Here is a 72,089-nt window from a genome sequence, read left to right as displayed (position 1 = left end):
TGTAAAAGCAGGGACTGTATTTTATAGATAACTGGTCCTCTTTCTGGGGCCGCCCCGACCTGCTGAGGAAGGACGGCCTTCATCCTAACCGTGAAGGCGCCTTCACTCTTTCTAGGAATATAGATTACTGTTTGAGCCACTCATGACAGGTCACCTTAGAGCAGGCCGGGGCACAGGTGACTAGACCACCTGTCAGGATGGGTTTGGAGTCAGTTAAGTTAAAGTTAACTAACGCTAGGCTAGACTTCCAGCATGCACATAGCTCCTTGTGTAGACTAGAGCGTCACAGTTTGAATAGTGCTACAGTACACATGAACACACTTTCTACTGAGGTGGCAGACAAATCCAATCGCTCCACCCTGACCGGTATAGCTGATGATACGGTGCCTGTTTCAGATAATATTACGTGTGTACCAAATATTTACTATCAAATTCCTACGGTCGTATCGTCCCACCGCGCTAATAAACAATTGAGAGGTGATGTCAGGCCTAGAGAACACAATCTTACTTTCATTTCGTTTAAAAGTCCTTTGATAAATACAAACCCTGATCAACCGATTACACTTAAACTTGGTTTTATGAATATTAGATCGCTTCATAAGAAAGCAGTTCTCGTTAATGACCTCATCACGGAACATAATCTAAATATATTTGGTCTTTGCGAGACCTGGTTAAAATCTAATGAACTGCTATCGCTTAATGAGGCCTCGCCTCAAAATTTTGTGAGCTCGCATGTGGCGCGTCCTCGAAAAAAGGGTGGGGGTGTTGCCCTCATCTCAAATTCCGACCTTAGATTTACGCCTCGTTCGAATAACGAATTTAAAACAATTGAAGTTCTCACTGTCCGATCCACCGCTTTACCGTCATTTTATCTTGCTGTTATTTACCGTCCACCTGGAGCTTACTCTGGCTTCCTGGATGAATTTTCAGAATTCGTGGCTGATCTCGTGACAAATGCGGATAATATAATAATCATGGGCGATTTTAACATCCACATGAATTTACCGTCAGAGCCACTTACTTCGGCGTTTCAGACTCTAATTGATACGTTTGGTTTTACGCAAGCCGTACAGGTACCAATGCATAAGAATGGTAATACCTTAGATCTGGTATTATCCCGAGGAGTGGCAACCTCTAATATAACAGTACTGCCATACACTACTGTTTTGTCTGATCACTACTTAATAAAATTTTAAATTTTAGTTCTTAGTCAAAGACAAGAGAGCAATCAGAATTATAGCAGCAGTAATATTAACTCCATGACTGCTACTGCGCTATCTGAGCTACTGCCACCAGCAACTGCCGTAATTCCCTCATATACCGGCTCTATTGATAATCTTACAAATGAATTCAATGCTACATTGTTAAATGACATCGACTGGCGCCGCTACGTCTGAAAACTCGCCGTAGATTGCCTACTCCGTGGTTCACAGATGAAACACATTTGCTTAAGCAATTAAGTAGAAAGCATGAGCACAAATGGCGTTTATCCAAACTTGAGGTTTTCCATCAGGCGACAGCCTCCTGAAATATAAAGATGCGCTTATCTTAGCAAAAACTCGTTATTTTTCGCAGGTCATTAATCTCAATAACAATCCTAAATACCTATTTGATAAAGTGGCAAAGCTAACTCTAGGCCAGCCGACCCCCGATAGCTCCTTTCACTCAGCTGACAAGTTCATGAAATTCTTTGCTCAAAAGATTGAATCCATTAGGGATGAGATCAAGATGACCATTCCGATAACTCAGTCGGGACCGCCGATTACCGGCACTGACGATCATGCAATAACCCTCTCAAATTTTAAAAGCGTGTCCCTCGAAAGGCTTACACAATTAGTTAGTGCGGCTAAACAAACAAACTCGACCCGCTTCCAGCCAAACTATTTAAAGAATTATTTCAAATCTTAGGACCGTCCGTTTTAAATATAATTAATCTGTCTGTCTCCTCTAGGATAGTGCAAACAGCCTTTAAAACCGCTATCATTAAACCGCTACTTAAGCGACCAAATCTTGACCCGGATTGTCTCAGTAACTATAGGCCAGTTTAAAATCTCCCATTCATAGCAAAACTTCTTGAAAAGGTAGTAGCGCAGCAACTTATTGATTACACGGTCGCTAATAATCGATATGAATCTTTTCAGTCTGGTTTTAGAGCTAATCATTCCACTGAGACAGCACTTGCTAAAGTGACTAATGATCTCCTCATAGCTATGGATTCAAACACTTCATCGGTATTGTTACTACTCGATCTGAATGCTGCCTTCCACACTGTAGACTTCGATATTTTATTAGAGCGTCTTAAAGGTTGTGTTGGTATTTCGGGGTCAGCACTAGGCTGGTTTCATTTGTATCTATCAGACAGGACGCACCGAGTGGTCCATGGCAATGCGTCCTCTGAGCTCTATAAAGTTACGTGTGGTGTCCCACAGGGATTGATCGGTACTAGGACCAATTCTATTTAATATTTATATGATTCCGCTTGGGGACATAATACGTAAATATAATATTAGTTTTCAATGTTACGCGGATGTCACCCAATTATATATGCCGTTATCAATGACAGATCCGCGGGACTGTTGTAATCTTGAGGCATGCCTTGCGGAGATCAAGCAATGGATGTCTCTCAACTTCCTTCGTCTGAACCTAGATAAAACTGAGATGTTGATAATTGGTCCAGCTCGTTATCAACATTTATTTAAGGAAACCACTATAACTATAGATAACTGTACTATCACTCAGAGTGATACTGTAACTAATCTCAGGGTAATATTTGACCAAACGCTCTCCTTTCAAAAGCACATTAAGAAGATAACCAGAATAGCATTTTTTCACCTTTGTAATATTGCTAAGATTCGCCCAATCCTCTCGACCGGTGATGCGGAAATTATTATACATGCGTTTATCACATCGCGCCGGGACTACTGTAATGCATTATTCTCTGGTCTTCCCAAGTCCATTTTCAAAAGTCTACAGTTAGTACAAAATGCTGCTGCAAGGCTGCTCTCACGGACAAGAAAATTTGATCACATTACCCCAATATTAGCCAATTTACACTGGCTCCCGGTCCATTTAAGATGTGACTTCAAGGTTCTTCTATTAACCTATAAATTAGCGCCTTCATATCTCGTCGACTTAGTCGTTCCTTATGTTCCGTCTCGTAACCTTTGTTGGCAAAACGCTAGTCTTTTAGTGACACAGAGGGCCAAGAAAATGTCTGCAGGGGCTAGAGCATTTTCTATTCGGGCTCCAGAGCTCTGGAATGCCCTACCAATGGATATTAGAACTGCTACCTCAGTAGAAACATTTAAGACACGTTTAAAGACATATTTCTATGATATGGCCTTTAATTAACCTGTAGTGGCCGATTCGGCTGGAGTTTGTTTTTGCTCCCTCTCCCCGACCCCACTCCCCCCACCCCTTCCCGGCTGGGGAGGTGGTTAGGTGACACCCAAGATTCTCGTGGACCAATTCAGCATGAGGGAACTGCAGCGGATTACCCTCCTAGTGGACACTGCCAGGACAATCGAAGGCACCTCCGACAGCTCTTCACTTTGGCCTGGACATCCACTTTTTGAATTCCATATTATGTATTTTATGTGCCCTCTTTGCATCCATTGCAGCCTGGTGATCCTGAAAGGGGGATCCTTCCATCTGTGGTCCCTTCTCAAGGTTTCTCATTTTTCCCCTGGTAGGGTTTTTTTGAGTTTTTCCTTGCCCTTTTGGGAGCCCAAGATCAGGGGATGCTTTGAGAATAATTGTCAATTGATTGTCTATGTGAAGCCCTTTGAGACTGCTTGTGATTTAGGGCTGTACAAATAAACTTGACTTGACTTGACTTAAACACAAGAGTCCCTCCTTTCCTGACAACATAAATGCATCAAATGTATCACAACATGTGCTACTACACACTACTTCACTACAAACTTTGTCACTGCACGATAACATTCCTCACTCCTTTCCTTAGACATGTTGCTCCTCCCTGCCTCTGTGAACAGATAAGCTCGAGGTTCCGTACTGCTGGCGTCTGAACCAGTCAGACCTAGTCCTGGGCGGGCTGGAGCCTATCCGAGCTGAATTCGGGCAGTAAGTGAAGGACATCCTAAACTGGTTGCCAGCCAATAGACAAACATGGACAAAGAACCATCCACAATCACACCTACGGACAATTTGGAGCACATGTTTTTGTAATGTGGGAGGAAATGGGAGTACCCGAAAGAAACCCACACTGAGAACAGGGAGAACAGGCAAACTCCACAGGAGAAGACTGGAGCCGGAATCAAACCCTGCACCTCTGAACCGTGAGGCAGACGTGCCTCACCGTGTTGCCATTGAATAACGTGTTTTGTGCAAATTAAGATTTGTTGTTGAGTTCTTAACCTTGCCTCAATATCTTCAATGGATTGAATCTTCCTGGATTGTTTTCATGGAAGTTGCAATGTACAAAGTGGTAGTAATCTGGATATTCATAGCATTCTAATTTGTGCAACCTTATTAACCGTTGTTTTGGTGTCCTTTCCGCTGGCCTTGCATTGCCAAATCAGAGAGAACACAAGAGGATAAATTATGCACTCTGCTTGCAGGTAGTTTACTTGCAGTTCACTTCAAGCTATTCTCACGCAGGCAGGGTATTTTATGTTGTGCCAGAATAATGAACAGCTCGCTGGTAAATAGAAAAAGCTCAAACAAAACATAATACGTATAACCGAGCGTAAAATGTCCATCCCTTTAAAAAAATATATTTGAAAAGAACTGAAATCATTGAAATAAATGTAAATGATGTTTACATTCAGCTCACACACTGCCCAATACTAGCCATTTGGTATCGATGTGATACCAATACTCACATTGACATTGATTCTATCGATACTTGGATCAATTTGCACAGCCCTAGTGATGATCGGCTGTGATGATCGGCCATGAAAGGCTTTGATCAAAAATACAAGCCACTGTTTTTAACTAATATTGACCGGTCAAGTAATGCAGCAGGTCATGCTCAAGCCATATTTATTAGAGTGGTCTCTGGATTTGTATGCCTGCACGCTATGGTATGTCCTCTAGTTTGGAATTCTAGCGTGCAACCTTACTTTGAAACCCTAACCCTAGGAGGAAAATCTAAGCCCAGTTGGAAATCCTTACCATAGTTTGAAACCCTAACAAAACTCTAACCCTAATATGAAACACTACTCTAAAACCTTAACCTCAGTTTGAAACCCTGCTTTGAAATCCTAACCCCAATTTGAGACCCTACTTCAAAACCCTATACCAAATTTGAAACACTACTTAAAAACCCTAACCCTTGTTTTAGTTCTAGTGCAGTCTCCCCCTCAGCAAAAAGGAGCACAATGTAAACATGTGAGATACAGTTGAAATTCAGGTGTCTACCACGAGAGTAGGAAATACAAATATGAACATGCAACGGCGTCTGCCCGGATGCCGAAAGTTTTCAAGACACCTGTTTATTCAGAAACCGGACTAATGGCTTTTCTCACAAGCTCACTCTCCTTAAACCAGCATCCTTGTTGTCTCTCATCCAAAACACATTCAACAGCTCACACACTGCCAGATCCCAAAGCCCAAGGTCAGCTGCCACAGGGTTCCCAAAATGCTTACAACAGACAAGACAGTGGGCACTGCCTCCTCGCGGACAGAGGAGGAACAGCCTTTCACAATGCGTGAATATTACAGTAATCCCTCGCCACTTCGCACGTAATCTCTCGCGAAAGGGTTTCTTTGCGAGTTTATAAGTGACAGGAGAATGGCGTTTAAATACACGCTGATAGCGCAGGTCAGCAAGCTTGCGTTGTGCATCGTGGTGGCATCTCATTACACAGCAGATCAGACAAACAGGAATCAGGTGGTAGACGTGCGTCAAAGCAGACAAAACAGCGAGGACTTCTTCTTCTTCTTCTTCGTTGGGGTTTAACGGCAGCTTGCATCCTATTAGTTGCATTGCCGCCCCTACTTTTTTTTTCTTTTTTTTTTTTTTTTCACATTACAACTCTAAATTCTCCTCACCAGACCAGTGCTTTTTAAAAACTCAAAAAAACAGCGCTTACCCCTCCCACTTGACCCTACTTCCAGAATGGTTTTCACCGATATTCCCTCAAGCCCTTCTGTCCGCAGCTTCTCCACCAACACAACCCTTTGCCCATAATATTTCCTACAGGAAAGCAGCGCATGTTGCACCGTCTCCTCCTCCTGACACTCAGAGCACAGCCCATCCCGGTGTTTCCCCAGAAGGTGGAGAGTGCTGTTAAGAAAAGTATGTCCTATCCTCAGTCTGGCAATAATGACTTCATCCTTCCTTTTCCACCCTCCTCTCCCACACTCATGAACTGACTCAGCCACTCTACTACACACTGAGAACAGGTCCCTCCCTCTGCTCTCCTGCTCCCACCGCTGTTGCCACTGCAGCATCACTTCCCTCCACACAACACTTTTACCCTCAGACTTAGACAGTGCTATGTTGATCTCCACTCGCTCTTTTTTCACTGCCTCTTTTGCCAGTTTGTCAGCCCTCTCATTCGCCAGGATACCCACATGTGCTGGAACCCACATCAGTGCTACCTTAACCCCCCTTGCTGCGACATCCCTAACAGCCAAAAGAATTTCCTGAATAAGGTCCTGTCGGCTCAGGGAACTGCCCCTCCCAATACTTTTAACTGCAGACACAGAGTCACTACATACCAAGAAATTACAATTTACAAGTTGCTCCGCCCATTGCACTGCCATCAGGATAGCAGCTAATTCCACAGTGAACACACTTAGATTGTCCGATGTTCTCTTACATGACTGCACATTTAATTTAGCTGTATATCAACCTATGGGGGCCTCAGCTGCCACAGAGGAGTCACTGGCCACAATACCACTGGGCAGAAATTCATGCCGTAAACAGCCACCTCTTGCGCCACTGTCTCCCCAGTCCACCCAAAGCTTTCCCCTCTCCCTGCCCCTCTCTCCCAGCTCGCCTGAAATGCCGACTTAACTGGATGGTCATCCCCTTGGCACCTCAGGCTAACCCAGTAATTAGCCTGGAGCTGCTTCCTTCTAAAACTGAGTGGCATTTCTCCTACCTCCACTTGCAATGAGCACACTGGAGAAGACCTCACCGCCCCTGTGCACACCCTCAATGCTGCCGCTTGAACCACATCCAGCCTAGCTAACTGGGACTTTGACGCAGACCCATAAACCACGCTCCCATACTCTATTCTGGATCTTATCAAGGACACATATATCTGCCTCAAAGATGACTTACTTGCTCCCCACTCTGTTCCAGCCAGACATCTCATTACATTTAAAACTTTCTTAGATTTATCAATCACGTATGTAATGTGGTCCCTCCACGTGATCCGTACATCAAAAAGCACTCCCAGAAACTTAAAACACTTCACCTTCTCCAGGCTCTTTCCGTACAGCTGCACCTGCATACTCTCCTCAACCTTCCTTCTAGTAAAAAACATACATTTAGTCTTATCTACAGAGAATCTAAAACCCCATTTCCTTCCCCAATACTCTACCTGCGTTACAGCTTCCTGTACTTTCTTCACAATATGTTTCATATTTTTTCCCCTCTTCCACAAACCCACATCGTCTGCAAACAATGACTTGCCTACTCCTGGGTGCAGGTCTGTAAAAACATCATTAATCATTACATTGAACAATAATGGGCTTATCACACTTCCCTGCGGGATCCCATTTTTAACAAAGCACCTCCTGGAGATTTCTAGGCCTATCTTAACCTGAATACTTCTGTTACTTAAAAACTCTATTACCCAATTAAACATACTTCCACCCACCCCCAGTAAGTGCAACTTTATCAAAAGACCGTCCACCCACAGCATATCATACGCTTTCTCTACATCTAAAAACACTGCCGCAACCGTCTCTTTCCTTACCTGAGCTGTCCTGATTTCATGCTCCAAGCATACCAGTGAATCAGTAGTACTTCTCCATTTTCTAAATCCACTCTGACAACTGGCCATCAGTCCTCTTTCCTCCATAAAATGCATCAGTCTCCCATTCACCAGTCTCTCCATTAATTTACCCATATGTGATGTTAAGGCTATAGGCCTATAATTTGCCGGATTGCTTGCATCTTTCCCCGGCTTTCTAATGGGTATAATAACCGCTTCTTTCCATCCTGATGGGATCTTCCCCTCCTCCCAGACTTTATTATACAAGTTCAACAACTTCCGCAATCCCACATCCCTTAAATGCCTCAACATGATATAACAAACACCATCTTTACCCGGAGCCGAGTTCTTACATTTAGCCAGTGCCCTCCTCAATTCCCCTACTGTGAATGGGTCATTATACTTATCCTCCAATAACCCTTTCTTGTGAAAAGCCCCTGCATACACACCTTTAGTTTCCTCTCTGCCCCTACTCTCTTCCTCTGCCAGGTTATTGGGACTATGTACTTTGCTCAGAGTGTTCACCATCATTTCTGCCTTCTCCACATTTGTTATAGCTACCTGGCCCCCATCCAAAAGGATTGGGTAACCCCACTCCCTCCTATTACCTCCCATTTTTCTAATCATCCCCCACACTTCACCTATTGTGGTTGTGCTCCCAATAGAACTACAGTACCCCCTCCAATACGCCCTTTTCGTTTCTCTGATAGTCCTCCTGACCACTGCCTGCAACCTCTTATACTCAATCAGATGTTGGCAATTATGAGTCCTCTTCAGTACTCTTAAAGATCTATTTCTGTTCTTAACTACCTCTCCACACTTATCATTCCACCATGGAACCGCTTTCCTCTTATTCCTGCCTGTACTTTTGGGTATTGTAGTCTCTGCCGCCAGAAGAATAAACTGCCGCACCTCTAATTCATATTCCTCCACATCACTAGTTTCTCGCCCTGCAATAAGAAATGCATCACTCACTACCCCAAAAGTTTCCCAGTCGGCCTTACTGAACACCCACCTTCCACTCCTATCCTCTACATTCAACGCCACACTAACGTCCATTTTACACAGAATTGGATAGTGATCACTCCCTATGGTCCCTCTTTCATATACCTCCCATTCACACCTCGGCGCCAGTCTACCAGACACTAAAGTAAGATCTAATACGGATTCCTTTCCAGTTCTTACATCTATCCTAGTCTTTCTACCATCGCTAACACACACTAAATTTCTACCATTCAACATATCTTCGATTACCTGCCCATCATTATCTGTTTTTTCCCCTCCCCATAATGTATTATGAGCGTTAAAATCCCCGCACCATATAACACTATCACCATCCTGTCCCTCTACCTTCTCCAACTCATTCAACTTCAGCTGCTTACTTGGATTATAATAGTTTATTATCCCTACTTTCCTCCTGCCCGCCCAAACTTCCACCACCACATACTCCTGCTCTGTCCCTCGACCCACTACTCTGTACGGCACTCCCTTCCTTACAAATGTTGCACACCCCCTTCCATTACCGTGATCCCTATCCCTCCTGAAGACAACATAGTCACTCAAAACGAAATCCAGGTTAGGTCTTAACCATGTCTCCTGTACACATATAATATCTGGCTTAACACTCCTGCTGTCAATAAATTTCTTAAAATCTTGGCCATTCGCTACCAAACTCCTAGCATTCCATTGTAAGAGTAACATAATCAGTAGATTATCCTACACTACCTGCTTTCTGGTTTGGCTGTCCATTCAGCCCCTCCCTTATCTCCTCCCACTTTAATCCTACCAAGCCTAGATGTTGAATAGCAGCCTTCGTGATGATTTGAATCCTCTCAGTCTTGGACTTAACCTCAGCTGTAGCATTAATTACCCCTGCAATGTATATAACCAGCTCCTTCTTCTCTCCCTGTGCCCTGGACTCCTTTTCCCTGCTTGTTTCCTGCCTCTGGCTCCCAGCATTCCCTGAGCCGACCTCCACTCCGACCTTCCCTCCACCATTCCTCTCCGTTCCCCCCACCCGTCTGGCTGCCTCAGCATAGGATACTTTGTCCTTCACCTTTACATTCTGAATCTTCACCTCCCTTCTCATCACTTCACATCCCCAGTACGCCGCGCTGTGCTTCCCACCACAATTGCAGCATTTTGGACTCACTCCCTCACCACACTCCCCATAGTCATGGTCTCCCCCACACTTAGCACATCTATTGACCCCTCTACAGAACTTTGCCACATGTCCAAACTTCTGACACTTAAAACACCTCATTGGCTTCTGCACGTACTCTCTCACTCTGTACCTCATGAATCCGAGATACACCTCCTCAGGTATCTCCTTCGAACTGAATAGCACTAGCACAGACTCAGTGACACTCTTCTCAACCCCCCTAGTCAACCGCTGCGCACCCTGCACCACATCACACTTCATCTTGAGGCTCCTCACAAGCTCCTTCACATCCATAGACACTGGAATCCCATATATCACACCTTTATTTCCTTCTCCTCCCACCCTCGCCACCTTTTCCACCACACTCTTCCCAACTACTTGCAGCCTTTGAGCTTTTGCAACCTGCTCCTCAGAGGTACACACAAGCAACAGATTGCCGTCATTCAACACTTTCGCAAACTCCACCTCTCCAACCTGTTTTCCAATTACTTTGGTCAATTTAACTGGATCCATACCCTTCACGCCACCCTCTCCTTCAAACCTCACTACAACCCTCCATGTCTCCTCTTTCCTCTGCCTTTCTGCAACTTCCCTGAGACGCTTCACTCCCCTACTCCCCACCATTTCCCAACTCCAACTCCCCTCCTCTTCCTTATCCCCCTCACCCATACCCCAACTACTACCTTCCTGTGACCCAGCCATGGCCAGAGAAGAGAATAATAGCAGGCGTAATGTGTTATGGCGCAATTTTTTATTTATTTATTTTTTTCCCCCCCAGCCCGGCACCGCCATAACTGGCTCGCTACCTTCGAAATATTTAAATCCTAGGTTCTTTTGGAAGAATTTCCATACAAGTTTTGTGCAGTTCCAAGCAAACGCTCCTCGAATACGTGTCAGTGCGAGTGCTCTCTTCCCGCCATGTCCTCGTCCTCGAGCACAAGTCAGAATTCGTGGCACCAACAGCGAGGACTGACGGCGATTGGTGTCTATATACACGCCCTAACCCGCGAGAGAGGGTTTAAAAAGCTCTAATATTGTGCATTGGACCACAATGCAACAGGAAATTCATGCGCAACAGTGACACACTTCGGTTTCGCTGTGCATGAGGTTGGACACTTCGCATTACTTGGCAAGGTAAACCACACTTTTACTTAACTTACAATCCACCCATGCACTCTAGTGGCCAACAAGAAATACTATTTGTTGGAAACTTCAATACATTGGTGTTTAAATTTCTAAATAATGCATCTATTTCGCGGATGTCCGTTTTTCGCGGGTGGTTCTGGAAGCAGCCCCAGCGAAAAAACGAGGGCTCACTATACTTTAATATCTGAGACCTGAGTATGTGTGTGAACATTTTCAAAACCGTGTTACATTGGTGTAAAAACCCTGTTCAACAAATGCATATTTAACAATTCACACGCAGAATTGTACACACAATAAAAAAAAAAAACGTGTATGTATACTGTGCCTATAATTGTGGACCTGAACCCCCTCTAGAAATAACTTTCACTGGTATTCTGGCCTATCAGAATGACTAAATGTCGCACACATATTTAGTAGAATGTACGTAAGCATGTGCAGTACATATACACATCAATATTTTGCGACATAAAGAAAAAAACATTTAATGTGTGCGAAGTAGGCAGGCACGAAGAACGCTGTGACTCCTCCCTACTTGCCCGTGTACTTGAGCAAGAAATAAACACGATATTGATATTTTAATGACGAAATAATTCACAAAATTCCGTGAAAGAAAAGGGTCCTTTGGATTTACTTCATTTGAACATGCAAGTCAGTTGCACGTGATTAAAAGTGGTCGCTGCGTGTGCCCTTTCCGTCTTCTCAAAATAACTGAACTAAAATGACTTTTTTTTTTTTTTTTTTTTTACTTTTCACGTGCTGGGGAAAACTAAGCGTGCGAGCCAGGTTACACACGTCTCATTTCCACGCGGAGAGCGGAAAGTAAACCAAGTTATTTCCTCGCCTGTCCTGGCCGCGCGTCTGCAGCAGGTGTAAGGACGCAACATCCACATGGAGACTTTAAGACAGCGTTCACGGTTTGAGAGGAATGGGACGGAGGTGAAACTTGGGGAAACCAAATCACCGTTAAAAACCAAAAACAATGCCCGTCTCAGCACAGGTGGGTTATTTCCCTATAATGTGAGGTCATTAGAAGGTTGTGATTGCTTTGTCAATTCACTCCAACTTAAAGTTATTGTTTCTTTTCTCTATACAGAAGTGCTGAGGATTGCGGCATTTTGTGTTATTTTCCGCATCTTGAACTGTTTTCTGGTTCAGAGCAGCTTCGTTCCAGATGAGTACTGGCAGGCTGTGGAAGTCTCCCACCACATGGCCTTCAAATATTCTTTGATCTCAATTCATTTTGACAGCATCAATGCATTTTTTCAGTCGTGTCCTTTTTTTCAACTCGAGCCAATCCCAGTGGACTTTGGTCTCAAACTTAGTACACACCAAAATTTTATTTAAATCTGCTAGTCACATTCAGTAAACTTATTTTACCATTTTTGTGAACACCTTAACAATGTGACTTATGGCCATCTGACATGGGAATGGAAGGAAGGCATAAGAGGCTTCACCTATCCCCTCTTCTTCGCCATCATCTATAAAGTACTACATTGTACTGTGACTCTGTGTGTATTATGGCAAGTGTATTTTTTTTCATCTGTTCATTCAGTCATGTTTAGTTCAGAAAATATTTTTTTTATTTAAATTAGTTTGTTTTCTCTGCAGATAAGTTTGCCCCGCCTACTTCATGCACTATTCACTGCGTTTGCAGATTTCAAATTCCTCTTCCTTGTTGAAGAGCTGGACGGTACCTCGCCCTATCCGTTTCTTTCTTGAGGAAATATCCAGTCCATCATGTTTTGATTGTGTTTGTGCGTGCAGTTCTTCTGCCACCTGTGCTCATGGTTCACATGGTACTGTTGCAGCAGAACGCTGAGTAACAGCGTGGAGGCCACCATCACTTGTCTGGCTCTCTGTTACTTCCCCCTGCCTGGATCCAAAACACACAGCAGGTCTACTTCATGTCATCAACATTTCTAGATGTGCCACGAATTTCTGGTTGACATCTCGTTCGTGTTTTTTTCCCCTTCAGCAAAAAATATTTGAGCCTCGTTGCACTGGCGGCTATTGTTCGCCCGACGGCCTTGATTTTCTGGCTTCCGCTGTTGATTTATCATTTCTGGCTAGAAGACAACAAACTGAGACTGGTGGTGCATGACTACATTCCCATTGGGTAATTGTGTTTCTAATTTGATATATTATCATCATATTATCATATTTCTTTTTTTTCGCGTCTGTTTAGCGCCAACAGTGCTTTTGTCTCCTTTGTAGGGCTTTAGCCGTTGTGATTCCAACCATAATTACTCCATATATTTTATATATATATCCATCCATTTTCTGAACCGCTTAGTCCCCGCGGGCGTGCTGGAGCCTATCCCAGCGGTCATCGGGCAGCAGGCGGGGGACACCCCGAACCGTTTGCCAACCAATCGCAGGGCACACAGAGACGAACAACCATTTGCACTCGCACTCACACCTAGGGACAATTTGGAGTGCTCAATTGGCCTATTTGGCATGTTTTTGGGATGTGGGAGGAAACCGGAGTGCCCGGAGAAAACCCACGTGGACACGGGGAGAACATGCAAACTCCACACAGGGAGGGCCGGAGGTGGAATCGAACCCACACCCTCCTAACTGTGAGGCGGACGTGTTACCCACTGCCCCACCGAGCCGCCTTATTTTTTTTTTATTTTTTATTTTTCCTCTTTAAACCAGTCACCCTTAATTGGTTTCACAGTTATAATAATGGCCCTCTGAAAGAAATCATAACTTCGATAAACGAGTTTGACTCCACTGGTATAATTATATTCTGAAAGTATGGCTTTTAGTTTTGGTATAGGACCCCGGGAATTTAAGGGTCTCCATATTTGTCCACCCGAATGAAACATTTCTGAAGGTGCCACCGTCCAGTGTGCCACTGCGCCAGTGTCTAGTGGGTGTGAATTAAAGGATGTTTTTGGTTCATCAGTTGTTTTCTTTTGTGTAAGTGGGTCTTCGTACATTTCAACTTCCTGAAGGTAAACGTCTTGGACGGATGGGCCAGTCATTTCGGCACCCACCCATGGCACTGGTACCTCACTCAGGGCTTCCCGGTCATAATTGGCCCCCATCTGCCATTCTTTTTATATGGATGCTTCCTGGCATTTAGAAGATACAAAATCCTGCTGGTGGCCATTGCCTGGACCATCGGGGCATACAGGTAAGGCATCATAATTGTCTCTCTTTCTTTACTACTTGTAAGAATCCTAGTCAGCTTGCACCATACTCAATTTGTTTTTAGCCTGCTTCCTCACAAGGAGTTTAGATTCATCTACCCTGTGCTTCCCTTTTGTATGATCTTCTGTGGTAAGTCCCTGTTGCAACTGTTTACTCACACCATCTAGTGTGTAAATTCTCTTTGAGCTTGACTGTTTACTGCAGTATGTTCTGTTTTGTTATGGATAGTACATGAGTAGTCACTTGAAAATGACTAAAAATGGTGACATCACCATGAATATGAATTTAAATACTACCACATTGTCTTTCACTCTATTGAAGACTTTGTATTACCTTATCTTAAATGTTGTATAACAGGGATTGTCAGTCGGTGGTCCGCAGCCCTTTAATTTTCTGTAACTGTATCGCAGGTGGCCTGCGAAAATGTAAATGTCAAATGATTGTAACAATTTTAAAACTAAAATGTATTTATTATCCATCCATTTTCTGAACCGCTTAGTCCCCACGGGGGTCGCGGGCGTGCTGGAGCCTATCCCAGCCGTCATCGGGCAGCAGGCGGGGGACACCCTGAACTGGTTGCCAACCAATTGCAGGGCACACAGAGACGAACAACCATTCCCACTCGCACTCATACCTAGGGACAATTTGGAGTGCTCAATCGGCCTATCAAGCATGTTTTTGGGATGTGGGAGTAAACCGGAGTGCCCGGAGAAAACCCACGCGGGCTCAGGGAGAACATGCAAACTCCACACAGGGAGGGCCGGAGGTGGAATCGAACCCGTACCCTCCTAACTGTGAGGCGGACATGCTACCCAGTGCCCCACCGAGCCGCCTATGTATTTATTATTTAAACTCTATTTATTTTCCAGATAATTTTGTGAAATCATTTACCAAATTTATTTATCCAAATTATGTCAAATGTAGCTGAGATTCCCAAAATAGACATACAGATGCAAATAAATAGCCTGTGGGTCTATCCTCAGCAAAATAAAATAATATTCTGCCAAAGCAGTGGTCCCCACTTTGCTTCTTGTTCATAATAGTGGTCCCTTGGACAAAACCAGTTGAAAACCCCTGTATAATGTATAGTTAGTTATTTGTTCAGTCACTTTAGTTAGTACTATAAGAAGTGGCCAGTTTACCAAATTTTGCTGATCCATCTTTCATCCATGACCTGGGCACCCTTCGCTTGCTCATCTTAATTAATTCATAATGTAAATGTCTGTCCTCGGCATTTTAAACGTGCCATCAGCCACCGTTGCTTCTGTCACCGGTCCGTCCGTCAGTAAAAAAAAAAGTCATAACAGTCATAGTGCAACAGATAGGAAACCCAATTCGATCAAAGTCATGGAGTGATCAGATCAGAGTATCCACACCATCCGGTGGCGGCCAAAGAACTTCAAAAAGCCTCACCTTATTCACTTATTTTGATTTGAAACCTTAAAACGGGTTCAAAAAGTTTTCAGTTTAAAATGGCTTACTTTCACCGCGACTTCCTTGGAGCCAAGGGTAGAATCAAGTCCAATTCGGTTATTGCGATGTTGGACAAAATATTTTACGGTGGCATACTAAAGCTGAGCAGACACTGTCTCTGAGGCTAACAACTTTTATTGTTTCATCACAGCGTCACAGGCAGAGGTTTCATAATAATCAAGATTTCAAGCACATTAGCTGGCAAATTTACGCTTCACATCCACTTAAAAATTAATGTAAATAATTTAAAAGTTTACTTCACATTTGACCTTTAAGAGGGTATGTATGTTATCTATAGTTCCCTATGAAGGAATATGTCAGTTCCACCAAATACGGTCACCACCAGAGCTTGCATATTCCCATACTAACGCCAATGATGGACATTATAATGTATTGTGAATTCTCTCTTGACAATATAAGTGCTTGATGGGTTTGGAATAAAGAATGGCTGAACCATTTCATGTTTAAGCATTTGCGTGTGTTAACAGGGGCAACGATGGCTCGTATGAAAGCTTGGCGACGAGCAGCCACTGCTGGTTTGTTGGCCTCCAACCTGCCCCTAGCTCTCTACACAGGCCTGATTCACCAGCGTGGAGCTCTGGACATCATGAGCCACATCCATGCACTTTGTCTCCATGTCTCACAGCCAGACGTCCTCTTTGCCATGTCCTGCCACTCAACACCTTACTACAGGTGCCAAATGCTCCATGGGATCCGGAAAGCCTTCCGAGTATTTCTCTATGAACTGTGCAACTCAATTGTAAAAAGAAAAACGATAATGAGGTTGCACAATTTTGCACACCCAATTATAATGGGAGATGTGGCAATGATCTGAGGTAACTAATCATATTCAAACTCATGTTCAATGGGTGAATACCTCTGTTTAATCCAGCCATCAATTTTCCGTACCGCTTTGTCCCCGCGGGGGTTAGGATGTGCTGGAGCCTATCCCAGCGGTCATCGGGCAGTAGGCAGAGGACACCCTGAACTGGTTGCCAGCCAATCGCAGGGCATACAGAGACAAACAACTATCTGCACTCGCTCTCACACCTGGGGTCAATTTTTGAGAGCTCAATCAAGCATGTTTCTGGGATGTGGGAGGAAACCGGAGTGCCCAGAGGAAACCCACACTGGCTCGAGGAGAACATGCAAACTCTACACAGCGAGGGTTGGAGATGGAATTGAACCGGGGCCCTCTTAACTGTGAGGCCGACGTGCTAACCAGTGGGCTAACCAATGTGCCACCGAGCTGCCACCTCTGCTTCATCCCAAAGAAATTTAAAAATGTTCTAGTAGGCTTTTCATTTATTTTATCTGCTCTTTATCTCAACACTGCCAATTTTATTACATACTGTTTGGCAAAAAGGCTCTTTCTCCGGGAATCCAACAAAAAACATCATTCCAAAGTGTTGTGTGGAATTTTGGTGTGGTGTGGGTGTGCAATTCCATTTTAGAGTAAGGTCATATTATGACAAAATTTGAGCAAAAGCACTGTATACTGTCTGGATGGACTGTATGGAGATTTTCAGTTATTTTTCCTCCCCTTGCAGCCACGTCCACTGCCCACTAAAGATGAGGTTCCTCGAGGGCCCGCGTGATCTCAGCCAGCTGGACCATGAGACAGAATCAGAAAGATTCAACAATGACCCACTTCTCTGGCTCCGAACTTCGTATCCACTTGCGGATTCACTTCCTACTCACTTGGTTCTCTTTGATGTAATGGAAAAGGTAAAGGAAAAGTGCAGCCAAATCTGGTTTAAAACCCTTACTTAAATGCTGGTGCGCTTTTATGTTGTAGAAGATCACAGCATTTCTGCGTGAAAACAACTACAGGAAAACAACTGACATATTTCACACTCATTTTCCCGACGGAGGAGTTGGAGGAAGAATCTTTATGAGAGGCACCGATGACTGCAGGACCTCATCTGATTTTTACCTACTGGATGTTCAAAATGTTTTGGCAAGAATATCTATTCTTGTTAGACCAATTATACTTCATTTACCACTATTTGTGTGTAAATTATTTTGAGTGTTAATTTATTTGATATGGTGGACAGTTTGGGATTGTTTGCTGGACCAAACATCAGTTCCAATATGTATATTATAAAATAAATCATCCTAATACAAATGTTAAGCAAAGGTAATGTTTTCCCACCATAGCGTCAAAACATTTAACATTACAGCCCACATTATAACGTTAAAGATCCTCATTATACAGTGGAGCCTCGGTTTTCGAACATCCCGGTTCTCGAACAATTCGGTATTCAACAAAAAATTCGAGATTTTTTTGCTTTGGATGTCGGACGAAATTTGGTTGTCGAAACTCGCGCGATGAGCAGAGAGGACCCGCATGCCAAGTGACTCCGTTCGTTATTACATTCTCGTTACTCTGAGGATTGCATCAACTCTACTCATGCCTCCAAATGAAGTAAGTGGCTCATACTTCATTGTGAGTATGTGCATTGTGTAGTATATTTACTGCTCCAGTAAAGCCATCCTAAAACACAAAGACACTCCTAAAGCAATGCGACAGTGAGCGCCCGGCGCGCTGCGGGCGGTTGCGCGATCGGACCAAATTAAGCTCCCTTCGCACTGAGGTCCACTTAAATTTTGGAAAGTCCAATAGGACTTGAAAAATATTTTCTCAATTTTAGCGACCGGTCTGTCACAATAATGCGACCAGCGCGGTGCAGTTCCGCGTTTGGTGGTGCGCTGCAGTTGCGCAATTGGACAAAATTAAGCTCCCAGCGCACAGGTGTCCACTTAAATTTCGGAAAGTAAATCAGGACTTTAAAAATATTTTCTGAATTTCAGCGACGGCTCTGTCACAATAATGCGACCAGCGCGGTGCCGTTCGGCGGCAAAAAGGATTGCCTGCACTGTATAAATGCAGTGCAGGCAATCCTGGCCTGGATTGTCGTATTCCAGCGACAATTGGGGTCGCTGGAATACGCGATCGGACAGAAATGCGCAAATGAAAAAATGCTTACGAAAGGCGTTTTTTTTTTATTTTTTTATTGGAACGGATTAATATTTTATCCATTATTTGTAATGGGAAAACATGATTCGTAATTCCAACGATTCACTTCTGGAACAGCCTTCTGGAACGGATTGTGTTCGAAAACCGAGGCTCCACTGTAATTTAATATTACCAGGTACGTTAAGGGTGGCAAAATGAACATTTTCCTCGTAAAGTGTCAAAAATCAATGTTATTAATTTAATGCCCGCTTTTAAAAGTCAAAAGTAATTTAAATATGTTGAACTCATATGCTATTCTGACAGTAATATTGTAAAGAAATGTATTACTTTCAAATGCAAGTAACTCGTAAAATGTAATACATAATGCTGTCAAGCGATTACATTTTTGTTAATCACACGTTTTATTAATTGAAAAAAAATGACCAGATATTTTTTTCCTGTGCGATTATTTGACCAAATATCGATACCCTTATCATGAAGAAGAGGATTGATTTTCTTGTGCAGACAAATTTTTTTTAATTGAATTGGATTAAATTTATAAAAAGTTAGACAAACAAGTCCTCAACAGTCAAAGAAGTCAAAATTTGGGCATTATACACTACTCAAAAAAATTAAAGGAACAGTTTTTTATCAGGGTATGGCATGAATTCAATTACACTTTTCTGATAAGGTTTTGGTCAGGCACGTGGCAGAGGGGGTTGTTAATCACTTTCAGCTGCATTGGTGTTGATTTAATTAACAACAGGTACACTAGAGGGGCAACAACGAGATGGTCCCCAAAACAGGACTGGTTTTGCAGGTGGAGGCCATTTCAAGCTCCTCCCTCTTGATCTTTTTAAACAGTTTTTCCACAAGTGTTGGCTTTAGCAAGAGTCATTATCACGACTGGAAGCATGAGGCGATTTCTTAACCCTCCTGAAGTTGCGCAGATTGTCTAACTCCTCCAGGATAACACATCCATGCGTGCTGTTGCAAGATTTGTTGTGTCTCCCAGTACAATCTCCAGAGCATGGAGGAGATTCCAGGAGACAGGCAGTTACTCTAGGAGAGCTGGACAGGGCCGTAAGACGGTTCTCATCCCATCAGCAGGACCAATAGCCGCTGCTTTATGCAAGGAGGAACAGGTTGAGCACTGCCCGAGCCCTACAGAATGACCTTCAGCAGGCTACTGGTGTGAATGTTTTTGCACAAACAGTCAGAAACAGACTTCACGAGGGTGGCCTCAGGGCACGACGTCCTGTAGTGTGCCCTATGCTCACTACTCAAGCACCGTGGAGCTCGATTGGCATTTGCCATAGAACACCAGAATTGGCAAGTCTGCCACTGGCGCCCTGTGCTTTTCACAGATGGGAGCAGGTTTACCGTGAGCACCTGTGATAGACAAGAACGGGTCTGGAGAAGCCAAGGAGAGCGCTACACTGCCTGCAACATCATTCAGCATGACCGGTTCGGTGGTGGGTCAGTGATGATCAGGGGAGGCATTTCCATGGAGGGACGGACCTCTACAGGCTAGAGAACGGCAGTCTGACTGCCATTAGGTATCGGTCTGAAATCCTTGCACCCATGGTCAGACCCTACGCTGGTGCAGTAGGTCCTGGGTTCCTCCTGATCCACGACATTGCAAGAGTATGCAGACACTATCTGGAGGATGAAGGAATTTGGCCAGGTTGCTCGTTAGACTTTACAGGAGCTCACTGATGCCCTGAGACAGATCTGTGAGGACATTCCACAAGACACCATCCGTCGTCTCATTAGGAGCATGCCGCGACGTTGTCAAGCATGCATACAAGCGTGCGGGGGCTACACGAGATATTGAAAAGAGTTTTGAATTGCAGAAATTGAATTTAGGCAAAATGGACGAGCCTGGCACATCATTTTTTCACTTTGATTTTTGGGGTGTTTATACACTGAGCCCTCTGTAGGCTGAAAACTTGTTTCCATCGTGGCATCCTTTTGTTCCTGAGCAGTGTAAAAAATATCACTTGCATATAAAATGTAAACAAAGACCATTTTTAAAGACTGTTTTGAACTTAGCAGCAATATCACGGTCTTGCTTCACCATATCAACACTGTTTCTGACTTCTCGCCATGATGCTTTTAATTCTCAAAACGGATGAAATCTCTGCTTAACAAGCCAGGACTAATGTCACCAGCAGAACGTGCTTGATGTTTATTTGCGGTCTCGCAAGATCCGGTGAGGTGTAGCTGTTTTTCTGCGGCAACAGTTTGTGAAAAGAGTACAACTTTTATTTGGATAAACTGAACCTTAATCGCGCGATTGAAAAAATTAATGGCTTTAAAAGGGGGCTGGATGAATCCCGTTAATGTGTTAAATTGACACCACTGGCAATACAGTACATTTTGGAAAGAGCTTACCCAACACAGGTAAGCTAACTATCAGCTATTTTTATTTAGGATAACATAACCTTATGGTCTGTTTCTGAGAATGTAAAGTGTTGCTAGATACTGAGCTCTAGCCAAGGTTAAACCATCTAACGTATATATTAAAAACATAACTTTCACAATTTGAGGGATTTGTTTATGAATTTACAAAATCATACCAGCACATACAGTATTCCTTCCTTCCTCTGGAGTGAAACTTTTTTTCTGCCCCACATGCCTGACCATGTCAAGGTCTTGTGCATGCTTGTGGCGTTGCCTTAGCCGGTGAGTTTAGGAGTTTTTGGTGTGAATGATGAATAGTGTTATTCTTTTTTCGATCAGAGTACAAGAACTCAGACTTGAATCAGCATTTTTCAGCAATTTCATGGCTTCATAGTCGTCAAGTGCGGGCCGCAGCATTGCCATCAGAGGATGAGTCAAACCATCAGCAAAGAGGTAGCTGAATAAATATGTTACGTTTGCATTTGTAGACATCTAAATGAATGAATATTGCATATTAATCTTCAACCAGATATAAGTGGCCGAAATGAGTTTACTCTGCAGGGTGTCCGGCCTCTCCCTTAGACATAGGGTGAGAAGCTCGGTCATCCGGAAGACTCGGAGTAGAGCCTCTGCTCCTCCACGTTGAGAGGAGCCAGATGAGGTGGCTCGGGCATCTCATCAGGATGGCAGGAGACCCCGGGGGACGACCCAGGACGCGCTGGAGAGACTCTGTCTCTCGGCTGGCCTGGGAACGCCTTGGGATCCCCCGGGATGAGCTGGATGAAGTGGCTGGGGAGAGGGAAGTCTGGGAGTCCCTACTAAAGCTGATGCTCCCCTCGCGACCCGACCCCGGATAAGCGGAAGAAGATGGATAGATCTTTAACCTGATCGCTGAAAAAGCACTCTTGGACCGGTTGCCCAGTACAGGACGCAGAATGCAGGAGATGCCGTAAGAAAAGACATTTTTCAAAAAAGTGCAGATCTGATATTACAATATTACAGAGCTCCACGAATATGGAGACGAGAAATATTTTGCTTTCTTGGGTGAAAAGAACAGCACGTAGGAAGACAAATTGAGTCAAACATCCATACATCCATCTTCTGAATAGACCTTACCAGGGAGGCTGAGGAGTGTGATTCCCCTGTAATTGGAACACACCCTCTGGTCCCCCTTCTTAAAGAGGGGAACCACCACCCCAGTCTGCCAATCCAGAGGCACCGTCCCCGATGTCCACGCAATACTGTAGAGGCATGTCAGCCTTGACAGCCCCATAACATCCAGAGCCTTTAAGAACTCTGGGCGGATCTCATCCTTCCTCGGGGCCTTGCCACCGAGGAGTTTTTTAACTACCTCAGTGACTTCGACCCCAGAGATTGGAGAGCCCGCCTCAGAGTCTCCAGGCCCTGCTTCCACAATGGAAGGCATGTCGGTGGAATTGAGGAGGTCTTCAAAGTATTCTCCCTACCAACTCACGACGTCCCGAGTCGAGGTCAGCAGCACACCATCTCCATTGGAACTTCCTCCTCCTGAGACACCGGATGGTGGACCAGAATTTCCTTGAAGCCCTCTGGAAGTCATTCTCCATGGCCTCGCCAAACTCCTCCCACGCCCGGGTTTTTGCCTCAGCAACCGCCGTAGCCGCGTTCCACTTGGCCGTCCGGTACCTGTCAGCTGCCTCCGGAGTCCAGCAGGCCAAAACGGTCTGATAGGACTCCTTCTTCAGCTTAATGGCATCCCGTATCCACCAGCGGGTCCAGAAATTGCCACCACGACAGGCACCAACATCCTTACGGCCACAGCTCCGGTCGGCTGCCTCAACAATGGAAGCGCGGAACATGGTCCACTCGGACTCAATGTCCCCCGCCTCCCCCCGGACGTGGGAAAACCTCTGCTGGAGGTGGGAGTTGAAGCTCTTCCTGACAGGGCATTCTGCCCGACATTCCCAGCAGACCCTCACAGAGCGTTTGGGTCTACCAGGTCGGACCGGCATCTTCCCCCACCATCGGAGCCAACCCACCACCAGGTTGTGATCAATTGACAGCCCCGCCCCTCTCTTCACCCGCACATCCGATGACACGACTACAAAGTTGATCATCGAACTGCGGCCTAGGGTGTCCTGGTGCCAAGTGCACACATGGACACCCTTATGTTTGAACATGGTGTTCATTATTGACAATCCGTGTCGAGCACAGAAGTCCAATAATATAACACCGCTCGGGTACAGATCAGGGGGGGCGGGGCGTTCCTCCCAATCACGCCCTTCCAGGTCTCACTGTCATTGCCCACGTGAGCATTGAAGTCACCCAGTGGAACGATGGAGTCCCCAGGAGGAGAAGCTCTCCAGCACTTCCTCCAGGGACTCCAAGAAGGGTGGGTACTCTGAGCTGCCGTTCGGTGGATAGACACAAACAACAGTCAGGACCCGTCCCCCCACCCGAAGGCGGAGGGAGGCTACCCTCTCGCTCACCCGGGTGAACCCCAATGTGCAGGCGCCCAGCCAGGGGGCAATAAGTATGCCAACACCTGCTCGACGCCTCTCAACCGTGGCCAATTCCAGAGTGAAAGAGAGTCCAGCCCCTCTCGAGAGGGCTTGTACCAGAGCCCAAACTATGTGTGGAGGCAAGTCTGACTATGTCTAGTCAGAACTTTTCTGCCTCACACACCAGCTCGGGCTCCTTTCCAGCCAGAGAGGTGACATTCCAGTTTGAGTCAAACAGTGCAGTTGAATAAAGACAAAACACAATTCAAGTTGGACATGGGAGCAAGAGTTATGGCAATCCTCAGCAGCATTTACTCATCACAGAAATATGAATTACTGCACCCTCCGGGAAAAACTCTGTAAGTCCAGGCAGAGAGATTGGATGTCAAAGGACGCTTCAAGGGTAAACTAACAAAAGCCCAGAGGTCAACCATACAGGACGCATACGCGGCGCGTAGCTTTTTCTCTCAAATATATTGTTATAATCATTTCTTTCAGCTGTAATTATTTTCTATATGAAAATTAATTTGGTGTTCAAAAAGTCTTATTTCATACTTGAGTCTCGAAAAAGAGGGGGTCGTCTTATAGCGTTAACAAAGTAGCTGGAAAGACGTGGGTTTGGTAAACGGCTCTTTATTTAACAAAAGAAGAATTCAACGAGCCAACAACTACTGAACTGTAACGATAACCACATCTACAATTTGCTAAACAAAATAAAATATATCAAATAACTATAACATAACAAGTTTTTCAAACCTTGTGTCACTCCAAATCATTTAATCCTTCAAACGGGGGGCCCTTCGTCATCTTCGTCATCCAGTGATTAAATCCTTTGTCCTTTATTCAAGATTTAAGAGTTTTTATTTGCCATGTTTGAGCGTGCCAAACAAGAAATTTGACTCTGGTACATCACAGTCTCTGTTCAACATTTAGGACGTGAAAAATGACAAATATTCTCAAACATTCACTGATCTTAAACTCCCAGGAGGGCAAGGAAAAACTCAAAACTCACACTAGGGGAAATGAGAAACCTTGAGGAGTCCACAGATGGGAGGGTCCCTCTTCCAGGATGACCAGGCTGCAATGGATGTAGAGAGGACGCATAGTACAAACAGTGTAGACAACTCAAAAAAGGTATGGAGAGCAGGATGTTATTGCACAGCAATGACTCTGAGACTCTAAGAGTGGTGTGAGTTCATCAGAGCAATAGCCTGGGGGAAGAAGCTGTCTCTGTGTCTGCTGGTTTTGGCGTACAGGGCTCTATAACGCCGTCCGGAGGGGAGTAGTTCAAAAAGACTGTAACCTGGGTGAGAAGGGTCTGTGCTTGCATGTTTCCTGGTCTCTGTTTCTACATTAATGAACGTTGGTGTACTGACGTCACTGTGTTGAAAGAGTCTTGCAGCCCTCTCCTAGAAACACTCTTCATAAACTGCCGATCATTCTATTCACCACGGGAGTTCTCCTCGATCGTCATGGCGGCTGTTTACATTGCACCACACGCGCGTGCGAGTGAAGCCACGCAGATGCTGGCCGACCAGGTGACAGACATGGAGAAACTTCTACCAAATTCACTAATCATTGTTTTGGGTGATCTCAACAGGGCGAACCTCGCACACAAACTCCCCAGATACAAACAGCACATTACGTGTCCCACCAGTGGGGCACAGACACTGGACCACTGCTACACCGTAATTAAGGACGCATACCACTCTGTAGCTCGTGCAGCTTTAGGACTCTCGGACCACTGTCTAGTTCATCTGGTCCCGGCCTACAGGCAGAAACTAAAAACTTCTAAGCCTGTAGTGAGGACTGTGAGGAAGTGGACAGTGGAGTCAAGGGAGGACCTCCAAGCCTGCTTTGACTGCACAGATTGGGGAGTTTTTGAAGCTGCAACCTCATACCTGCATGAACTCACTGACACTGTTACATCATACATCTGTTTTTGTGAGGACCTGTGTGTGCAGACTAAGACCTTCTGCACGTACAACAACGACAAACCATGGTTTACACCGAACCTCAGGAGGCTGCGCAAAGCCAAGGAGGAGGCCTACAGGAGCGGCGACCGGGACCTGTTCAAGCAGACCAGAAACACACTGAACCGAGAGGTCAGGAGAGCCAGGAGGTGTTACGGGGAGAGACTGGAGAGACACCTCTCTGCCAATCCTGATCCCTCAACAGTGTGGAAAGGTCTGCAGAGCATCACCGGCTTCAAGAAACGAGCCCCCCGTCCTGTGGAGAGCCCAAGGCTTGCTAACCAGCTGAACAGGTTCTACTGCAGGTTTGATCGGTCCTCCCACACAACAGGACCTCCTGCAGCACAATCAACATACTCCCCTCCCCTCACAACCGCTCTGTCCACACCTCCATCACCGCTGTCACCTAATCTCTCTCTTGCAGAGGCCGTGCCCGCACTCCAGATCCGTGAGGAGGAAGTGCGCCAGGTGTTCCGGAGGCAAAAGATCAGAAAGGCACCGGGCCCAGACGGCGTGTCACCCTCCTGCTTGAAAGTCTGTGCTGAGCAGCTGGCGCCCACCTTTGCACGGATCTTCAACTGCTCCCTGGAGCTGTGTGAGGTGCCCTCGTGCTTCAAAAGCTCCACCATCGTTCCAGTGGCCAAGAAGCCCACCATCACAGGATTGAATGACTACAGACCTGTCGCTCTGACATCTGTGGTCATGAAATCTTTAGAGAGGTTGGTGCTGAACCAGCTGAAGCATGTCACGGGTCCCCTGCTTGACCCCCTCCAGTTTGCCTACCGGGCAAACAGGTCGGTGGATGATGCGGTCAACATGGGATTGCACTACATCCTGCATCACCTGGACACCCCAGGAACGTACGCCAGGATCCTGTTTGTGGATTTCAGCACGGTGTTCAACACCATCGCTCCTGACATCCTCCAACAGAAGCTCATCCAGCTCGCGGTGCCTGCCTCCACCTGTCATTGGATCACCAGCTTCCTGACCAACAGGAGACAGCGTGTGAGGCTGGGGAGCATCACATCTGGTTCCAGGACCACCAGTACTGGTGCGTCCTCTCCCCACTGCTCTTCTCTCTCTACACCAACGATTTCTCCTCAGGTGACTCTCCTGTGAAGCTCCTGAAGTATGCAGACGACACGACTCTCATCGGACTGATCTGGGGCGGTGACGAGACTGTGTACAGACGGGGGGTGGAGCGGATGGTCCACTGGTGCAGCCAAAATCACCTGGAGCTGAACCCGCTCAAGACCGTGGAGATGACAGTGGATTTCAGGCGAGATCCTTCACCACTTTCACCCCTCACTATTCGCAGTAATACCATACTCTCCTCAGACACCTTCAAGTTCCTGGGTACCACAATCTCACGGGACCTGAAATGGACCGGCCACATAGACTCTGTCCGGAAGAAAGCCCAGCAGAGGCTGTACTTCCTGAGACTGCTCAAGAAGTTCAACCTGCCGCCGGAGCTGCTGAAGACCTTCTACACTGCCATCATCCAGTCTGTCCTCTGCACCTCCATCACTGTCTGGTTTGGTCTCTTCTCAAGGTTTCTCACTTCCCCTAGTCGGAGATTAGATTTTTTTCCTTGCTCTCATGGGAGTTTAAGATCAGGGGATGGCTGAGAATATTGTCAGTTGTCATTTTCACATGTCCTGAGTGTTGTTAGTCACCTAAATGTTGAACAGAGACTGTGATGTAACGAAGTCAAATTCCTTGTTTGACACGCTCAAACATGGCGAATAAACTCTTCTTGAATGTCCGTAAACGCCCGAACTGGGCACACCACTTTTGAATTGCAGAATGGACGCTGTTTTCCGGGACCTGCGTCTACCCTGCCGGTTGCAGATTCTGAGGGCGGTAAGCGCCCTCGCACACATCTCCAACCTATTCTCCATCTCTTTGGTTCCAGGTTTGCAGAACAGACGACAACAGACCCAGAAGGGACGGCCGAGATCCAAATAACTCCAACGGTCTGGCTGAAGGTCCTGAGATGGAAGTGGACAGAGTCCTTATAAAGTGGTGGAACGCACCTTACATGCTGTCCGGCTGGCCGGCAAAGGAGAGACGTGGTATCAACTGTCCCAGTGCGCCCCAGTGAAGGGTTCCTGCAAGAAACCAGATCCACCATTGACAGCGTCCCCGCCCCCAGTTCAAATAGAGGCAGAATAATCCTTTTCCCCCTTGGTGGCCAGGTAGTCTACCCTGAGCCACTGAAGACAACGACCGCGCGGCAGACATTTCCAGGTTCTCCCCGGACGGAGCAGAGCTGCAAAGGTGGTGAGAATTGTGCTCACCCTCCACCAGTGGGCGTACCAAGCCCCCAACGGCTGAACAATCACGAGCAATTTTTTGTCTTAAACTGATGGTATTGATAACGTTCTGGTCGCCTGAGGCAGAGGGACCGTGTGAGACTTTTCCTGCATTATAACATCTTGCCGCAGGTTTTTCACACACTAAAATTGAACTGGAGTATTGATAAAGAACCTCCTCTTCACTGGGAATTATGGCAGTCATTGTTTGTTGTTTTTATCATGTATCACCCTTCACGATCCCCAATCCGTCCCCTATCATTTACTCTTTTTTTTGTTTTTGCTCTTGCTCTTTGATGTCACTCTGTAGCATGTTTTTTCTGTTTTTGGTGACCTCAAGATCAAAAGGGGGATTGAAGAGGGAGCTACAGTATTGTGTACGTTCTATTAGGGGAAACAATCTCTGTACAATGTGATGCTCATATCAAGTCAAGTCAAGTTTATTTGTATAGCCCTAATATGTACAATTCTTTTATTATTTTATGTAAACATAACTGCTCAATCAACACGTATACAACACACAACTGGATGAACACACACAGGGGGGTGACGCCCCCCACACTCAGGTACGAAATGGTCATGTGACAAGTTCCCGCCTCAGGTACGAAATGGTCATGTGACAAGTTCCCGCCTTTCCGAACAGTATAAAACAAGCTGACCTGGAGACAGAAGTTGTTGTTTCATCTGCTGCCGTGCCTTGTGTATTGGCCGCCATTAAACAACCCAAGATCTTGCCAATAAAGAATCAACTCTATACTCCACATCTTTGCTTTCCTGGCTCAACAACGGACATCCTGCACAACACGCAACAATATACATACACGCACACGCACACGCACACACACACACACACACACACACACACACACACACACACACACACACACACACACACACACACACACACACACACACACACACACACACACACACACACACACATGTATTTATATATATATTTTCCCCTCCCCAACAACATTTGAGTTTTGTATTAAAATGAGCGACTGTGTAAAATGTCCCTGGTGTTCCTAAACACAATCCATTAATATTGCTTCCTTATAGATCTAATAAACTGACTGAATTCACCATTTTTTTTCCAAGTCTTGTTTTATTTTAACTAACTTTTTAACAATAAAACATGCACACACAATCGGTAAAAAACACTTCAAGAACACAGAACACATGCACACACCATCGGTAAAAAAACAAGCACACACCAATGGTAAAATACAGTTCAACATCACACAATATTTTCTTGCAACATGCAAATTGAAGCCGTGCTAACTAAAACACCTTGAGAATGGCCCAGCCGAGGGGGGTTTAGTTGTGGAAATAGCACAAAAAAGTATTAAGTGTTTAACAAAGGCTGAAATGGACACCTCCATAATATCAATATCACCCTCCTTAAACACAGTTCAGTTGCGTTAATGACTCTGAACCTCTTCTGGACTTCCTGTTGAATAATAGAGACACGATGGAATTAATGAAGCGATTCTCGGTTGTCTTAACAGTGTTGTAGAAAGAATGCTTACCTAGTAGGGATTCCAAGCTGTTCACCCGACTGGGATCCTCGAAACATGTCGTGCTCCAAGACACCACATTCGGCAGCCTCGCCATTGGGCAGACGGAGGCGGCGTCTCAGCTTCTCGTTTCTGTGCCGTTTCGACCCTGGAGAGAAGGGGCTCCACCGGTCCGAGCAGGACAAGTCGTCCCAGTCTAACTCCCAGTGACGCTTCCTCAGCTTGAAGCAGTGCGGTGACAAAGCCAGTGCCCCGAGCGTTTGGGAGGAATGAGGCCGGGGTGCCTCAGCACTTGGACAGAGTTTGCTCTGACACACAAACTTGTGGAAGTGCTTATCAAAATCTTCGTCCAGGTCCTTTTTGGAGTACGGGAAGCAGCCCGATGCCAAGGAGGAGTCAACGGAGAGGTGCCAACAGAAACTCTTGCGGGTCTGTGGGGGGGTTAGGGTTAGGGGACAGTCCAAAGACACTCCTGAAGAGGTACCAGAAGGCCTGGGGACGCACGAGCAGAGCTGCTCTCCCATAAGTTTTCTGGATCTTCGCGACCTTCTTAAAGAAGCCTCGGAGGAAAAATTTGAAGATTCTGAAGGACTGAAGACGCACGCAGATGGCTGATCTCTGGTAGCAGAGACAAACAACCTTCTGGGGTTTGAGGGCGGGTTCAACAAGGTCCCAGAGGAGTCGCTGGAAGGACTGAGGGCAAAGGGTGGCTCTTTTGCCATGATGAAGCTCTCATTTACTTTGATCCTTTTGGATTCAGGAGATAGTGGGATGCAAGACAGGTCCAAGTCCAGAGGAGTTTTGTCCCTCAAAGAGGAGCACTGTGGTCTGGTGCAAGTGGTTGCTGGATTCTTTGTAGTTTTCTTGCTCGTGGTTCGTCTGTGGCTCGTGCCCAGAGTTTTAATGTGGTTGTTTCTGCCGGATTGCTGACGCCACTTGGGGTACTTCATGAGTACACGGTTCCCTATCTCGGAAATGCGCCACCGGCACCGTGCTAGACTGATCCTGCCGGGGAAAAGCTCTGACAAATTGCTGCCTTGACTTTTCAGGCTCAACTCCAACTCCTTGTCTTGGTCCTCAGGGAGGAAATCAAATTCAGGGATGCTACTCTGACTTCTGTTCAGAGAGCTCTCCCAGGAATGCAGGTTGGACACACCTGCACGGGGTAAAAAAAACAGAAAAGAGTAACTTCATGTTAATTTTTTTAAAATACCCTTGTGATCAAGATAGACATCACTTCTCATCGTTTCTCAAGTCTCCTTGAAAGGAGTGAGTTTTGAGAGGCCGGTGCCATCTCAATCTATTGGCACACCAGCGGTAAAGGAGGCCAGGGTTGGCTCAATGTGAATACAGCTTCTGTTGCTATGATGAATCGAAAATGTTTTTGCGTACCGTAATTTTCGGACTGTAATTCGCTCCGGAGTATAAGTCGCACCAGCCATAAAATGCACAATTAAGTGAAAAAAAAAAATATATATATAAGAAGCACAGGAGTATAAGTCACACTTTTGGGGCGAATTTATTTGTCAAAATCCAACACCAAGAACAGACATGAACCAGCAACAACAGGAGAAACGATACGGTATGCTAACGTGACATATACACAAACGAGGAGCTGAGAACGGGCCTGACGTAATATTCAGAGTTATTCAAATAAGTATCAAATAAATAACACCTTTATCAAACCATCTGTGTCACTCCAAGTCATTAAATCCATCGATCGTCCTTTATGTAAACAATGCCGCGTATGCGCCGCATATGCGCCACGCCGCTGACGTCGGACTCGTTGTAAATTGCATTTCTAATTATTCCACAGACCCATATAACGATATATAAAGTATATTTCAAATAACTATCATATAACAACAATATTATCAAACCATCTGTGTCACTCCTAATCATTAAATCCATCGATCAAATTCCCCGTCCTTTATGTCAACAACGCCGCGCGCGCGCGGCACAGATCTAGTATATAACTATATTGTAGTGTTAAAGTATCAGGACAGACGTGGGTTTGGTAAACAGCTCTTTAGTTCAACGAGCCAACAACTACTGAACTGTAACGATAAAACCATTTTCAAGTTGCTACACGAAATAAAATATATCAAATAACTATAACATAAATAAATTTTTCAAATTTTGTGTCACTCCAAATCATTAAATCCTTCAAACGTGGGGCCCTTTGTCATCTTCTTCATCCCGTGGTCAATCCTTTCTCCTTTATGTTGCAGTTCAAATGACAGTAATCCCTTACTATATCACGGTTCGTTTATCGCGGTTTCACCACATTGCGGATTTTTGAATTGTGAAAATTTGTGAAAAAAATTACATACAAGTCGCTCCTGAGTACGTCGCCCCCCCCACCCAAACTATGAGAAAAAAAACGCGACTCATAGTCCGAAAATTACGGTATTTACAACAAATATATTGGATTTGCATGATTTCCATAGGAAAATATTGCATGCCCGGCACAAGCCATGGTTGTCAAACTCATTTTGGGGCGCAGGATCTGGCCCCCATTAAGCCTCCATCGCATAAAGTTATCAAGTTAGAAATTGATAACTCTTACCATCATCATTGTCATCATCCACTAACATCTGGCAAGAATCGCTTCCGCCATCTTGCTGCGATTCGTCCAGCTTTTGAACAAAAAACATGCAGACAAAACATTTCTTCATTAGATAAAATTGTCCATATGCTGACTAAAGCCATTTTTCCACTGCAGAAAAAAAACTCAACAGGACAGCGATAACATGTAATTCATTAATTCAATGCTTTGAAAAGAACGACACATATGAACCAAATTCCAATAGAGATGCTTAGAGGTGCATCTTATGCTAATAAGAAAATACAGCCAAAAGCCCAACATCTGAAATTCAAAATGAGATGTGTATTTTTAAGACCAATGGGTTAGCAGGAAAAAAAGATGATTTGCCCACCTCCTTCGCCTTTATCATATTTTTAGACAGCTTCATGTACCGCAGCAGGCCTTTAGAATGATACAAAACACAATCAAAACATAATAATCAAGAGGTTGACATCAAAATAAATAAAAGCAACGACTTACTTTCTGTACTGGTGTTATTGAGGTCCACTTCTATAGCCGCGTCGGGATCGGGCAGGTTGGAAAACTGTTTTTGGGGAGAATGAAAATGTTGGCTTAAGAATATGAAAGTTGACGTGCAATGTAGAAAACCGCGTTTTCTATCTTGCACATGAATTTTTGTTGTTGCGCTGTCAAAACCCCAACTTTGTAGCTCCAGCTAACATCGACCATTTGGAACACGTACCTTTTGTATAATTCGACGCAGCGACTGTTGGTATATGTGGCCGTTTGTGGCGAATTGCCCTCTAATATTTTCGGCCATTAGAACGAATTAAACGTGACCACCGAAGAAGTAGAAACAAAAAGTGTAAAAGCGCAGCAATATTCAAAACCCGCAAAAGCGCTGCTATATTCATAAATTGGCTGTTGTTGTCCGTGAGCGAACGGTGATTGGACGAAGGGATCTTCTCCTTTTTTTCTTTCAACATACATTACCGCCACCTACTGTGTTGGAGTATAAACCGGAGTACCCACCGTCCCATCATAAGTTTTACAACTTTACCTAAATTCTTTCCACCACACCTGTCTTAATAAGATATCTTATCTTAAAAAGCATCTTTTTTTCCGATCGTGACTTTAACTTTTAATGTCATCTCTGCCCCCAATGTCTCCATCTACTTTCTTAATAGTTGACGCTGGTCTTCATGCTTGTAACAGTGAAACAAAAACACGCTCCACTGACTCCTAAACGTTACACTGTCCACACAGCCTTGTTGGATGTTGTTGTTGTTGTGTTTTTAATCAAATGGAGTGTCATGTTTAAACTTGCTTTCAGTTTATTTGATATTGCTGTATTCAAATAATACATTTGACCAGGGTAACAAATTTCTGTTTTCTTTTGTTTCTCTTTTTTAATGAATATGGTAGTATTATGAGTAGTAATGTACTAATACAGATTGTGTGTCTGGATGAAATCCTATTTTTGTGAAGCACATATTGTAATTGTTACCTTGTTTGTAATCGAGACGGGACTAGATAAGCAGAATAGCCTCAACCCGCTTCCCTCTTCCACAAGTCGTGTAGAAAAACAAAACGTGAAATGAAGTTGTCGTAATTGTTGAGATAAACAAAATAAAATAAAAAACTATATATTTTTCAGTATTTTGTGTCTTCCAGTATTTCCACCATTGCAAAAGTAGCATTGGATAGCTGGGTCAAGTAAACAAGCAGGACACTTAAACCGACAGGTGGAAAAGGAGCACTCACCAGGTTACTGGAGGAGCGAAGGCGTGACAAACTGTCGGAGAGTTACAATATCTTGATGAACTTGCTGGGGGCAGCCAAACTTCTCCATGATCTTCCATAAGTCGTCCCTGCTGACCGTGTCGAAGGCCTTTGTCAAGTCCACAAAGGTCATGTAGAGGTTGTAGTGGTGCTCTTGGCATTTTACCTAGAGTTGGATCGCGGCAAATATGTCTCCTGTCCCACGACCGTCACGGAAGCCACACTGGCTTTATGGAAGGTGTCCTTGTTGTAGGTGTTGCAGGAGACAGTTGAGCAGTACTCGAGCCAAGAGGTTCCCGGCTACGGACAGGAGGGAGATGCCTCTGTGGTCGTCGCAAGACTGGTGGTTGCCCCTCCGCTTGTAGATGTTAAAGGGAAATGTGCTTTCTTCTTAAACATATTTTTTAAGGTTGCGTTAAACTTATATCAATATAATATCTAGCATTGGAGTGCTCGTGTGGATTGGTGGGTGGCAAAGAATGTGCAGGCAAACTGCATGAAATCGTTTTCTTCGAAGTGTTGTGGAACAGGCCCAGATAGGGAGTACCGGACGAAGGGAGTACCGGATGATAACACCTCAAGGTCGGTGAGAAACGAGAACAAACATCACGTCCAGGTGGTCGGGCTTCGTGGGGAAAAACCTAACCGCCTGACTACAAGACAGCAAGGATGCTCGGAGCCTGTGGCGAGGCATACAGACAATCACGGACTACAAGCCTGCGCCGCAGAGCTGTGAGGGCGACGTCCCTCTGCTCAACGAACTGAACCGCTTCTTTGCTCGCTTCGACGCTCAGAACGACACTTGCCGGCTGAAGACCCCTCCCCATCCGGACGAGCAGCCTCTGTGCCTCTCTGCCATTAGCGTGAGGAAGACGCTTGCTGCTATCAACACCCGTAAGGCGGCGGGCCCGGACAACATCCCGGGACGGGCGCTGAAGGACTGCGCTGAGGAGCTGATGGATGTCTTCGCGGACATCTTTAACATTTCCCTGCGGCAGGCCGTCGTCCCGTCTTGCTTCAAGGCTGCCACCATCATACCTGTGCCGAAAAATCCTGCTCCCTCCTGCTTCAATGACTACCGCCCTGTGGCACTGACCCCCATTGTCATGAAGTGCTTTGAGAGGCTTGTCTTGGCGCACGTCAGATCTGTTCTTCCCCCCACCGTGGACCCCTTCCAGTTTGCCTTCCGACCCAATCGGTCCTCTGAGGATGCCATCTGCTCTGCCCTCCACTCTGCCCTCACCCACCTGGAGAACAGGGACTCGTATGTGAGATTGCTGTTTGTGGACTTCAGTTCTGCATTCAACACCATTGTTCCACAGCGTCTCATTTGCAAACTTGTCAAGCTGGGCCTCAGTACCTCCCTTTGCAACTGGCTACTGGACTTCCTCTGTCAGAGGCCTCAAGTAGTGCGTGTGGGCGACAGTGTCTCCGGCAGCATCACGCTGAGCACGGGGGCCCCTCAAGGCTGCGTGCTCAGTCCGCTGCTCTTCACCCTGCTGACGCATGACTGCACTGCGACCTACGGCAGCAACCGCGTGCTGAAATATGCCGACGACACGACTGTGGTGGGTCTGATCACCGGTGGCGACGAGACTCACTACAGATCGGAGGTCGACCTTTTGGCCGCTTGGTGCAGGGACAACAACCTTCTGCTGAACGTCAACAAGACCAAGGAGATTATCATTGACTTCCGGAAGGGTCACACCCACCACCTGCCGCTGACCGTCGACGGAGCTGTGGTGGAGAGAGTGAGTAGCACCAGATTCCTGGGGGTGCACATCAGTGAGGACCTCTCCTGGACCACCAACACTGCGTCGCTGGCGAAGAAGGCCCAGCGCCGCCTGTACTTTCTGCGGAAACTCAGGCGGGCAAGTGCTCCTCCCGCCGTCATGACCACATTCTACCGTGGCACCATTGAGAACGTCCTCTCCAGCTGCATCGCTGTGTGGGGTGGTGGCTGCTCTGAGTACAACATGAAGGCCCTGCAGCGCATAGTGACCACTGCGAGTAAAATCATCGGGGCTCCACTCCCCTCCCTGAAGGAAGTTTACGCCTCCCGTCTCACCCGCAAAGCGGCTGCGATTGTGTGTGATGAGAGTCACCCCGCTCACTCTTTGTTTGTACTTCTGCCCTCTAGGAAGAGATACAGATGCCTGCGCTCCCGCACCACCAGACTCAGGGACAGCTTCGTGCTCCAAGCTGTCCGGATCCTGAATTCCCTCCCCCCTCCACCCTCTGCTACATGACGTCCTGTTCTTTTGCGCTATGATCTGGCTGTCTGCTATTAGCGCGCTTGCTCCATTTTGCTGCTCTTATTTGTCTATTTATTTATTTATTGTTTATTATTTGGGTTATTTGCTTACTACTTATTTGTTGCTCTTGTCTGTTCGTTTTTACTCTTTGTGCTGTTTGATGTGCGTGTTGTGTACTGTCTAGTCACCGTGGGACGGTGGGAAACGTAATTTCGATCTCTTTGTGTGCCTGGCATGTGAAGAAATTGACAATAAAGCGGACTTTGACTTTGACTTTGACTTTTGACTTTGACAGTAATAACACCTAGACAGGGAGGAGATGGCCATCGACCAATCATCACACAATGTTTTGCATGTTTTAATATTCATATTGTGTTTCTTCAAAACTGGGCAACCCGGAAGAATGTGTCGTCTTTTGGTGGTCACAAAAACGCACGAGTTTTAGTGTGAGGGACCCGGGACCCAGGCCTGTATTAGTGCGCTTTGTTAGGAATAAACAATTGGTAAATTTGGTCTGATTGATCTACTGGTCTTCTCTTTGATAGAACGAACTCGCAAAATTGTTAGGTGCGCCAGTGTGTGGATTGGGACATAGCAACTCGTGTTAAGTGTTGATTGCAATTTGGAGTCAGATCAATAGCTAAAATCCGTATCCCAACAATTTCTTGGTGACCCTGACGTGATGTCAAGAGAAGGGTAATTGACAACTCGTGGTCTGTATTCAAGACACCGGACAGTGTCAGGGACACTGTCTCCCGGTCGGCGAACCGTTTAGAATAAGCGCACAACGTTGAGCTGGTACGACGTCTCCTCAACCCTGAGCTCATCACTGATAAGGTAAGCAGAATGCCTGTTACTATAAGTTGAAATTCTGCAAATTGAAAGAGGAAATTTAAGAGGAGACTGTTGTTCAGATCAAATAAGGTGTGCAAGAAGTTAAGATAAATACGGTGAATAAGTTTGGAACTTACGTGTGTAACGTGTACAGTAAAGTCAGTTGTTTTTTTTTTAGAGATCCCCAAGGGGAAGTGAGGCCTCCTCAAAAAATATCCGGTGGTAACAGTTCCTCCTGTGAGAGATCAGATCGCTAAAATATCCAAAATGAACCAAATTGGGGGGAGTGTGTGTGATGAGAGGAGTGTGTGTGCTGAGAGGAATGAATGGAGTGAGATTGAAAAAATGTATGCTGATGTGGAAGCGCAAATTGTGAGTGGCATTGACCGAAAGAAAGTGGCAAAGGAGCGTGTGAGACACCGAAAAGTCTTCGCAAAATTGGAAGCCGACAAATTGTTTCAGGGCTTTTCAACAACTTGGCACAGCAGTTGCAGCAAAAAGAGAGTGTGGTGCTGAAAGGAAAGCTCGCCTTAGAGGACGAGCAGAAAGGCGCCGGCTGGCGTAAGCGCAAGGTGCTCGAGAAGCACATTAGGGAGAGGAGGTAGAGTAAGCGGTGAAAATAGACGAGAAAAGAAATGAATACAAGGGCATTTATCCATCTTTGCATGATGTGACACACCCGAGTGCCCCCACACTCGGAGTGACCGATGTTGGACCGCCGCCATACGGCGACCCCGGAGTAATGGCTCCAGTGGTGACGTTGGGTGGCCGGAGGGTAGTGGATGTCGAAGGCGAAGGCGAAAGGGCGGATCAGAGAATTGTACAGCTGATTGAACAAGCAGTAAATAGAGAGAGGCGACGGGTCCAGGAGGAGGAAACATCCCGCGTGGACACCTCCACCCCCGGTCCGAGCCCTCAAACGTCCAACGTGACGAAAGGAGAAAGCTGGCATAGACTTAGTGCCGAGAACGAGGACCTAAAGAAGAACGTTGATCAATCTGATGGGCAGCATAGATAGGAAGCGCAGATGTTAAAATGGGTAATGGAGAAAGTGAGACAAGACGCGAAGAGCGAGTGGAGACAGAAAGAGCATTCACAGCGGGACGGCAGCGAAGGTGAGGAAGAAGATGTTGTTGTGATGGAACAGAGGAAAATGTTAGAGTATGCAAATCAGGACAGTAGAAAAAAGTGCAGGCAGGGAGAGAGAGAGACACGGAGAGAATATAATTTGCGGAGTGGTCAGGGACAGATGACACAGGCCGAGGTGCAAAAAAATGAATTGATGTGTCCGCTGGTGACCACATCGGGCGGTCAGCACTACGAGCCCATGGTGCTCCGTGATGTGACTGCGATGATGGAAAAGATGCCCCCACTTCACAGAGGAGGCAAGGTGTGGCTGAACAAAATTTTGGCTCTGATGAGTGGGCAGAGCTGTACACTTTGTGACATGCGCCAGATGTTGGCAGGAGCATGCTCCCTAGTGCAATTGCAGGCGATTGAGGAAGCAGCAGGCACAGCGAGACTGGGGAGGGAGGTGCCCTTGCCACAAGTAGCAGCGCCCCTGTTTGAAAACATTAAATTGACTTTCCCACAACCCACCGATCTGGCCCCCACTATGTTTCCTTATGATGTGAGTCCAGAGCTCTGGAATGCCCTACCAATGGATATTAGAACTGCTACCTCAGTAGAAACATTTAAGACCCGTTTAAAGACGTATTTCTATGATATGGGCTTTAATTAACCTGTAGTAGCCGATTCGGCTGGAGTTTGTTTTTGCTCCCTCTCCCCGACCCCACTCCCCCCACCCCTCCCCGGCTGGGGAGGTGGTTAGGTGACACCCAAGCTGACGACGGCTATCTAGATTCTCGTGGACCAATTCAGCATGAGGGAACTGCAGCGGAATACCCTCCTAGAGGACACTGCCAGGACAATCGAAGGCACCTCCGACAGCTCTTCGCTTTGGCCTGGACATCCACTTTTTGATTTCCATATTATGTATTTTATGTGCCCTCTTTGCATCCATTGCAGCCTGGTGATCCTGAAAGGGGGATCCTTACATCTGTGGTCCCTTCTCAAGGTTTCTCATTTTTCCCCTGGTAGGGGTTTTTGAGTTTTTCCTTGCCCTTTTGGGAGCCCAAGATCAGGGGATGCTTTGAGAATAATTGTCAATTGATTGTCTATGTGAAGCCCTTTGAGACTGCTTGTGATTTAGGGCTATACAAATAAACTTGACTTGACATGTGAAAATGTCACCTGCACAACATTATGTAACATGTGTGGAGAGTTGGATTGAAACCACAGGTCGCCATCCGGCTCTTACGCATGAGGCAGAGGTGCTCTTCCGGACGGCGCTGGTGGATGGACTTCCGCCAGATGTGAAGAAGCAACTAATGTCATACCCTGACATTCTGGTTTGTGCCGAAGAACGATTTAAACGTCATCTTTTGCATCACTGCAGAATGTTCACTGAGTCACAAGCTAAAGTTGAAAACGAGACAGACGCATTATCCAAACAGTTGTTGAAATTACAGTTGGCAAAAATGCATGGTGAAGCTAAACAGTCTAAATCACAGAAAAAGGAAATGCAAATGTCACCGGCTCCTCAGGTGGTGGGGCGCGGAAGGGGCCAGTTGCGGGGCGGATACAGAGGGCGGGAACGGAGTGCAGTGGCCCGGCGGAGCCAATGCTTTATGTGACAGTGGAGGGAAAACCTGTGCAGATGCTGGTGGACACAGGAGCAACTTATTCATCCATAAACACTGCCCTTCCTGTATCCTCACTGTCAAAGAAAACAACAACTTTAGTCGGCTTCTTGGGACAACCACGAACTCTGCCTTTTACCAAAACACTTGAAACTGTGATCACCCGGACGGGGTGTAGACGGTGGCACAAATACATCCATTCCACAGACACTCCGATCAATTTGATGGGGAGGGACTTGCTGTCAGCCGTTGAAGCCAGAATTCTGTGTGGGCCAGAGAGTGATTATTCAATTTACAGATGGCGTCAGAATCCAGTGCTCACAGCAGCGACAACAACATGGTCAGTGGCTGATGACACCCCTACCGGCAGAAGCAGAAACTGCAACCATCTACTGGGCCAGGCTGGAGCCAGAGACCCCTGCTGGTGGTGGTGTGTTCTCGACCTACCTGCTGTGGAAGCCCTGGATCTGCTCACTGGCGCCATACCACCCACCTGTTGATCCTTTGCATTGCACTCTATATTATGACCAAAAAAGTGATGATGTATATCGGGATTTGTTTGAAGAAATTGAAGGGCACAAGTGGGATTTAACTTCATCATGCATTTTGATTGGTAAAGAGGGAGTTGCAGCGGCAACTGAACTGACATATGAACAAATGCAGTGGTTCAAAATGACAGAGAAAGGGGTGCCACACATTTCGCTGGCTCTTGCCCCAGGACACGAGGCCAGACAATTGGGCTCAATGGTCAAGCAGTTGTTGCAACAGACCGATTGGCGGAAAACTCACATTCCTAATTTGTACTGGTCTGAGTCTCAGAATGCATCCCAAATTAAACAACCCATGGCAGACACAGGATTGCTTGAGATGATGATGGTGTCCCGCGGTCCAGTAATCCTGGACGGGGAACACCCCGACTCCTGTTTGCCTCTGTCACTCTCACATGCCGATCTGTGTGCTGCCCAGGATGCCACGTCCCTGGAACAAAAATCAGTCTGGTTGGGAGCAAAGGCTGTCAAACGATCAGATGGCTTGTGGGTAGGACCCAAAGGCCAGCCCGCTCTTCAGGAAGGAAGGCTAATGTTGGAGGTCCTGTCACAGGCACACACACCTTCCCATGTGGGTCCCCATGCCATGATGACCCATCTCCGAAGTCGGTGGCATCCCAGACTCTCGAACGTGGTCTGGAAATTCGTTGCGGATTGTGAGTCCTGCCAGACATTCAATGCACGTCCTACGTTGAAGCCCAAGCCTGGTCTGTTTCAGCCGGCCCCGTGGCCGGGGGCAGAGGTAATCATTGATTTCACCGACATGAATACAAGAGTGAATGGGAAACGCTTTTTACTTGTGTTGGTTGACGCATACTCAGGCTGGCCTGAGGCATATCCGTGCTCGAAGGAAGATTCTGCTGCTGTGATCAAGGCTTTGATCACCCATTACATCCCCACACGTTTTTCCGGCCCTGATCCGCTCTGACAATGGTACACACTTTACCAACAAAGCCTTAGCCAAGGTGGAATCAATTTTGGGTTTGAAGCATCGATTTGGCAGTGTCTACCATCCTCAGAGCCAGGGCAAAGTTGAACGAATGAACCGGACGTTGAAGGAAAAACTGGCCAAAATTATTGCTCAAATGAAAATGAATTGGCTCCAAGCGATTCCGCTTGCCTTGTTGTCTGTGCGGCAATCTGTTAACAGGCACACTGGATTCGCACCGTTTGAATTGATGACGGGTCGTCTAATGCCGGGACCAGCAACGACGCTCGTCCCACCGGAGGATGTTACGGTACCAAATTTGTCTCATACAGCATACTGGTCCTATTTGTCTGCTTTGGTGTCCAGTGTTTCTGCACAGATTGGAGAGAAATCCGCTGCGGCGGAGGAAGGCGTGTTGGTGGAGAAACAGCTCACATGTACACGTGTACGTCAGAGTCATCTCCAGAAAGTGGACGGACCCCCGGTGGAAGGGCCTCTTTCGTGTCTTGGCCAGGACGTCTCACGCGGCCCAGCTGGACTTCAAAGGACGCCGGTGGTATCACTACTCACAACTCCGTCCGGCCCCAGAGTTTGTTCCGTCAGGATGAAGGTATTCCTGTTTGGCCAATGTCCCGGACCCGGCCAAGGGGGGGGGGGGGGGCGCGAGGGTGAGGGGGGGGGGGGGGTGAGACAGAAGGAGAAGGAGCAGCAATAAGTAAAAGTAAAAGGGAGGGCCCGAAAGGTTTTTCGGACTTTTCAGAATTAATTAAGTCTTTTTGTGTGGACATTGATGACAATTGATGAGACCATCCAGCAGAAAACGTCCCAGATTCAAATTTCACCCACCTATAGACAATACCGATGCAGAGGAAAAGTAGTTTATGAAGCTGAGGTGAACAGAAGAGCTCTCACGAGAGGAACAGGGGGGTTTGAGACAGAGATGTGACAGCGGAAATTGGCAAACGTATGTCACGTTGTTTAATTGGACAGAGACAAACCAAACGTTACAGGACAAATTGGAAAAGTACCAGAGAAGGGTGTAGACCAGACCTGGTCAAATTACGATCCGCGGGCCACATCGGGCCTTTTGTACGTCCCTGTCCGGCCCGCGTGAGGCCAATCATAAACACCATAAATTAAAGTTTTTTTAACTTTTATTTTGAAATTTTATTTTGAAAAGCGTTACGTCGCTACGTATGCACGTCGTAGACGTAGCACCTTCACTCGCGTATACACGTGTGTGAGTGAAGGTGATGCTGTTCGCCAGGTTAAGATGTCGGCACACCCCAAGAAAAGAAAAGTTAATAACGAATGCCGTATTTTCAACAAAACATGGAGTTCCAAATATGTCTTTACAGAAATTAAAGGCAAAGCAGTGTGCTTAGTCTGTGGTAAACAGGCTGCTGTGTTTAAAGAATATAATTTGAATTGCCACTACACCACCAAGCATGAAGATATATACAGAAATCTGTCTGGTGAAGAGCGTGCAAGGGAGTACGATGCATTGCTTGCAAAACTACAAACCCAACAAGGATTTTTCACTAAACTTCACACTCCCAGAGATGCAGCCGTCAGGACAAGTTATGTCATTTCTCACAAAATCGCCAGAAAAAGTAAGGCGTTTTCCGACGGAGAGTTTATTAAGGAGTGTTTATTGGACTCTGCTGCGCTGATGTGCCCAGAGAAAAAAGGCGCATTTGAGAACATTTCACTCTCCCGACGCACTGTAACGAGGCGGATTGAGGACATCGCGGGGAACTTAGAACTTCACCTGAAGAACAGAGCGGCCGACTTTGACTTTTTTCTCTGGCTTTGGATGAGAGCTGCGATGTACGTGACACTGCCCAGCTGCTCATCTTCTTACGTGGAATAACCGCAGACTTTCAAATCACGGAGGCGTTGGCAGCCATGCAGTCAATTAAAGGGACAACCACCAGTAATGACTTGTTCAGAGAGGTAAATGCATGTATGGACATTTTAGGACTGAAATGGGACAAGCTTGCAGGTGTGACAACAGATGGTTGTCCAAATCTGACAGGGAAAAATGTTGGACTTTTAAAGAGAATGCAGGATAAAGTGACAGAAATTAACCCTGATCAGAAATTGATATTTTTGCATTCTATCATACATCAGGAAGTGTTGTGTAAGACAGTGTTAAAAATGAAACATGTCGTTGATGCTGTCACTAAAATAGTTAATTTCATCAGAGCAAGAGCTTTAAATCACAGACAGTTTGTTGCTTTGTTGGAGGAAACTGAGGCTGAACATGGTGACATAAGCTATCACTGCACTGTTAGGTGGCTCAGCCTTGGCAAGGTTTTGAAAAGTGTCTGGGACCTGAGAGACCAGATTCAGGAGTTCTGTATTCAGAAAGGTCATGACATCCCAGAACTTTCAGATAACAACTGGTTGGCAGACCTCGGATTCGCTGTGGATGTGACTGCACTAATGAACGAACTAAATGTCAAAATGCAGAGCAAGGGCCTTTTTGTGCATGAGATGTACAGTGCAGTGAAGGCTTTCATGAGAAAACTGCAGCTTCTCTCAAGCCAAGTGAAGGACAACATTCTGACCCACTTGCCAACACTTAAGGAAGCCAAAAGTTCAGGTGATCACCTCCAAAAGTACTCAACCATGTTAGAAGCATTGCATGCAGAGTTTTCAAGGAGATTTCAAGATTTCAAAACTCTTGAGAGTGAAATGCACATGGTTTCTTCTCCCTTCAACTGCAGTGTGGATGATGCACCAAGTGAAGTTCAGATGGAACTCATTGATCTGCAGTCTGACACACATCTGGCAGATCACTTCAAGTCAGTCTCACTGCTGGACTTTTACTCCGCCCTCAAAGAGGAGAACTTTCCACACCTGAGGAGGAATGCTCAGAGGATCCTAGTCCTCTTTGGATCTACCTATCAATGTGAACAGACATTCTCAGTTATGAAGTTCAACAAATCCAAACACAGATCCTCTATGACTGATGACCACCTCTCAGCTGTCCTTCGCATAGCCACTTCAGACATTCCGCCAAATTTCAATGCCCTTGTTGAAGCCCAGAACAGACTGGATTATTCTCACTGAACAGGTAAAATGAGGTGGAAAGCATTACAAGTTATTGTTTGTGGAGATTAACAAGTTAAATAATAAATTGCACTGGTTCAATAATTGTTTTTCTTATTTAACCAATAGACCACAGTTTCACATAACCTAATATACATATTTACAGAGTGCTTTATTCTTCTGATTATCAGTACCAGCTATTCAAAATATTTAATTTAAGTATTTTACAATGAAAGAAAGTTGGTGGCCCTCTGACACAATTCAGGCTTCTCATGCGGCCCCTGATAAAAATTAATTGCCCACCCCTGGCGTAGACTCTACACTGTAGAGGAAGCAAATTGAACAGGTAAAGGAAGTATTGGATTTAGCCCCACCAGACAGAAAAGGGACATGTATTCACCAATGTAAAGAGGATGGACAAGTCAAAGTCAAAGTCCGCTTTATTGTCAATTCCTTCACATGCCAGGCACACAAAGAGATCGAAATTACGTTTCCCACCGTCCCACGGTGACTAGACAGTACACAACACTCACATCAAATAGCACAAAGAGTAAAAACGAACAGACAAGAGCAACGAATAAGTAATAAGCAAATAACCTAAATAATAAACAATAAATAAATAAAAAGACAAATAAGAGCAGCAAAATGGAGCAAACGCGCTAATAGCAGACAGCCAGATCGTAGCGCAAAAGAACAGGACGTCATGTAGCAGAGGGTGGAGGGGGGAGGGAATTCAGGATCCGGACAGCTTGGAGCACGAAGCTGTCCCTGAGTCTGGTGGTGCGGGAGCGCAGGCATCTGTATCTCTTCCTAGAGGGCAGAAGTACAAACAAAGAGTGAGCGGGGTGACTCTCATCACACGCAATCGCAGCCGCTTTGCGGGTGAGACGGGAGGCGTAAACGTCCTTCAGGGAGGGGAGTGGAGTCCCGATGATTTTACTCGCAGTGGTCACTATGCGCTGCAGGGCCTTCATGTTGTACTCAGAGCAGCCACCACCCCACACAGCGATGCAGCTGGAGAGGACGCTCTCAATGGTGCCACGGTAGAATGTGGTCATGACGGCGGGAGGAGCACTTGCCTGCCTGAGTTTCCGCAGAAAGTACAGGTGGCGCTGAGCCTTCTTCGCCAGCGACGCAGTGTTGGTGGTCCAGGAGAGGTCCTCACTGATGTGCACCCCCAGGAATCTGTCTGCTGCCAGCCACAAATGCCCAAATTTTGACAATTTTTCCTGGTCAACGGCTGTAAATGATTGCGTTGATTAAAAAAGAGCTTTATTTAACTCTAATTTACCCTTTTAGATAATAATACGTCGCAGTCACGTCCCGCGGAAATGACGTCAGAAGGCGGCACTCCCGCCAAGATTCAAATCCGTGGGGGTGGCTTTCAACAGGGAGTAGGAAAGAGCGAGACTGCAATGGGCAAGCGACACAGAGCGGTTATTAACACGACGATTAATGAGAGAAATATCTTTATTTTCTGCTTATACCTGGAACGTCTAGAGCGTACACGGTAAATACGACTCATTGTGTTTAAAGAGATTTACTTTTGTGTAGTTTGACTAAAGTTGTCGATGTAGCTAGGGTTCACATAGCAATAGCAATGTGTAGCTGTGTAGCTAACCCTAGCTGAAACGTAGTTGTATCTGTGAATGTTGGTTGAGGCTAAATGCTAATCTTCTATTTTATTCCTTTACATTCCACAGTGTTTGTTGGCTGTGTTTTCCACTGTAAGAAGAATAGAAATACAAATCAGTTGGAGGCTCGCATCATTCACCAGGAGCCACAATGGTTGGACGTTGGCGAAGACTTCTCAAGTGAGTACCCCTTTCTTCCTCTATTTATGTTAAACACCTCCTATTAAAACTTCCACTGGCTGCAGACAGCCGTGTTTGATCCACCAACAGTATTGCAACTTGCAATTAACTCCTAGTGTCCTTCTCATTAATATGGAATGGTAGCAAATCCAAATTTGCCTGAGAACAAAAATAGATGAAATAAATTAAACAAGTCTTACTTGTTCCCATTAAATAAATTAAGTAGGTCGTCTTCCCATTCCTTTTCAAACAAGTAAAGCCTGCCCATTTTGTGTAGTAGTTTTTGCGTCTATACCTAGTATTTATACAAAATCAAAATTTAAATGACTTTACTCATTCATTTATTTATTCAAAAGATCCAAAGTTGTGTTATGTGTAATTCACAACAAGTCTCGTGTCAAAATAAATTAAATAAGTCTTTTTCCCACTCCTTTTCAAACAAGTAAACTCTGCCTATTTTGTGGAGTAGATTTTCTGTTTATACCTAGTATTTATACGTCATAATTTAAATTATCATTATCAAATATTCATCCATTCAAAAGATCCAAAGTTGTGTGTACCTATGTGTAATTCAGAACATATCTCGTGTTACTCTACTCGCTCTTATCAACTTCTATCAATTTAACTAAGCGTTTAATACGTCCTCAGGTCTCATTCAAAAGATCCAAAGTTGTGTGCGCTATGTGTAATTCAGAATAGATCTCGTTACTCCACTCGCTCATATGACCAACTTCTATCAATTTAACTAAGTGTTTAGTACGTCCTATCAGATCTATAGTCAAGATTTGGCACCATCATGTGGTGAAATTTTGAATTGCAGAACATCCAATTTTGCCTGGGAATAAAAATAGATTAAATAAGCTAAATAAGTCTTACTTTTTCCCATTAAATAAATTAAATAGGTCTTCTTCCCACTCCTTTTCAAACAAGGTCTCATGTTACTCCACTCGCTCTTATTAACAACTTCTACCAATTTAACTAAGTGTTTAATACGTTCTATTAAGACGTATGTGAAAATTTGGCACCATCCTTTGGTTAAATCAGGATTTAGAGCAAATCCAAATTTTCCTGGGAATTAAAATAGATTAAATATATTCAATAAATCCTATTCCCACTCCTTTTCAAATAAGTAAACTCTGCCCATTTTGTGCTGTAGGATTTCTGTATATACCTAGTATTTAACCAAAATCATTATTTAAACGACTTCGTTCATTTATTCATTCAATAGATCTAAAGTTGTGTTAGGTGTAATTCAGAATAGGTCTCCAAGTGCCACCGGCCCTGCCGAGCTTCGGCGTCCGACCAGCGCCGGTTCTGCAGCCGGCCTCAAATGACGAAAAATAACGGTCTCCGCCTGGAGGTCCCCGCCAACTCGGCGAATATTTTCCAAGTGCCACCAGTCACAGGGGTGCAGTACCAACTTTGGTCTTTAGGTGCGCCAGAGTACAATGTGTTGGTCCCCCTAGTTAGTGTACTCATTAACTTTACCCCTGTTTTCCAAAACACAATCGGTACGAGTGTGGGGGCGGACCCCTCACAGCCATGCCAGCGCAACAAAAGTCCGCTCCGCGCTACTTCCCCTGTCGGCCACGCATGACGAAACACGTCAGTCTGCCCCTGGAGCTCACGAGACACATAATATTTTCTAAGTGCCACCGGCTCTTACGAGCAAATGTGTCCGCTCCGCGCTGGTTCCCCTGTCGGGCCCGAATGAAGAAAACTGCCGGTCTCCGTCTGGAGGTCATGACAAACCTTTGGCGAATATTTTCTAAGTGCTACCGGCTCTGCGTGGCTATGGCGTCCGCCCAACGCCGGTTCCCGGGTCGAACTCGAATGACGAAAACTGTCGGTCTCATCCCGGAGCTCCCAGCCAACTCGGCGAATATTTTCTAAGATCCACCGGCTCTGCGTGGCTATGGCGTCCGCCCAACGCCGGTTCCCAGGTCGAACCCGGATGACGAAAAATGTCGGTCTCCGCCCGGAGCTCCCAGCCAACTCGGCGAATATTTTCTAAGAGCCACCGGCTCTGCGTGGCTAAGGCGTCCGCCCAACGCCGGTTCCCGGGTCGAACCCGGATATCGAAAACTGTCGGTCTCCGCCCGGAGCTCCCAGCCAATTCGGCGAATATTTTCTAAGTGCCACCGGCTCTGCGTGGCTATGGCGTCCGCCCAACGCCGGTTCCCGGGTCGAACCCGGATGACGAAAAATGTCGGTCTCCGCCCGGAGCTCCCAGCCAACTCGGCGAATATTTTCTAAGTGCCACCGGCTCTGCGTGGCTAAGGCGTCCGCCCAACGCCGGTTCCCGGGTCCAACCCGGATGACGAAAAATGTCGGTCTCCGCCCGGAGCTCCCAGCCAACTCGGCGAATATTTTCTAAGAGCCACTGGCTCTGCGTGGCTAAGGCGTCCGCCCAACGCCGGTTCCCGGGTCGAACCCGGATATCGAAAACTGTCGGTCTCTGCCCGGAGCTCCCAGCCAACTAGGCGAATATTTTCTAAGTGCCACCGGCCCGTCCGAGCTTCGGCGTCCGACCAGCGCCGGTTCCGCAGCCGGCCTCGAATGACGAAAAATAACGGTCTCCGCCTAGAGATCAACGCCAACTTGGCGAATATTTTCTAAGTGCCACCGGCCTGCAAAGCTCTGGCGTCTGCCCAGCGCCGGTTCTGCAGCCGGCCTCGAATGACAAAAAATAACGGTCTTCGCCTGGAGGTCAACGCCAACTTGGCGAATATTTTCTAAGTGCCACCGGCCCTGCAAAGCTCTGTCGTTCGCCCAGCGCCGGTTCTGCAGTCGGCCTCGAATGACAAAAAATAACGGTCTCCGCCTGGAGGTCCCCGCCAACTCGGCGAATATTTTCTAAGTGCCACCGGCTCTGCGTGGCTATGGCGTCCGCCCAACGCCGGTTCCCGGGTCAAACCCGGATGACGAAAAATGTCGGTCTTCGCCCGGAGCTCCCAGCCAACTCGGCGAATATTTTCGAAGTGCCACCGGCCCTGTTGAGCTTCGGCGTCCGACCAGCGCCGGTTCTGCAGCCGGCCTCGAATGACGAAAAATAATGGTCTCCGCCTGGAAGTCAACGCCAACTTGGCAAATAATTTCTAAGTGCCACCGGCCCGTCCGAGCTTTGGCGTCCGCCCAGCGCCGGTTCCGCAGCCGGCCTCGAATGACGAAAAATAACGGTCTCTGCCTGGAGATCAACGCGATTTTGGCGAATATTTTCTAAGTGCCACCGGCCCGTCCGAGCTTTGGCGTCCGCCCAGCGCCGGTTCCGCAGCCGGCCTCGAATGACGAAAAATAACGGTCTCTGCCTGGAGATCAACGCGATTTTGGCGAATATTTTCTAAGTGCCACCGGCCCTGCAAAGCTCTGGCGTTCGCCAAGCGCCGGTTCTGCAGCCGGCCTCGAATGACGAAAAATAACGGTCTCCGCCTGGAGGTCCCCGCCAACTCGGCGAATATTTTCTAAGTGCCACCGGCTCTGCGTGGCTAAGGCGTCCGCCCAACGCCGGTTCCCGGGTCGAACCCGGATGACGAAAACTGTCGGTCTCCGCCCGGAGCTCCCAGCCAACTCGGCGAATATTTTCTAAGTGCCACCGGCTCTGCGTGGCTAAGGCGTCCGCCCAACGCCGGTTCCCGGGTCGAACCCGGATGACGAAAACTGTCGGTCTCCGCCCGGAGCTCCCAGCCAACTAGGCGAATATTTTCTAAGTGCCACCGGCCCGTCCGAGCTTCGGCGTCCGACCAGCGCCGGTTCCGCAGCCGGCCTCGAATGACGAAAAATAACGGTCTCCGCCTAGAGATCAACGCCAACTTGGCGAATATTTTCTAAGTGCCACCGGCCTGCAAAGCTCTGGCGTCTGCCCAGCGCCGGTTCTGCAGCCGGCCTCGAATGACGAAAAATAACGGTCTCCGCCTAGAGATCAACGCCAACTTGGCGAATATTTTCTAAGTGCCACCGGCCTGCAAAGCTCTGGCGTCTGCCCAGCGCCGGTTCTGCAGCCGGCCTCGAATGACGAAAAATAACGGTCGCCGCCTGGAGGTCCACGCCAACTTGGCGAATATTTTCTAAGTGCCACCAGTCACAGGGGTGCAGTACCAACTTTGGTCTTTAGGTGCGCCAGAGTACAATGTGTTGGTCCCCCTAGTTAGTATACTCATTAACTTTACCCCTGTTTTCCAAAACACAATCAGTACGAGTATGTGGGCGGACCCCTCACAGCCATGCCAGCGCAACAAAAGTCCGCTCCGTGCTGGTTCCCCTGTCGGCCACGCATGACGAAACACGTCGGTCTGCCCTTGGAGCTCACGAGACACATAATATTTTCTAAGTGCCACCGGCTCTTCCGAGCAAATGTGTCCGCTCCGCGCTGGTTCCCCTTTCGGCCCCGAATTACGAAAACTGCCGGTCTCCGTCTGGAGGTCATAATAGACTTTTGGCGAATATTTTCTAAGTCCCACCGGCTCTGCGTGGCTATGGCGTCCGCCCAACGCCGGTTCCCGGGTCGAACCCGGATGACGAAAACTGTCGGTCTCCGCCCGGAGCTCCCAGCCAAATCGGCAAATGTTTTCTAAGTGCCACCGGCTCTGCGTGGCTAAGGCGCAGAACCCAACGCCGGTTCCCGGGTCGAACCCGGATGACGAAAACTGTCGGTCTCCGCCCGGAGCTCACAACCAACTCTGCGAATATTTCCTAAGTGCCACCGGCTCTGCGTGGCTAAGGCGTCCGCCCAACGCCGGTTCCCGGGTCGAACCCGGATGACGAAAACTGTCGGTCTCCGCCCGGAGCTCCCAGCCAACTCGGCGAATATTTTCTAAGTGCCACCGGCCCGTCCGAACTAAGGAGAAGGAGCAGCAATACGGAAAAGTAAAGTGGAGGGCTCGAAAGTTTTTTTTTTTTTTTTTTTTCGGATTTTTCAGAATTAATTTTAGTAGTGCTATTTTTATTAAGTTCTCTTTTTGTGTGGACATTGATGACAATTGATGAGACCATCCAGCAGAAAACGTCCCAGATTCAAATTTCACCCACCTATAGACAATATTGATGCAGAGGAAAAGTAGTTTATGAAGCAGAGGTGAACACAACAGAAGAGCTCTCACGAGAGGAACAGGGAGGTTTGAGACAGAGATGTGACAGCGGAAATTGGCAAACTTAAGTCACGTTACAGGACAAATTGGAAAAGTACCAGAGAAGGGTGTGGAGGAAGCAAATTGAACAGGTAAGGGAAGTATTGGATTTAGCACCACCAGACAGAGAAGGGACATGTATTCACCAAGGTAAAGAGGATGGACGGTTTGTAGTTGCTCCATGTCATCAACAAAAGAAGTTAACATATGGAAAAAAGTGGTTGTTTATTTTATTTATGGTTTTTCAATGCTTAGGGAATGAGTTTGGTTTGTCCTCGGTTGAGAGGGCATTGGAGAGTCACGGCATACAATTATTCACTAAAAAAGAAAGCCCGTTTTTGACAACCATGTGACTCAACAAAATATGACATGTTTAAAGTTAAAGGGAACCGGCATAAGTATTGGGACAATAGATTCCACATGGTGCAAATTCAATTTGTCACTGACTGTAACCTCTCCTCTCTCTCGTGCAGACATCTGGTTGTGGTGTGGTGATGACAAATTCTATGATCGCTTGCCAAAGAATGCATCAGGTATCTGTGCCCTTGTGTCTTTGATAATGCCTGTGGTGGTTGTCCCCATTGAAATACAGAATCTCAATTGGGACCTGGTGTCTCCATTGGCGGAGCTCCTGAAGCGAGCCAAAAGAGATGTTTTGCCCCCGTGGTTGAGCGACGACGATCCAACATATATTGACGCTATAGGAGTGCCCCGAGGTGTACCAGATGAGTATAAACTCGTTAATCAAGTGGCCTCGGGATTCGAAAGTATCTTCTGTTAGGGATGTTCTGACTCTAACTTATTTTGCAAGAACCACACGAGAGACAGTATGCCCTTTGAACACTTGCAAGTGGAGAATTTGTTCGTTACTGTAGATACAGCAATGTCCGAACAAAGTCTGCCGTTGGATTCATGCAAGACAGTATTTATTGAGGGAAGAAGGGTGGGGGTGAGAGTGGCCAAGGTGGGTTGACAATTTACATGTGTGGTGGTCACCTCAGCAAATGGTTAACCACTTCAGAGGGTCCCAGTTTATTGTTTTACGAGGTCGTGGAAATAAAACCTAGTGGAGCCTTCCAGATGACTAACTAAACAACACACCATTTGAAAAGTGTCAACAACTGAATGGTTAAACTTTTCAGAGTCGAGGAAAGGTAAAAGGTTAAAACAAAGTTCATCATTCTAGTCTACATCCCAACATAATCATATGATCAAGATAGTTCATAAACCCTAACATCTTCCTATGGATCACCCCCAATAAAAATGTAGACCGTATTAATTACCTTCATTACAATGTCCAACGACTGGGTAATTATACAGCTGAATCGTTTGCCGCAGTTCATGAACAATTGGCCGCAACGTCATTAATGGCGTTCCAAAATAGAATTGCGTTGGACATGCTATTGGCTAAGGAACATGGTGTGTGTGGAATGTTTGGTGATGCATGTTGTACTTTCATCCCAAACAACACGGCACCAGGGGGACGACTGACCAAGGTGTTGGAAGGACTAAAAACACTGAACAAAAAGATGAAAGATCATTCAGGTGTACACACCGATATTTGGTCTGATTGGATGAAAACGTTCAGAAACTGGAAAGGGCTCATCATGTCTGTGCTTGTTGCTGTGGCTGTTTTTACTACAATTATGATGTTATGCGGTTGTTGTTGTATTCCATGTATTAGATCACTCACTGTCCGGTTGATCGAGAAAACCGTTGGCCCGTTGCCACCGATGGGCCAATATATCCTGGTGACTCAACATGAGCCGCGGGGGAAGGAAGGACCAATAGCGCGCTATGTTGCAAAACAGGCCCAGACGGAGTACCGGACGATAACACCTCAAGGTTGGTGAGGAACGAGAACAAAAAACACCACGTCCAGGTGGTCGGGCTTCAAGAGAAAAAACAACAACTCCTGACCACAGTGATGACACCTCGACGGGGAGGAGATGACCATCGACCAATCATCACACAATATTTTGCATGCTTTAATATTCATATTGTGTTTCTTTAAAACTGGGCAACCCGGAAGAATGTGTCGTCTTTTGGTGGTCACAAAAACGCACGAGTTTTAGTGTGAGGGACCCGGGACCCAGGCCTGTATTAGTGCGCTTTGTTAGGAATAAACAATTGGTAAATTTGGTCTGATTGATCTACTGGTCTTCTCTTTGACAGAACGAACTCGCAAAATTGTTAGGTGCGCCAGTGTGTGTATTGGGACATAGAAACTTGTGTTAAGTGTTGATCGCAATTTAGAGTCAGATCAATAGCTAAAAATCCGTATCCTAACAAGTTTCAATGTTGGAGTTAAAACTAGGGCTGAAGTTTCTGAATGCCATACGTGATGGGTGTTGTAAAAGATTGCTTGAACGATTGAAGTGAAAAAAAATAAAATAAAAGCTTACAGCACCTGGTATTCCCAGGCGGTCGCCCATTCAAGTACTAACCAGGCCTGACCCTGCTTTGCCTCCCAGATCGAACGAGATCGGGTGTTCTCAGGGTAGTGTGGCCGTAAGCCGTCAGAGTCCGCAGAGTTTTGCATTTTATAGACACAATCGCCCCTGAAAACCCGTGCCAAGCAACTTGATGGCTGTCGTAAAAGTTTCCTTTCACAATTGACATGGGAAAAAAAAGGCTTTCAGCACCTGGTATTCCCTGAACGTCTCCCATCCATGTCACAACCAGGTCCGAAAAAGGCTTTCTTCCAAGACTTTTGGTGTTTCACGGAAACATGGCTATCATGAAACGTTATTGACAACTTTTTTGTGTGGTAGCACGAATTTGCCGTTGCGACCTGCATTTTGCTGTATCAAAGTAAATGTCATGAAAAGGGTAAAACTACTACATGGAAGCGCAATGTGTATGTAATGTTGGGTTATTTTACAAATGAAGACTGCTGCTTTGAGTTCACAGGGAGCCAGACTCTTTATTTACTGTACATAGTCTCCCCTCTAGTGGTAAGAATTGTGAACTACAACGGTATGGATGAGACCACACAATTTACGTTTCAAACTCGGGTTATAATTTCAATGTCGGAGTTAAAACTAGGGCTGAAGTTTCCGAATGCCATACGTAATGGGTGTTGTAAAAGATTGCTTGAACGATTGAAGTGAATGTGTCGTCTTTTGGTGGTCACAAAAACGCACGAGTTTTAGTGTGACGGACCCTGGACCCAGGCCTGTATTAGTGCGCTTTGTTAGGAATAAACAATTGGTAAATTTGGTCTGATTGATCTACCGGTCTTCTCTTTGACAGAACGAACTCGCAAAATTGTTAGGTGCGCCAGTGTGTGGATTGGGACATAGAAACTTGTGTTAAGTGTTGATCGCAATTTGGAGTCAGATCAATAGCTAAAAATCTGTATCCTAACAATTTCTTGGTGACCCCGACGTGATGTCAAGAGAAGGGTAATTGGCAACTCGTGGTCTGTATCCAGGACACCGGACAGCGTCTGGGACGCTGTCTCTCGGTCGGCGAACCGTTTGGATTAAGTGCACAACGTTGAGCTGGTACAACGTCTCCTCAACCCTGAGCGCTCATCACTGATAAGGTAAGCAGAAAACCTGTTACTATAAGTCGAAATTCTGCAAATTGAAAGAGGAAATTTAAGAGGAGACTGTTGTTCAGATCAAATAAAGTGTGCAAGAAGTTAAGATACAAACGGTGAATAAGTTTGGAACTTACGTGTGTGACGTGTACGGTAAAGTCAGGGACTTGCGCGTATTACGGATAGGTCCGGGACCTAGCTTCGTCGTGGTGGACAAGGGTACGTTGACGAGCGTATTCAAATAGCCAGGTTTTTTGAGATCTTGGGAGAAGTGAGGCCTCCCAAAAACATCCGGTGGTAAAGCCCGTTTTTGACAACCATGTGACTCAACAAAATATGACATGTTTAAAGTTAAAGGGAACCGGCATAAGTATTGGGACAATAGATTCCACATGGTGCAAATTCAATTTGTCACTGACTGTAACCTCTCCTCTCTCTCGTGCAGACATCTGGTTGTGGTAACAGTTCCTCCTGTGAGAGATAAGACCTCTAAAATATCCAAAATGAATCAAATTGGGGGGAGTGTGTGTGTGTGTGTGTGTGTGTGTGTGTGTGTGTGTGTGTGTGTGTGTGTGTGTGTGTGTGTGTGTGTGTGTGTGTGAGATGAGAGGAGTGCGTGTGCTGAGAGGAATGAATGGAGTGAGATAGTGTGTGTGATGAGAGGTGTGTGTGCGCTGAGAGGAATGATAGGAGTGAGATTGAAAGAATGTATGCAATGTGGTAGCGCAAATTGTGAGTGGCATTGACAGAAAGAAAGTGGCAAAGGAGCGTGTGAGACACCAAAAAGTCTACGCGAAATTGGAAGCTGACAAATTGTTTCAGGGTTTTTCAACAACTTGGGACATGGAACGTCTCTCACGGGTATTGCAGCAAAAAGAGGGTCAGGTGCTGAAAAGAAAGCTCTCCTTAGAAGACGAGCAGAAAGGGGCCGGCTGGCGTGAGCGCAAGGTGCTCGAGAAGCACATTAGGGAGAGAGAGGAAGAGCGACGCTCTTTGCATAATATGGCAACAGTTGCAACAGCTTTGTTTGCCACTCAGAAGAAACTGTCCGTAGAAAGTGTTGTTAATGTGAGAAAAGCAGAGGAGGCAAGGTGTGGCTGAACAAATTTTTGGCTCTGATGAGTGGGCAGACCTGCACACTTGGTGACATTCGCCAGATGTTGGCAGGAGCATGCTCCCTAGTGCAATTACAGGCGATTGAGGAAGCAGCAGGCACAGCGAGACTCGGGAGGGAGGTGCCCTTGCCACAAGTAGCAGCGCCCCTGTTTAAAAACATTAAAATGACTTTCCCCACAACCCACCGATCTGGCCCCCACTATGTTTCCTTATGATGTGAAAATGCCACCTGCCCAACATTACGTAACGTGTGGAGAGTTGGATTGAAACCACAGGTCGCCATCCGACTCTCACGCACGAGGCAGAGGTGCTCTTCCGGACGGGGCTGGTGGATGGACTTCCCCCAGATGTGAAGAAGCAGCTAATGTCAGACCCTGACATTCTGGTTTGTGCCGAGGAACGATTTAAACGTCATCTTTTGCTTCACTGCAGAATGTTTACTGAGTCACAAGCTAAAGTTGATAACGAGACAGACGCATTATCCAAACAGTTGTTTAAATTACAGTTGGCAAAAATGCATGGTGAAGCTAAATAGTCTAAATCACAGAAAAAGGAAATGTAAATGTCACAGGCTCCTCAGGTGGTGGGACGCGGAAGGGGCCAGTTCCGGGGCGGATACAGAGGCCGGGGAGGGAATGCACCTGCGTACCCGGGGAGGGCAACATACAAACCCCATTTGCCCAACACATGCTTCATCTGCGGCGAAACCGATCACTGGGCAAGAGAATGCCCGCAGTATCGACCGCACGGAGCCGCCCGCCCAGCCGGAGGCCTGCCACGTCAACCCGAGGCGCCGATGCAACAAGCAGGAACAGCTCCGTCTGGTGGACGGCCCTGGCAACAGCCACAAGCACACGGAGGTCAGTACTATCAACATGATGATCTCTGGTGTGGACAATTTGAATAGGGATGCCCGGGGAGCCAGAGAAGCAGTGGCCCGGCGGAGCCAATGCTTCATGTGACAGTGGAGGGAAAACCTGTGCAGATGCTGGTGGACACAGGAGCAACGTATTCATCAATAAACACTGCCCTTCCTGTATCCTCACTGTCAAAGAAAACAACAACTTTAGTTGGCTTCTCGGGAAAACCACGAACTCTGCCTTTTACCAAACCACTTGAAACTGTGATCACCCGGACAGGGTGTAGACTGTGGCACAAATACATCCATTCCACAGACACTCCGATCAATTTGATGGGGAGGACTTGTTGTCAGCCGTTGAAGCCAGAATTCTGTGTGGGCCAGAGGGAGTGATTACTCAATTTCCAGATGCATTGAATGCACTGAATCGTCAGCATTCAGTGTTCACAACAAATACAAAAACATGGTCAGTGGCTGATGGCGCCCCTACCGACAGAAGCAGAAACTGCAACCATCTACTGGGCCAGGCTGGAGCCAGAGACCCCTGCTGGTGGTGGTGTGTTCTCGACCTACCTACTGTGGAAACCTTGGATCTGCTCACTGGCGCCATACCACCCACCTGTTGATCCTTTGCATTGCACTCTATATTATGACCGAAAAAGTGATGATGTATATCGGGATTTGTTTGAAGAAATTGAAGGGCACATGTGGGATTTAACTTCATCACGTATTTTGATTGGTAAAGAGGGAGTTGCAGCGGCAACTGAACTGACACATGAACAAATGCAGTGGTTCAAAATGACAGAGAAAGGGGTGCCACACATTTCGCTGGCTATTGCTCCAGGACACGAGGCCAGACAATTAGGCTCAATGGTCAAGCAGTTGTTGCAACAGACCGATTGGCGGAAAACTCACATTTCTAATTTGTATTGGTCTGAGTTTCAGAATGCACACCCATGGCAGACACAGGATTGCTGGAGATGATGTTGGTGAACCGCGGTCCAGTAATCTGGACGGGGAACACCCCGACTCCTGTTTGGCTCTGTCGCTCTCACATGCCGATCTGTGTGCCGCCCAGGATGCCACGTCCCGGGAACAAAAATCAGTCTGGCTGGCAGCAAAGGCTGTCAAACAATCAGATGGCTTGTGGGTAGGACCCAAAGGCCAGCCCGCTCTTCCGGAAGGAAGGCTAATGGCGGAGGTCCGGTCACAGGCACACACAACTTCCCATGTGGGTCCCCATCCCATGATGATCCATCTTCGAAGTTGGTGGCATCCCAGACTCTCGGACATGGTCTGGAAATTCGTTGCGGATTGTGAGTCCTGCCAGACATTCAATGCACGTCCTACGTTGAAGCCTAAGCCCGGCCTGTTTCAGCCGACCCCGTGGCAGAGGTGATCATTGATTTCACCGACATGTATACAAGAGTGAATGGGAAACGCTTTTTGCTTGTGTTGGTTGACGCTTACTCAGGCTGGCCTGAGGCATATCCGTGTCCGAAAGAAGATTCTGCTGCTGTGATCAAGGCTTTGATCACCCATTGCATCCCCACACATGGTTTTCCGGCCCTGATCCGCTCTGACAATGGTACACACTTTAACAACAAAGCCTTGGCCAAGGTGGAATCAATTTTGGGTTTGAAGCATCAATTTGGCTGTGTCTACCATCCTCAGAGCCAGGGCAAAGTTGAACGAATGAACCGGACGTTGAAGGAAAAACTGGCCAAAATTATTGCTCAAATGAAAATGAATTGGCTCCAAGCGATTCCGCTTGCCTTGTTGTCTGTGCGGCAATCTGTTAACAGGCACACTGGATTTGCACCGTTTGAATTGATGACAGGTCGTCTAATGCCGGGACCAGCAACGACGCTCGTCCCACCGGAGGATGTTACGGTCCCAAATTTGTCTCATACAGCATACTGGTCCTATTTGTCTGCTTTGGTGTCCAGTGTTTCTGCACAGATTGGAGAGAAATCCGCTGCGGCGGAGGAGGGCCTGTCGGTGGAGAAACAGCTCACATGTACACGTGTACGTCCGAGTCATCTCCAGAAAGTGGACGGAGCCCAGGTGGAAGGGCCACTTTCACCTGCGTGAAGCTGGCCCCCCCACCCACGCAAAATTTAAGGAAAATAGTCTGTTTCGTTTGTGCTTCGTTTATGCTGGTTTGTGCAGCAAAAATGTTCGTTTGTGCTGCTCCGGTTTCGTAGATATTAGACATTTATTTTTATCGCGATGACGTCACCCAGCCCCCCCCCCCCCTTTTTCTCCAAATGGACCCAAAATGGTACCATTCGTTTGTGCTTCGTTTGTGCTGGTTTGTGCAGCAAAAATTTTCGTTTGTGCTGCTTGTTTTTTTTTAGTTATTACACATTTACTTTATAGCGATGACGTCACCGTATGTCGTCGCGAATGTCAATCTCTTGGAATGCTCCTGATGCAAGACGAATACAAGGTAAATATGTTCTTAGCCTTTTTTTTTCTTTTTAGCTTACAGAAAACTTTCACTGCGGGAAATGGCTTTTAGTGCTTTTAGTGCTTTTAGTGTTATCGTGCTCATTGATTAATTTCCTTGTTATCAATAAGCCTATATGATAATTTATTAAAATGACATCTGACGTGAAAAAGGTTCACCGCAACCTAAATTACCTGGTGAGTCTATGTCTGTTCCAAAACATTAATTAATGCAACAATTAATACATGTATGTGAAGTTGATGACAGCGAGAAAAAGAAACTTGAAAACGTGAAAAAATAACTTTATTTTTCAAAGGGAACCTTATCAACACGTTTTTTTTTTCAACAAATCAAACAATGCATCACTGCACTGTGTAGAACACAGCATGTGGGAAGATCTTAGTATTTACTGATGCTGCTTTCACTCCACTTCCCAGGTCATTATAGATCTCCCAGGCATATGCAGTCCTCCTGCAGTATGCCACATAATGCCCAAGAGAATCCTGGGTCGGTCCTGGCTTGGCTCAGAGTCTCCGAAGTCCATCAGTTTATTTGCCTGTGATGCTCGCCATACATGTGGTTCCATCCTGCCCTCACAAAGTTCCTTGGCTACCTGCTCACGCAACTGTCCAGATAGAAACCGCTTTGAGCTACGTGTGAAGGGAGTCAACACTGTTCTTAATGTTCTTGAAATCTTGAAACAGTTCAAGATTATTGGGCTGTTAATTTCTGTCTCTCCGCCACAATTAATGTTGAGAAGGCCATGGCACTCCTTGCAGTATCCCCTGATTTCAATATAATTATTTGAGACCGATGGATAGACCTTGGCTCTTTTAAAAACAAATGTGCAAGGAATTTTGACTGTTTTCCAGATGTGTTCATTTATGATGTGGGTCCAGGTGCCAGGCTTCAAAATGGTATATTCTCTTCTTTGGGTTTGACGGTTCTTATCTTTGTATTCAGCCTTTTTCGGAATAAATTCCATCCACTTGTCAAAAGGAATATGAAGCTGAAATGACAGTTCAGGACCTGATTCCGAGCTTGCTTCACTGCTAGTTTCAGGATCAGGTTCATCATGACTGAATCCCAGAGCTGACCAGATATTGTGTCTGTTTGTTTTTACAAAGGTGTACAGAGCTGGCCTGCAGAGATCACTTTGCATGGTAATTAGTTGGATGTGTAAGAATTGAGGAGTTATCAGGATGTGAAAAACAAGTGAAAAATTGTTAGAATAAAATACATGACAGGGGGTTAACGAAGATGCATGATTTTAATAATGAAAAATTCCAATGGCACAGACAAATGGTTAATCAACGATCTATGGAGCAAGGATTTGACATCTCTCGAAAATAAATTCATATTAAATAAATGGCAAATTGAATTATTCACTGAGCGCAAACAAACATTTTTTGCGGCACAAACAATCTGGGTCCATTCGTCTTGCATCAGAAGCATTCCAGAGATTGACATTGTTGACATTCGCGACGAAATACGGTGACGTCATCGCTATAAATTAAACGTGTCATAACTGAAAAACCATAGCATGGGGGGCTGGGTGACGTCATCGCTATAAATGAAATGTGTAATAACTAAAAAAAACATAGCATGGGGGGCTGGGTGACGTCCTCGCGATAAAATAAATGTTTAATATCTACGAAACCGGAGCAGCACTGTTATATCCTTACTATTTTCCGGGTTCTGATGTAGCAAGAATGGTTCGGACAACAACGTGATGGATACTGCTTTATTCCTTCAACACAGTCAGTTCACAGGCCGTACTTCACAACACTGAACGTCCCCGAAGCTCCCCCTCCCACATCCGGAGTTTTCCCACTACGGAACATGAGTTAGCTCAAAATATACATCTCCTCCCCCCTTACAATGAACGTGCTTTATGCATGAACAACACAGAATTACGCACCTAGAACTAGACATCCCCATAACTCGGGTCAACCACGAACCTATAAGTCAAAGCGTGCAGGAGCTCGCCGCTCTCTGATAGGATATCTCCTATCAGGGGGCACAGGATCAGCTCCATGGTCGATCAATGGCGAACTTGTTGCAGGAGCTTCTGCAAAGGGAGATGTCACAGTCTCTGTTTCGGGCACATCCTCAGCTGGGACTGTTGGCGCGAGTGTGATTGAGTCCTGCACTCGGGTGGGTATGTGAACCGGTGTTTTGACATAGGCAGAGCTCTCAGGAAAATCTTTGAGGGACAGCTCTGCTGGCCCTAATTGAGTCTGCAGGAGTTGATCAACATGTCTTCTCCATACACCATCAGAGGTTTGGACAGAAACCTGGTCTGTCTGGTCCCGTTTGCGCAATAACAGTGGCAGGAATCCACTTTAGTTCGCCACGGTAGTTCCTTGCCAACACAGAGTCTCCTGGCTCGAAAACTCTTCCTTTGCCCTTCTGTCCTCTGCACCTAACCTGTTTTTCCTGTTGACCTTGGACAATGTCCTTCACTGCTGAGGGCTTCAAGAGGTCAAATGTGGTGCGCAGGTCTCTCTTTAGCATCAGGCTAGCAGGAGATGTCTTGGTGGTTGCATGTGGACTGTTCCGATAGGTTAGTAGGAAGTGGTGCAGTCTCTGATGCAGGGTTCCTTGTCCTTGTGATGTTTTCAAGGCATGCTTCATGGTTTGAACAAACCTCTCAGCAAGCCCATTTGTTGCGGGGTGGTAGGGGGCTGACTTAATGTGTTGGACACCGTTAGCTTGCAGGAACACTGCCATTTCCTGTGAGACAAATTGGGGTCCATTGTCAGAGACTAGCTGGGCAGGAGATCCAAACCGACTAAACAGTTCCCCTAACTTTTCGATAGTCTTCTCTGCAGTGGTTGATCTCATGATAGCCACCTCTGGCCATTTACTGTGTGCATCCACAACAATAAGGAACATCCTGTCCTCCACTGGTCCCGCAAAATCAATGTGCACCCGGTGCCATGGTCCTTGTGGGAATTCCCAGGGGTGAAGAGGCGCTAGTGGAGGATTGTTCCTGACTTGGTGGCATGATGGACATCTTTTTGCCAACTCTTCAATTTGTTGATCCATGTTCGGCCACCAAAAATAGCTTCTCGCTATTTCTTTCATTCGTACTATTCCGCTGTGTCCCGAATGCAGTTGCTGCAGCACTTTTGTGCGAAGTGACCGTGGTATGACCACCCTCCTACCCCAGAGTAAACACCCAGACTGGACAGACAGTTGCAATCTCCTCCCGAGGAAAGGCTTCAGACTCGCATTATCGCCAGCAGATCGACCCTTGACGACAACGTCCATGACCGCCGATAACTCCGGGTCATTCCGAGTTTCCCTTTTTACCTGCACCTCTGAGACAGGTGCTCTCTCCACCTCCCTGAAGTAGAAAAGGTCCACCGTGTCCGACTCCGGCTTCGTGACAGGCAAAAGCAATCGGGACAAGCCATCCGCATTGCAGTGGAAGTCTAATTTGCGATACCTGATGTCATACGCATGCGCCAACAACAACAAAGCCCACCTCTGCAGTCGGCATGCAGCAAGAGACGGTATCCCAGTGTGTGGACCGAGGATGGTTGTGAGGGGCCGATGGTCCGTCAGGAGCGTAAACTTCCTCCCATACAAGTATTGATGGAATTTCCTAACTCCAAAAACAATGCTCAGTGCCTCTCGTTCCAGTTGAGCATAGTTAGACTCTGCTTTGTTCAATGTCCTTGATGCAAAAGCGATTGGCTTTTCCTCACCACCCGGCAGGACATGAGAGAGAATCGCCCCTACTCCGTAAGGAGAGGCGTCACAGGCGAGCTGCAGTGGAAGTGATGGGTTGAAGTGCGTCAGGACCTTGGATGTAGTCAGCACTCCTTTAGCCTTTTCAAAAGCCTCCTGACAGCTGGCTGTCCACTTCCACGTTTTGTCTCGGCGTAACAGTTCGTGCAGGGGTTGAAGCAGTGATGACAGATTGGGGATGAAGCGTCCGTAATAGTTCAGCAGACCTAAGAAAGATCGTAGCTGGCTGATGTTTTGGGGTGGGGGCGCGTCCACGACAGCTGCCACTTTTGATGGTGCAGTGTGCAGCCCTTCTGCATCGATCACATGCCCCAGATATTCTACAGATGGCTTGAAGAAGTCACATTTGTCCTTACGGACTCTTAAGCCGTAGTCCTTCAGCCTTTGAAGGGTAGCATCCAAGTTGCGCAGGTGCTCGTCATCGGTAGATCCAGTGCACAGGATATCGTCAAGGTAGCACTGTACCCCAGGTAACCCACTAAGGATCTGATCCATCGCTCGCTGAAAAAGTGCCGGGGCTGACGTGATGCCGAACGGCAGTCTGCAGTATCTGAAGAGACCCTTGTGTGTGTTAATGGTCAACATTTCACGTGACTCTTTTTCTACATGCATTTGTAGGTAAGCCTGACTGAGATCTACCTTACTGAATTTTTGTCCCCCACTCAGTCCAGCAAACAAGTCATCAATTAGGGGAAGTGGATATTGCTCTGCTGCTAACACAGGGTTAAGTGTTACCTTGAAATCTTCACAGGTCCGAATTCCCCCATCTTTTTTTGGTACGGGAACGATCGGTGTGGCCCACTCACTGATGGTCACTGGCTCCAAAACCCCATTCTTGACCAGGGCGTCCAAGTCAGCTTCTACCTTGGATCGGATGGCGTATGGTACTGGTCTAGCTTTCATAAACACAGGCTTGCTATCAGGTTTGACATGTAACTTAATGGTTATATCTTTCATGCTGCCTAATTCATCACGGAAAACCTCTTTGTGTTTCTCGAGTATTTCTTGTAGCGGAGTGGAACCGTGTGACAGTTTCCTTATCGCTTGCCAGTCCAGCCGGATTCCCTGTAGCCATGTACGCCCCATTATAGCAGGATGATTTCCCTTGGTCACATAAAGGGGAAGCTTTTTGGTTCGCCCATGGTACTGAACAGTCACATCGGTCATCCCTTCCATGTGCACTCTATGTCCCGTATATGCCTTAAACACTGTGTCTGATGGACGTAGTGGGAGGTGCCTCATGAGTTTCCTGTAGATCTTGTGTGACACTAGTGATGCCTTTGACCCTGTGTCTATCTGCATTTTCACCACATGTCCCTCCAACTTGGGTTCAGCCCAGTAGCCATCTGAGCTCTCACCTACATTCATCACTCGTATCGTATTTACAGGCACTTCTTCCTCCGAAGAATCACTATTTCTTTCATTATCATGGCAAATGGTGCGAACATGCCTTTTTTGTTTATATTTCACATTGTCACTTTTGTTCCCAGCCCTTGAGCTTTTGTCCGTGCCCTGTTTACTTCGGCACGCCCGCTCTATGTGCCCTTTTTTTCCACAGTTACGACAGTCCATCTCTTTGCACCAGCACGTCGATGCAAGATGTCCAGATTTACCACAGCTAAAACATGGCCCTTGCGCGTTCGGTTTATTATTGTAGAGTTGGTGCACTCTTTCTGTAGCACTTAGTTGCTGGGCCTCCCGTTTTGCCATTTCCATTGTTACACTGATGTTAATGGCCTTTTCCAAAGTCAAGTTACTTTCTGTGAGTAATCTCTTCTGTGCTGCTTCGTTTCTAAGTCCACATACCAGCCTGTCTCTCAAAGTGTCATTTAACACATCCTGGAACTCACAGTGTTCAGCCAGCTTGCGTAGGGCTGTTACAAACTGGGTGACCGACTCGCCCTCTTCTTGGCTGCGTCTGTGAAATCGGAATCTTTCTGCGATTACCAGGGGTTTCGGTGAAAGATGGTTTGCCAGTACATCCACTATTTCTTGGTATGTTTTACTGCCGGGCTTTTCTGGTTGAAGTAGGTCACGTAGCAGGTTAAACGTTTTCTACACTCAAAAACGTGGGCACCAGCTTCTCCTCCTTTATATCGTTGGCCATGGCGAAGTAATCGAAACGCTCAGTATATGAGCTCCATTGTTCAATACTTTCGTCAAAGGGACCAATTGAGCCAATCATTCCCGCCATTACAAGTTCCTGTTCGTATGGCACTGCTTTCCCTCAGCAGGCCACTCCTTTTTTTTTTTTTTTCCACACTTCACCACACTACTCACGACGTTGCCAACAGTCCACCAATCCACTCCACCCTTCGAGATGAAGCCGGCCAACACGCGTCAGTCCAGACGTCCTCGTCGCCAGTTTTGTTATATCCTTACTATTTTCCGGGTTCTGATGTAGCAAGAATGGTTCGGACAACGACGTGATGGATACTGCTTTATTCCTTCAACACAGTCAGTTCACAGGCCGTACTTCACAACACTGAACGTCCCCGAAGCTCCCCCTCCCACATCCGGAGTTTTCCCACTACGGAACATGAGTTAGCTCAAAATATACAACAAGCACATACGAAACTTTTTGCTGCACAAACCAGCACAAACGAAGCACAAACAAACGGTACCATTTTGGGTCCATTTGGAGAAAAAGGGGGGGCTGGGTGACGTCATCGCGATAAAAATAAATGTCTAATATCTACGAAACCGGAACAGCACAAACGAAACGTTTTGCTGCACAAACCAGCACAAACGAACGGTACCATTTTGGGTCCATTTGGAGAAAAAGCGGGGGCTGGGTGAACTCTGGATGACCTATAAAATAATATTTTATAACTCGAAAATCGTTGCTGCACAAACGAAATTTTTTGCTGCACAAACCAGCACAAACGAAGCACAAACGAAACAGACTATTTTCCTTAAATTTTGCGTGGGTGGGGGGGGGGGGGGGGGGGGGGCAGCTTCACGCAGGTCTAAGGGAGAGCCCGGACACCCTGCGGAGGAAACTCATTTCGGCCGCTTGTATCCTGGATCTCGTTCTTTCGGTCACGACCCATAGCTCGTGACCATAGGTGAGGGTAGGAGCGTAGATCGACCGGTAAATCGAGAGCTTTGCCATTTGGCTCAGCTCTCTCTTCACCACGACGGACCGGTACAGAGTCCGCATTATTGCCGACGCTGCACTGATCGGCCCTATAGGACTCCTTCTTCAGCTTGATGGCATCCCTTACCACCGGTGTCCACCAGCGGGTTCAGGGATTGCCGCCACGACAGGCACCAACAACCTTACGGCCACAGCTCCGGTCGGCTGCCTCAACAATGGAGGCGCGGAACAAGGTCCACTCGGACTCAATGTCCCCCGCCTCCCCCTGGACGTGGGAAAAGCTCTGCCGGAGGTGGGAGTTGAAGCTCTTCCTGACAGGGGATTCTGCCAGACGTTCCCAGCAGACCGGCATCTTCCCCCACCATCGGAGCCAACCCACCACCAGGTGGTGATCAGTTGACAGCTCCGCCCCTCTCTTCACCCGAGTGTCCAAAACATGCGGCCGCAAATCCGATGACACGACTACAAGGTCGATCAACGAACTGCGGCCTAGGGTGTCCTGGTGCCAAGTGCACACATGGACACCCTTATGCTTGAACATGGTGTTCATTATAGAAAATCCGTGTCGAGCACAGAAGTCCAATAATAGAAGACCGCTCGGGTTCAGATCGGGGGGACCGTTCCTCCCAATCACGCCCTTCCAGGTCTCACTGTCATTGCCCACGTGAGCATTGAAATCACCCAGTAGAACGATGGAGTCCCCAGAAGGAGCGCTCTCCAGCACTTCCTTCAGGGACTCTAAGAAGGGTGGGTACTCTGAGCTGCCGTTCGGTGCATAGACACCAACAACAGTCAGGACCCGTCCCCCCACCCGAAGGCGGAGGGAGGCTACCCTCTCGCTCACCGGGGTGAACCCCAATTTGCAGGCGCCCAGCCGGGGGGCAATAAGTATGCCAACACCTGCTCGACGCCTCTCACCGTGGGCAATTCCAGAGTGGAAGAGAGTCCAGCCCCTCTCGAGAGGGCTTGTACCAGAGCCCAAACTATGTGTGGAGGCAAGTCCGACTATGTCTAGTCAGAACCTTTCTGCCTCACACACCAGCTCGGGCTCCTTTCCAGCCAGAGAGGTGACATTCCATGTCCCCAGAGCCAGCCTCTGCAGCCGGGGATCGGACCGACAAGGTCCCCGCCTTTGGCCGCCGCCCAGCTCACTCTGCACCCGACCCCTTTGGCTCCTCCTATAGGTTGTGAGCCCATTGGAAGGGGGACCCACGTTTTCTTTTCGGGCTATGCCCGACCGGACCCCATGAGCGAAGGCCCGGCCACCAGGTGCTCGCCTTCGAGCCCCACCTCCAGGCCTGGCTCCAGAGAGGGGCCCCGGTGACCCGCGTCCGGGCGAGGGAAAACGACATCCATATATTTTATTCATCATAAGGGGTTTTCTGAGCCGTGTTTTGTCTGGCCCCTCACCTAGGACCCTTCTGCCATGGGTGACCCTACCAGGGGCATGAAGCCCCAGACAACATGGCTCCTAGGATCATAGGGGCACGCAAACCCCTCCACCACGATAAGGTGACGACTCATGGAGGGGTAGGTGTCAAATTGGGGGCTGTTATTTTGCATTTTTGTACAATATCTATAGTTTTCAAAATGAAAAAATAATGATGCGACAGTGGTTGTATTGAGAATTGGTGAGTCTCCATTGAAAACTGAGGTACCAAATACCAAACACTCGCAACAATAAATAATTTAGGACTTTTGAGTGTTACTGAAACGCTTATGTTAACAATTTCCATTAGTTCCATTACAAGTTTAGCTATTTACACAAAAACATATTGTTTGTAAGTATGACTTATGTTCTTGCCAGCAATAAAATGCATTTCAATGTGTTATCTATGCCTTTAGGTCATTAATCTGTCACTGGACCAGCCTTCACTAAATAGCTTTCACAATGTAATGGAAATGGGAGGGAACCTGAACTACAAAATGATCACACTAGGCCACTATTTAATAATTAGATTGACTATAACGGTGGCACTGAGTGCAGTTTTGATGGTGTTTTATTCAAGAAATTTGATAGATCCATCTATTATGTATCACCACAACTTAAGTGATGACTGTAATAAAGCTCAGCAATAACCCTCAAGTCCCTACTCAGCACAAACACTCTAAAGCAGAAGACAAAACAAAAATAACAAATCGGCACTCAGTGAATCAACGTATAGAGATAACAGAAAAAGATAACGTTAATCAACAAAATTGTAAATGAAGAGACTTGCATAAAGGTGCAAATATATTTGTGTTAAAGTTTTTTAAAAATAAAATGATGAAGAAAATGGCAGGGTAATCCAGGCAAAATGTCACGCAAGACACAAGAAACAGTGGGGTAGTGATGTGACTTTCCATGCCCAGGTTACTTCAGATATATCAGTGCCATTCCATTTGTGTTTTATTTTGATAGGTGAAATGTGAGATGAGCCATAAGAACTTGGCTAAAACAACTTTTACACAGAGGCATTACTGAGCAGTGCAACAACAAAAGAGTGTCTACGGAAATTAACTGTGGCTTAGTTTAGCCAATTTTACATTGTTAAGCCAATGATCAAAGACAGATTGCACATGTTTCTTTTACTAGTAAAACACTGGAGATAGAGAAGGACCCCAGTTAAAATGGAGGCCTTGCTACAAGGAGACAAAGGCTGAAGTCAGCTTGCAAAACAATTCTGCATGGAGTCTGACTTAATGTTCTCTTCCCATCATACTTATGTATATTGCAATGTCACTTGCCATTTAGTTTTGCCTTGTGTTATATGTCCCAGTCTAGGGGAACCTCGGACACAACAGAGTGCTCCCCTGGTCTTTGCACCCCTAGAAGAGACCAGCAACACTGGTGACTTAGGTTCTTTAAGAAGCAATTTTTTTTCTTTTATGGGATTCAAAGGCCAACAAACAAAAACACCCTAAATAAACCCTACCTTTCCGGAGCAAAATACATCTAAATCTCTATTTTACACGGACTCTGGTGTCCAGAATTCGGGAATCACGTGAACCTGAAAGCGTGTTGGATAGAAAGGGTTGTTTTTTTGAAAAGGCATGTTTTTAGGCAGTCAAAGGCTTACGCAGATGACAATATCAGGCGGAGTGAGTAAGTCATTTTAATGCCATGTGAATTGGATGGAAGAGAGAATAAAGCAGCCCCTTATTCTACTTCTGTGTCCGGCCAACTTATGAGTGACTGTATTGATTGGGGGGCTTCTGCGAACTTTCCCCTTTCCGAATCAAAAACAATCCTCCCTATCCATAAGTCATAGAGAGTATGTCTTTAAAGATTAAAACAACATCTTGCCAATCTAATGTAATAAAGATGTATGCCCTAGACAACTTCCAAAAATGGCACCCCCGCCCCCACCAATTTCCAAGTTATCAAGAAATCTAATTGTTCACCTGATGATTTTGCCGCCCCCTAAATTCTGCCTAGCTCGCCTAACAGTAGGTTAGACGAGGTTGATTAGTTTTGTGGTTTGGGGCTTCTCTTTACACACCACTGGGTGGCACTGGTGCTTTGAGAATAATCAAACAAAGAGTGGTAAAGGGAAACGCAAGCAATCATACTGAAGACTAAAATAGAGGGATGATAAGAGCAAACAACATAGGATAAAGATGACAGCTTAAAGGCAGATGAAATAGGAAAACAAGGTCCTTTGTCAAACGTTGTATACATAGATGCTCCTGTGAATTAGAAAAGACAAAACTGACCACATGGAAAGGAAGGCCAATGATAAGTACAATAGACAAGACTAGAAGATTAAAGGGGCATACAAAACATTGCGTCACGCAAAGCATTGCGTCAACGTGCTATGCTCTGCATGATTAGGTGAACACAAATGCCAAAGATTATGTTGTACAGTAATTTGACAAAACACGCACGCTCGTGCGTGCGCGCACGCGCGCGCACACACACACACACACACACACACACACACACACACACACACACACACACACACACACACACACACACACACACACACACACACACACACACACACACACACACACACACACCATCTGCTGAAAGCCTCATCAACTGGCAGCCAAATGAATAAATTAAGGCACTCCTGCTTCATTCACTGGTCTTCTGGGACAATGTCAAGGGGAAAAGCTTTGCTTAATAAAATATATAGGGTATCGCTTTGTATTTAGTTCTATATTTTTAATGTGACCTACTTTCCCTTTGAATGCAGTGTTAATAAGAATCATGTAACCTCAATCGTGTCTTTTTGGGATCATAGTTCCTCATCAACATCTATTCATTTTAGAGTTTGGTAAAAATGGCCTATGTATACAGTACAAAAAAGGTAAACTCATAGTTATTGATCAACTATAATCCTCCACCACTCAATCAAAAGTAAATAAGATGTCACTCGTGCGTCTTGAAAAAGAAACAGGTGAAAATCACTAAGAATTTATGCATCTCGGAGTCAACTAGGCCATTTCGGAGACCTCTTGGCAGATGGCTAGAAGGCGTTATATAGTTTAGATACTTTAACACCCACGTTGCCAACATTGCACTCGTTGTTAGTCTCATAGATGTATTGAATTCTTAGACTCAATTTAATCATCCCTTGGGATTGCTCCCTCGGGAAATTGTGGTCTCAGTAGCTCACACAGAAATAGTACAAAAGAGAACATTGCACATGAGTAACAAAGACGAGAAAAAAATTAAGTGAAGCTCCTACCCCTAATTGAGGCGTTTTACAGTTTGATGGCATGATGAACAAAGGAATTCAGCAGTCTGTTGGCCCAACATTCGGGGAGGGACGTTGGGCATATTGATTGTGAATGTTCTCTTACATCATCTATTGCTGAGACTGCTGATATGAGACTTGTGCCTGTTGCTATGACAACAAGTGAACCCAACAGTGGCCAGAGGTAAACTAGGCCATCAAGAACAGGGGCCTGCCCTACCAAGCAGGGATTATTAGTGAGATTTCTGCAGCAGATGAAATGCACCATATGACCAAGGAACACCTTTGGTGGTTGCTAAAGATAAAGTCGATGAACCTGGAATTGTATTTCCATGTATGCTTTGAATGTCTTTAAGTAATTGTTGCCTTGATTGATTTCAAATTATTCAACCAAATTCCAGTTTGTAAGTGGTCAATTGATTGAGATATTATCGTAAAAGCAACTATTTATTAGTGAATGTTTTAATTATGAGTTAGTAGAAGTAAAAATCTCAAATAAAATGGGCCCGGCAAGGTTCTCAGCATTTGTGAACATTGGAGAATTTTAGAGATTACATACTGTACATACTATGTCAATATAAAACATATTAAAATAATATATGCAAGGAAAAAAACTATACACACTCTCACTTTTATTTCTGAGGAAAGAAATTGGTGGGGCCCTACGTGGTTGCTGCACTCTACCAGATGTGATGGATGACAGTATGGGGGGGGCAGTGTACTGTCGTCAGGCTTCAGGCTGTTACAAGTGCTGCAAGATGATAGCTGTGCCACTACTTGTCAGATTGGAGCCTTGTCCTCGTGATGGGGATGCCATCTGTAAACTTGGTGGGGAACGTCAAGCAAGAGTGGAGTCTGAAGAAGAAAGTGGAATGAGCTGTTGTGTTTCTCAAGGTATTTTGAGTTCTGTGAGTTCTGTGAGTCACTTGTGAAAGGGATTCTCTCTGAGCTCCAAATTACATTTGACCAACTTCAAAGCAATTGTGACATTTGGCCTTCTGCTGTCATCCTTGAGTCTTCTGCTCTGTCTTTATAAAATTGTGGTAAATGTGTACTGTTACTCAACAAAATTGTATTGTTTTGTCCCATGTATAAACAAACCGGATTTGGTTGATGTTCGGAAATTGTGCAAAATGTAAATAAAAAAATACAATGATTTCAAAATCCTTCTCAACACATATTTAATTGAATACACAACAAAGACAACATATTTAATGTTCAAACTGATAAACTTAATTGTCTTTTGCCAAATAATAATTAACTTAGAATTTCATGGCTACAATACGTCCAGTTGGGAAAGGTGCCAAAAAATACTGATAAAGCTGAGAAAAGCTCATCAAACACCTATTTGGAACATCCCACATGTGATCAGGCTATTTGGGAACAGGTGGGTACCATGATTGGGTATAAAAGGAGCCTCCCCAAACATGCTCAGTCATTCACAAGCAAGGATGGGGCGAGGTTCACCACTT

The 72,089-nt window shown here is 46.2% G+C and overlaps 2 protein-coding genes, 1 long non-coding RNA gene and 2 pseudogenes across 5 annotated transcripts; 2 read left to right on the top strand and 3 right to left on the bottom strand.

The window, feature by feature from the left end:
- The first annotated feature begins 11,134 nt into the window (after positions 1-11,134).
- Positions 11,135-17,881, top strand: LOC147061298 (GPI alpha-1,2-mannosyltransferase 3-like). The gene is given in 12 exon segments (XM_085932080.1): positions 11,135-11,208; positions 11,992-12,217; positions 12,314-12,437; positions 12,627-12,746; positions 12,834-13,115; positions 13,196-13,336; positions 13,435-13,460; positions 14,125-14,362; positions 14,444-14,508; positions 16,341-16,545; positions 17,403-17,580; positions 17,651-17,881. Coding segments are annotated over 11 exon segments (1,719 nt in total). The 5' UTR covers positions 11,135-11,208; positions 11,992-12,108.
- Positions 17,882-28,943: 11,062 nt separating this feature from the next.
- On the bottom strand, positions 28,944-33,258 carry hjurp (Holliday junction recognition protein). Its single transcript, XM_085906582.1, has 6 exons — positions 32,796-33,258; positions 32,573-32,636; positions 32,445-32,494; positions 32,075-32,144; positions 29,518-30,661; positions 28,944-29,438 (listed from the first exon to the last, which is right to left on the bottom strand). The coding sequence occupies exons 1-6, from the start codon at positions 32,871-32,873 to the stop codon at positions 29,390-29,392; spliced, it is 1,455 nt and encodes a 484-aa protein (XP_085762708.1). The 5' UTR covers positions 32,874-33,258; the 3' UTR covers positions 28,944-29,389.
- A 9,086-nt stretch (positions 33,259-42,344) lies between these two features.
- LOC147061296 (general transcription factor II-I repeat domain-containing protein 2A pseudogene) lies at positions 42,345-53,224 on the top strand (annotated as a pseudogene). The gene is made up of 3 exons (XR_015065538.1): positions 42,345-44,184; positions 45,863-45,973; positions 51,689-53,224. The product of XR_015065538.1 is annotated as a general transcription factor II-I repeat domain-containing protein 2A pseudogene (transcript).
- Positions 44,450-70,746, bottom strand: LOC147061294 (uncharacterized). 2 transcript variants are annotated; one of them, XR_015065539.1, is made up of 4 exons: positions 70,609-70,746; positions 45,451-45,569; positions 45,235-45,351; positions 44,450-44,965 (listed from the first exon to the last, which is right to left on the bottom strand). It is a non-coding gene; the product is annotated as an uncharacterized LOC147061294 (long non-coding RNA). The 2 variants fall into 2 exon arrangements; XR_015065540.1 differs by having other exon boundaries at positions 45,235-45,348.
- LOC147061295 (5S ribosomal RNA) lies at positions 53,495-53,613 on the bottom strand (annotated as a pseudogene).
- Positions 70,747-72,089: the final 1,343 nt, after the last annotated feature.

This window comes from Syngnathus leptorhynchus, chromosome 2 (assembly GCF_054491065.1).
Source record: "Syngnathus leptorhynchus isolate UIUO chromosome 2, UIUO_Slep, whole genome shotgun sequence".
Taxonomy (NCBI): domain Eukaryota; kingdom Metazoa; phylum Chordata; class Actinopteri; order Syngnathiformes; family Syngnathidae; genus Syngnathus; species Syngnathus leptorhynchus.
The sequence above is the reverse complement of the archived record's forward strand: the minus strand, read 5'-3'. Positions and strand labels throughout refer to the sequence as shown.

Bases quoted from the DNA above. Each gene is read 5' to 3' on its own strand.
- hjurp (XM_085906582.1), bottom strand. From the start codon at position 32,873: ATGGCCGAAAATATTAGAGGGCAATTCGCCACAAACGGCCACATATAC. The intron at 32,495-32,572 runs GTAAGTCGTTGC...ATCATTCTAAAG, and splicing joins CAATAACACCAGTACAGAAA to GCCTGCTGCGGTACATGAAG. The intron at 32,145-32,444 runs GTGGGCAAATCA...TTTGTTCAAAAG, and splicing joins ATATGATAAAGGCGAAGGAG to CTGGACGAATCGCAGCAAGA.